Source organism: Pipra filicauda, unplaced genomic scaffold (genome assembly GCF_003945595.2).
Source record: "Pipra filicauda isolate LSUMZ 115617 unplaced genomic scaffold, ASM394559v2 scaffold3_size10097308_pilon, whole genome shotgun sequence".
Taxonomy (NCBI): domain Eukaryota; kingdom Metazoa; phylum Chordata; class Aves; order Passeriformes; family Pipridae; genus Pipra; species Pipra filicauda.
The window spans coordinates 5,089,160-5,157,813 of NW_024104532.1; the positions used below are offsets into that span (position 1 = coordinate 5,089,160).

Below are 68,654 nucleotides of genomic sequence, written 5' to 3' on the forward strand. Positions count from 1 at the left end.
CTACTGCATATAAAGCAATCATGAGCTAAATTTTATTGGGAGCATAGCTGGAACCACATAGGTGGAACCACAATGTCTTTTAACCACATTCGCAAGTATAAAACTATGAACCCAGCCTTGGATTTTCTTCTGTAATTCAGGAAAAATCAGAACACGGAATCCCAGAATGGTTTGGGTTGGAAGGACCTGAAAGCTCATCTCATTCCAACCCCCTGCTATGGGCAGGGACACCTTCCACTAAACCAGGTTGCTCCAAGCCCATCAAACCTGGCCCATCCAACTCATCTAAACCACAAAACATAATTGCTCAGGAGGAGTTTAAGTGCTTTTCTGCAAAACCTGTTTCTATAAATTGTAATTTAACTATTATAAAATCTCATGGCGAGCTGTTTCCATTCATCCCCATCCCTCACCCCTCAGGTCGTTACATCATACGGGCAAAAAAGTTTCATTAAGCGGCTTTTCTGTAGCACCAACAGCCTCTAACCCAGAGGGAAATAACTCAGCAACCTCTGCAGTGCTGCCAAGTTGTGACTTAATCGCCTTTTTTCTCCCATTCCTGGAATATTTTGAGAGAAAAGAACTTCTTGGAAAGGAAAAAGACGTCCCTCCCTCAGCCCCCTCAGACATTCGTTCCCGCCCCCTCAGAGCCCCTCCCGCCCGCTCAGCCCCCGGCGCGCTTCCCGCGGTCTCGCGAGATCTGCACCGCCCTCAGCGCCGGCGCGGCCGCGGCCCGACGGGATCTTTCGAGAATTGCCGGCCCCGCGCTCCCCCCTCAGCGCCGCCGCCATGTCCGTGGTGGGCATCGACCTGGGCTTCCAGAGCTGCTACGTGGCCGTGGCCCGCGCCGGCGGCATCGAGACCGTCGCCAACGAGTACAGCGACCGCAGCACGCCGTGAGTGAAGCCGGGGAGCCGCGCTGAGGCGGCGGGAAGGCGCCCGCGGGGCCCGGCGTGGCGGGGCCGGGGAGGGAGGGAAGCGGCGGGGCCGTGAGGAGCGGAGGGATAAAGTGCTTAGAGACAAGCGGTAAAGCGCGGCGGACGCGGGGAACCCGCTTTGTTCCCTGCCTTTTGTAGAATCACAGAATCGTAGAAGATTATGGGATTGGAATGGACCTTAAAACTCATCCAGTTCCACTCCCTGCCGTGGGCAGAGACACCTTCCACCAGAGGAGAGGCTGAGAGAGTTGGGGTTGTTCAACCTGGAGAAGAGAGGGTTGTGTGGAGACCTCAGAGCCCCTTCCAGTGTCTGAAGGGACCTGCAGGGAAGCCGGAGGGGGTACTCTGCATCCTGTGGTGGCAGGATAAGGTTCAAACTGACAGAAGAGAAATTTAGGTTAGATATACGAAGAAATTCTCCCCCGTGAGGGTGGTGAGGCCCTGGCACAGGTTGCCCGGAGAAGCAGTGGCTGCCCCAGCCCTAGGAAAGTTCGGGGCCAGGTTGGACGGGGCTTAGAGCAACCTTGGATAGTGGAAGGTGTCCCTGCCCATGGCAGGGGGTGGAACTGGATGAGCTTTCAGGTCCCTTCCAACCCAAACCATTCTGGGATTCCACGATTCAGTGTGATTACTATATTCAAGCCCTGCTCATGTAATGAGCCCTCCCCACAGATTTCTCAAGAAGAGTGTGCATTGCCTCTGTTTAATAAAACTTCCCAAGAAGGAGTGAACTGGAATAAAACTCTTCTACAAATGAATTGCAAAATAAAGGTAGAAAAACAGCTTCCAGTGCCTCAAACCTGGAGGGAAACAGGAAAGCTGTCTTAGGAGTGTTCCTGCAGCTTCCCCTGTGTTGTAGTATGGCTTTGTTTAAGCACTGAAGTAAATTGCTGTCTTGGTGAGACAACAGCATCTTCTTGGATGTTTGGGGGTTTTTTTAGATCCCTCACATCACTTCAAAAAGCCCAGAGGCAGAGAATGACCTTGCTTCTCGTTAGACAATACCTCACTCTGTTTGCTTGCTCTTGTCTCTAAGCAATGAATAAACGGAGAAGGAAATTTTGAATTCAGAACGTGTGCTCGAGTATCTGGAAATCTCTTAAGTGTTCTCAATAATATGGAAGCTTAAAGTTGGATGTGCTGGGAAAACTTTAATGTAGAGAATGTCAAAGCTGTTCTCTAATAGATCCAGGTATTTGGCTCTCAGGGAGTTCTGCTGATAAATATATGTATATTTGAGATATGAGCACAAATCTCCCTCATTGAAGGAGATAAGCTAAATAAAATATCTGACATAATGTGTCTCTTGGGAAATGATGCAGTTATGGGAGGCTGAAGTGAAATTGGAAGAAATGAGCATAATGAAAATGAGAGGATTTTTGTCAGGACTTAATCTTCTGGTACTGTTTTGAGGAAGACAGAGAACCATCCTACAAGCAGACCTTTCTATTAAAAGAAATTCTGAATGATATTTTAAGTGCCTTGGAAACAGAAACCTGGTTCAAAAAGTCAGTGCTGAGCAGTTTTTAGAGTAGGGAAAATCATGCAAGGTGTTGTGACAGGTTTCCCCAGGAATTGGCTCATGGTCGGGGTTAAACACTGTGTTTTCTATGGTGACATCCAAACTTTGGGAAGGCTTAGCAGATATGTGTTACTGTAATAATCTGTATTATTAAAATAAACCTGACTGAGTGCATTGTACTGAGTTCAGTGGCACAGATGACACTTTCACAGAATCCGCTCTCAGCTCTGTACTTGGATTCTTCCAGAATCCTGCAAAATTTGAACTTGTACATCCCAAAGCTGAGCAAAACATGTTTGTCTTTGAGTATGGAGAACTGGTAGAGAGAAAACTAGTGAAAACAGAGAGGAGAAAATAAGATAGTTTAATTATTTCCATAAGGATGAAGGGACTTGGATTAAATGAAATCATTGTGACTGACCCTTATGGAACTGGTGCTGATTGTCAGTGCAGAGGAAACGAGCTGTCAGGGGACAGGGAATCTTCCCAGGAAGTGACAGTGGATGGCAGGGTGAGGTAGTGCCTGCAGGTCTGTTTAAGCAGAGATTTTTAGCTTTCTAAAGTTGTTTCGTTAGACCTCTGACGATCTTCACTGTGATTGTTTCTACTTGTAATGCAGTGGTTAGTTATTCAGCTTCCAGAAGTTGTGTAATAGTGTAATTTGTATTTAATGAGTTAACTCTGGTTCCTGTGAACTGATTTGAGGAATAAGACTGTCTGTAAATTCTTCCCTCCCTCCCTCCCACTTTCACTCACCTCTGTGCTGGGTCCCTGCACGGCTCCCCAAGGCTCATCTGAAGTGATGGATTTGTGTTGGTGAAACGCCTTTGGTTTGTGAATTTAGCAGTGAAGTAGCTGTGTGGAGCTTTTTTTTTTTGTCCAAGAGAAAGGCAATACTTTATGTTCATGTCTTAATTCCTTTCAGGAGACCAGAGTAAATTAATAATCAGCTTCCTGCTCCAGGGCTCCTGAGGTTTTCAGCTCCTGTTCCCTTGTTGTGGGTCTGCAGAGCATAAACTTCCCACTTTTTATTGACTTGAATAGTTGTTTCAAACAACAACAGATTTATTCAGAAATGTTAATTCTATTGCAATATATGCTTTAGGGTAGGCCTTGCTTCATTTATTATGTTATTAATAAATTGGAAGAAGATATAAATCCACTGCGATTATATCACCCCAGTCTTCAGTTCTGGTTTTGACAGTTTCTGCTTAGAACACCCAATTCCAAACCTCAGGCTGAGCTGGAATGTGTTTCTTGTGGCAGCCCTTTGGCATCACCCTGCTGTAAAGCAGATTCTTGACCTGCTGCATGGAGAGCAGCTTAATGACACTGTTAGGATGTTGTGTGAATAGGAAAGATCTGCTTGCTTAATGGCAGGTTTCCCCCCACTAAGTTTACCTCAGTGGTATGAGGAACTTGGATTAGAGGGCTGGGTCTCACTTTGTTAGGGCTCCTACAGTTTGTTAAATATGTAAATCGAGAGGCTTAATCGGCCTAGGAATTTCTCCAAAAAGGAAGATTTCTTTATTCAGAACTGCAGCTGCCACAAAGCACTGGGAGTAAAGCACGATTTTCCTTTCGGTAATCCACATCATTTCAGTGGGTACAGGTCAAACTCTCAAACACCAGTCTTTCTCTGCAGGTTTTTCCTTCCTGCCCTTGAAGGGTTTACCTTAAAACTGGAAAGCTTAGTTAGCATCTGGAACAGACATGTAGGAATGATTTCCTTAATATCTGATTTTCCTCCTGTTTATCTTCTGCAGTCGAATGTTTCCTGTGTTATTAGCAACCAACTTACCTTTGGGTGGCTCAGATACACAGGTAATTAGTGAGATAAAGGCTGTCTGCCCAGTCAGTACTTAGATGGAAAACTTGAATGAGCATAAATTTGGGTTTAGTGCTGTTCTACAGTGAGGAGCATTGTTCTTGTGACTGGAATTAGACTGCCTGATTTTTCCAGAATCCACAGAATACTCCATGCATATATTGCAGTGAGGGACCAACTTTCTAATTGGACCAGTGATATTCTAAACAGTATCAACACTTTTTGCCAAATAGGTGTGCAGTGCAGCTGTGCCAATCACTGACTGAACTCTTTCTTCTCCTTGTAGATCCTGTATATCCTTTGGCCCCAAGAATCGCTCGATTGGTGCTGCAGCTAAAAGCCAGGTGAGCGGATGGTTTGGGTAAAAGCAGCGTCAGTGGCCAAGAATCAGCTCAGCGGAGTGTGGGTTTTATCACTGCGGATAACAGATGTCTCTGAGCCGGTGTCCTGGTGTCTCCATACTAATGAACAGCTGACCTTCCTTCAGCTGTTCAGCATGTACTGCTGCTTTGTCATCTGGGATAGCGATCTCAGGGTTGATCCTTGCACATCATGCAATGTACAAAATAAATCTGTGCCTCTTAAGAAATTCTGATAAATACTAATTAATTTTTTTTAAGTTGCAAATGTAAATTCTAAAGCTAAGCAGTAATGTTTCACCCTGCCTTAGCTTCTTCCAGTTCCTGTGCATTATGTTGGCTTTTAATTATGTGACTACATTCTGTAGAATTCCATTAAGTGCACGATTTTGGCAGAAAAGGAACATACTTGAGTGTAAATAAATACAGCTTTCTTGACTCTTTGTGGTTGAATTACAACCTAAATTACACCTCTTGGGTGTTCTTGCCCATAGCTTGAGTTTCTGTTGCTGTAGGTAGGTAAACATGATTTAAGGGCTGAGAAGAAGTTAAGCTGATTGGATTTGCTTGTGATATTTAGGTCCTGCTGTACCATATTTTATGTTGCTGTGAAACCCCTATAAAAATGATTTATTTTTTTTAAGTCTCCTACAGGAAGTGACTAGTTAAACAATTGGGTTTTCTTAGCCTAAAAGCCTAGAGATACATGAAGATTCATTATCTAGAATACAAAAATCACTGGACACAGCCATGTTATTCAAGAACAGCACAACTGTACTAGAACCAAACACAGCTGTTTTTTCTGGAATTGAGTGTCTGCTTAGCTTAACGAAATCCATTGGCACAGAGCACAGTAGAGATGAGGTATGTCCTGCAGAAACTAAACCTAGAGAACATCCAGCCCAGGTTGCTTAGGAAATAGACACCTGACTGGAACCCAATCCCAGGTAAATGCTGTATGGAACGGTGCTTGTCTGCTCTCTCAGTTACTGTGCTTTTCAGTACGTGCCTTGCTCTGATGTCAGTGAAAGAATTCAGTTTATTTGCACTACGGGAAACAAGCTGTGACAAATTTTCAGTTCTCCATTTGTGCTGATCTCTGCTGTTCATAAAAGACAATCTGCCTTTTGTCAGTTAAATCAAGTTGATGGTACCATCTTGGGGCTCTCCTGACTTTTTAAAGCTTCATGCCAAGGTCCTTGAGCTGTTTTGTGAGAGTGTCTGTGTTAATTGTTGTGTGCACGTGATGAACCTGAGCTGGAGTTTACACTCATGTGCTTGTTATGTTTGGGAAATAACTGACTGCAGCGCACTAGAAAGGTAGGGGTAGGAAACAGGTAAATGGGAAAGAGGCTTTGCTAACAGTTCTACAGAGTGAACTACACGTACACTGTGAAAATTGAGCGCTACTGTAATCAATATTTCATAGACTGTTGGCTCAGTTTTTAGCATACATTTATTTTACATCTCAAATTTCTGTAGGTTCCCTGAGCAACCAGAGGGAAGTTGCCTCCCAGCACCTGCCCTGACACTATTAAGATACAAATGACAAAAATATTCTGGCGAGAGAAGCATGAGAACAAAACTCTTGTCTTCTGTTTGAAATTCAGATGTTCCTCTGCCACGTTGTATTAAAGATTTCTTTTCCTCTAGGTTATTTCAAATGCAAAGAATACAGTACAAAGTTTTAAAAGATTTCATGGTCGTGCATTCTCAGATCCCTTTGTTCAAGCTGAAAAAGCAAGCCTTGCCTATGAACTTGTCCAGCTGCCAACAGGCTCAACTGGCATCAAGGTAAGTCTGGCATGCTTGAGAGAGAGCCAGAGGAAGAAACTGATAAAGTTTCCTTTTATCTCTTTATTTTAAATCTGCTCACTGTAGTTTCTGTTCTCTTTTGAATGAAAAGTCTTAATAGGGAATGAAAGGCTGGTAATGGGGATGGTGCATGGGTTTTACTGCAGTGTAATGTGTGTGCACAATTTTTATTTGAAGGCCATGTATATGGAAGAAGAAAGAAACTTTACTATTGAGCAGGTGACAGGAATGCTTCTTACCAAATTAAAGGAGACTGCTGAGAATGCGCTTAAGAAGCCTGTGGTTGACTGTGTTGTTTCTGTAAGTATGTGACACAACAAAATATGTAAGACTTATTTACTATCATAAACTGAAATGATCGCAGCATTAAATTAAATGTGATTAAATTGCCCATTAAATTTGGATATCTGGGTATCTGCCTTTTCTGTTTTAACTGAATCTTACATCTCTTTTTCAAAACTAGACTTTCCTCATTAATGGTCTTATTTATGCTGCTAATTAGCAGCATAAATACTATTTGTTACCTGTTTCTGGTTCTTTGCTCCAAAAGCAAGCAGCTTGTGATATAGAATGGAAGAAGATTCAGAAAAAGTAACTTTGTCTTCATGTAATATTTCTTTTTCTTTTTTCTCTATTGCAAGTGAAATGAACGCTTAATTTGAACGATGCCTCAGCTCTGCTCTACCAACTCACTGTCCACACTTGTAACTGTTTACTAAAATTGGCTCTGGTAAATGTTAATATTGACACTCTGATCACCTTGCAGGTTCCTTCTTTCTACACAGATGCAGAAAGGAGGTCTGTGATGGATGCTACACAGATTGCTGGTCTCAACTGTCTGAGACTAATAAATGAAACAACTGCCGGTAATTCTTTTGTTTCCCTCACTCAGTGTTGTAGTTTTATTAGATAAAAGGGCTTTTTCTCTGCCTGTGATCCTTGCTCTCTGGAATTACAGTTCATTTTATAAGCTTAAAATAGATGAGTTGATCATAAATTTTCTTAACCTCTGGTCTGTTTTTTTTCATTGTTTTACAGAGGCTTAAGGATATTTCTTGAATATCTGTTTTAATGCAGCCGAAGGAAGGGCTGATACTGTTTAATGTTCTTCCATGTTTCTTTAGCACTGGGAATTTTGTTTAATAAGATCAGTGTCTGTAGCTTGAGAATTACATCAGTAAACAGCATTAGTATTTCCTTGTACCACTTACTTCTTGAGCAATTACAAAACTGAATGTCCTAACTGTACTTTTATTTCTGTAGTTGCCCTTGCATATGGGATCTATAAGCAAGACCTGCCTGCCTTGGAAGAGAAGCCACGGAACGTTGTTTTTGTGGACATGGGGCATTCTGCATATCAAGTTTCTGTTTGTGCATTCAACAAAGGCAAACTGAAAGTAAACAATCTGTTACACATGCATTTTAATTACCTGTAGCACATTCATCAGCACATCCAGGGACTGTGGCAGGCAAGCCTGCCTGGCTTCACAGAAGTGTGTCCAGACAGCTCAATTCATGTTCTTAAAATTGCACTTTGTCTGGAGCGAAAGTAGGGCAGGGAACTAGAAAGCTTTTGAGCAGTGTGTGGAGGAAGCAAACATGCCTTAATCAGCAGACTTTGGCAAAGAATAAAAAAAATGGATTAAATGGTTTATTCAGAAATTACCATATCTAACTGCATGCTGCTTTCAAAAAAATATTCCATTTCAGTCATAAGATCGAGCATTAAAGCAGGAATTCTTACAATAAGGTATGAGAGACATTTTTTTAACCTCATGTAGAAGAGTAAAAACATTCTTAATTACTTTAAGCTGCCTGTGGATGCTAAGGAAGTGACAGTGTACTCCTGAGTGTACATCGCCAAAGCATCGGTGTTTTCCAGCAAATACTGACATTTCTTAATGGCTTTTCTGAACTTTACAGTTCCAATAAATCCTCTTGATTGGCTGGAGAAACAGATGCAAATTTTAAAGCATGGGGTAGTGAAATGCAGAGAAATGTTCTGAGAACATTAGTTTTGTAGTAGTTCTGTTTAGTGAGGAAACATAACCTACTTTATGTTTCTCTCAGATTTGTTTTTTAAACGTATGAAAGGGATGCTTTTGGGTCTAGATTGGAGAGCTGGGCAGCAGGGCAATCAGACAGTGTAGAGACCAAACCCAGTCTGAGGGTGTATTGAGGGTAATGTGATACTTCACTGATTTCTGTTCCTTAAAATATAAGTTCCAAGTATGTTCCCAGATCAGAATCAGGTCAGGTGGATGGGCTACAGGTGTTCTTTGCAAATAACTCCTCCGTCAAAAACAAGCACCTATTTGCAGGAGTTAATATCATTTATTCTCCTGCTTTATTTTTAGCTTGGTGTAAGCATGTTCCACCCTTATGAGGCATCAAATATTAAACTGGGATATGATTCAAACTGACAGTGGCTAAGCAGAATTTGGAAAGGGATGGTCTGCTCACAGCAATAGTTACTGAACAGATTGTGTTGTTAAGCCTTGCGCTGTCTTCCTAAATTTCTTTTAGAAGCAATTGTCACCTCATTCCAAGAGTGGGGGAAGGCCCAGGGGGCCAGGGCTGCTGTTTAGCATTTGAGATAGCAATGTTGTGATCAATGCTTAGGTTTAGAGTTGAACTGTATTTGAAACAAAGCAATGCTTTGATGTTAGCTGCTAATTGGTTTCACTGAGTAATGGCTCATTATACTATTACTGAAGGATTCCATTTCTTTAAGGTTCTTGCTACAGCGTTTGATACAACACTTGGAGGCAGGAAGTTTGATCAGGTGTTAGTTGAATACTTTTGCGAAGAATTCGGAAAGAAATATAAACTAGACATAAAGTCCAAGATCCGGGCGCTGCTGAGGCTGTACCAGGAGTGTGAGAAGCTGAAAAAACTGATGAGTGCCAACGCCTCTGATCTGCCCATGAACATTGAGTGCTTCATGAACGACATAGATGTCTCTGGAATGATGAACAGGTAATGTTTAACCTTTACAAGGGCGAGCTTTACAGTGCCCTTCAGTCAAGAAAGAAACTTGGTACTAAGTAGCTCTTGGAACTGAAGGGAGGTGGGAAATCAATGTACAGCATGTGCAGGAATGCTGCTCAAAATGGAAATGTTTAGAGACTGGTCAGTGGCCTTGAGTTAGGAGGGAGGGCTGCAAATGTCGCAAAGGTGCCTGGATTATTGGAACCAACTTGGTGTGGGAGAATATACTAAAGTATAAAACTAGGGAGAGAGAAAAATCTGCAGTACACAGTTCAAGTGGCATTCCTTCAATTTTGCATCCTGTTGTGTTTGCAGCATTGCTTATGGTGTGTTACAGCTTTGTTTTATGGCTTCTTCCAACAGAAGCAAATTTTTAGAGATGTGTGACGGACTCCTTGCAAGAGTCGAGCCGCCCCTTCGCAGTGTCCTGGAGCAGGCCAGTAAGTGTGTGTGCCTCGTGTTCTGCATGCAGAACAGAGACAGCCAGAGCACAGACTTCCTTTGGGTGTGGGGCAGATGGATTTAGCACAAACAACAGTTTCTTGCTTAGTAGTTAAAAGTTTTAAAAAACTTTCACACAAGCTAAGATCTTATGTTCTTACTGTTTAGAAACTTAGAGAACATACTTAAAGTAATGGTTGGTCTAATAAAACTTATAGTTTGTTCATGTGAAACAGAAACATTTAATCTATAAAAACCATTGTCTGACTCCTTCCTAGAGTTAAAGAAGGAGGATATTTATGCCGTAGAGATAGTTGGTGGTACCACAAGAATCCCTGCTGTAAAAGAGAAGATCAGCAAATTTTTTGGCAAAGAAGTCAGTACGACTTTGAATGCAGATGAGGCTGTGGCACGAGGTTGTGCACTGCAGGTAAAAAGTGGTTTGTTTTAGTTGTATTTTTATTGAAATCCATAAATATTTGAGCCAGAGTCTACAAGTAACATGAAATATACTTCATGTGTGATGTAGAATAGATGCAAATAAGCTTTAGGAGGGCAGCTGGGAGAATGAGAACAGCAGCATAGAGTGATTCCTCTGTGCTGTTTGTCTGAGCCAAATCACTGATGCTTGTTGAAATGTCTTTTTCTTCTGCTGTGTCTGGGAACCAGGAATCTGATAAAGCTCATCCAGGGTTCTCTCTTCCAGAGTCCTTTTCAGGGGCCTGGGTTAGAGGGCAAATTAGTTTTTTACAGCACTACTGATAAACTTGAGATATGGCAATTGCTTAATGACGTGGGTGGGAGTCAAAGCTTAGGTTCTTAGTAATGGAAATCTGTGTCCTAAGCTGAACTTGGTCACTGTTGAATGGCTTAAGCAGTAGTAAATACTCCATAGTTACTAGTGCTGCCATCTTTTGAATGTACCTGAATTTTGCTCTCATCATCTCTAATATGTGCTCACTGTTCTTTTCCATCAGGGATATGAACTAGCTGTTAGAATCTGCTTAAGAAGAGAACTTTGTGTTCTAGTATGCAGAAGTCCTCGTCGTATGTCACTCTAGAAAAGTAACTTTAATTAAATTTAATTTCTGATTTCTTATGTTGGCACTGAAAATTCAGTAGCCCAATGATAGCAAACCAAACACGATGACTCTAAAGTAAAACTTGTGTATTTCCATTTTCAGAGTGAGCAGATTGTAACAGCTACCTGAGAAGGAAAGGTTCTTAGTGCTTCCAGTGCTTGTTATGCAGGTCCTAAGTCCATCAGTATTAGTCTCCCTTAACAAAGTAAATCTACATATTAAGCAGCATAACTAGCTACTTGCTGAATTAAATTACTGTTCATCTGAAGTCTGAGTGTTTGTAATGTGGCTCTTGTGCTCTTGCAGTGTGCTATTCTATCCCCGGCTTTCAAAGTGAGAGAGTTTTCCATCACAGATTTGATACCGTATCCTATTTCTTTGCGATGGAATTCCCCGGCAGAGGAAGGGTTAAGGTAAAAATAGTTTAATCTTCTTGCATTTACAGCTTAAAACTAAATGGTGATGACTAGATTAAATAACACAGTAGGAGTAAATACCCTTAGAACAGTGACCATTTAACACTTCAAATTTTGATACTTATGATGTTAATGACAGTAGAAAACAAAATCAAGGTCAAGTGGCAGTTTGGCACTTCCTACATGGCTGTTGGTCTTACTTGACCTGGAAGGTCAGGACAGTCTTTTGTTACTTCATAAGGAAGCTTTTCCTTAAGATATGAGTATCTAGAAACGTGTTGTTGACTTACCAGCTGTACTGTCCCACATATTGAAAAGGTGCTCTGTTTTCTCTTGCAGTGACTGTGAGGTCTTTCCCAAGAACCATCCTGCTCCGTTTTCCAAGGTCCTCACGTTCTACAGAAAGGAGCCTTTTACTCTGGAGGCGTACTACAGTTCCCCCAAGGACCTGCCTTACCCAGATAGTGCTATAGGTTAGGACCATTCTGTGGCTTTCAGCTTTATTCATAATCTTGTCCATGTTTCAGGACTTTTCTGTCTAATTATATAATCTGGAAGTGCATCCTACTACAAATTCTGTAGGGACAGGTTTCCAAATGGATCTACAGTAAAATAAGTGGAGTAACATGAAGTTTATGGACAAGAAGAGCATCCTAATATTGGAGCAAACCTGAAAGGGGAACACTGAGAGTTGTGCAGTCTTTTGCTGTGTTAAAGTAGCACCAGCTTTTACAGCACACCTTAGAGAATTCCTAAAAGCTGTGTGTCCCAGCATTGCTGAGTAAAAACTGGATTGTCTGACTTGAGTAGGATTTGATATCCCCTGAGCGCATCGCAGTGAGCTGCGTCAGCAACAGGCAGGTTTTACTTTGCCTTCAGCACTTATGTTTATCAAATCTGTTTGGCTTTTTTCTCTCTGGGACTGTTTAGCTCACTTCTTGGTTCAGAAGGTCACTCCTCAAACAGATGGATCAAGTTCCAAAGTGAAAGTCAAAGTCAGAGTAAATATCCATGGCATCTTCAGTGTTTCGAGCGCATCTTTAGTGGAGGTTCATAAATCTGATGAGAACGAAGAGCCTATGGAGACAGATCAGCACGCAAAGGAGGAAGAGGTAACAGACTTCATTGCTCTTAGCTTCTTAAAATCTTGGTGAAACACAACTGGCTAAGTTCTGGGGTCTGAGACTTGTGTAATGATTTAGTAGACATGTCCAGCAACTAAAGTATGAGATTAAGTACTAATTGTAGCATGTTACACCAGTGACAAATCTCTTTAAATCAGGACTGTGAGGCGTGGATGAAACTGTTAATCATGGAGATGTTGCTTGCCTAAACAAAGACTGGGAGCTTATCATTTGTGCCTTAAGACTCTACTTCAGTTTTCAGTCTGTTTCTTTTGCCCAAAAGAGCATTAGAGGTGTAAGTGAAGTGATCACCCTAGGAACTGAAACAATGATGTGCATTTGTTTAATGTCTGAAATTGGATCTCTCTGAATTTCAGAAGATGCAAGTAGATGAGGAGCAACAAAAAGCTGAAGAACAACAGCAGACCCAACCTGAAAATAAGGCAGAGTCCGAAGAAATGGAGGTAACGTGAGCATTTGAGACTTTATTTTCATGAGATTCCTGAGAATATGCAGAGTGTGAGCATATCTGCTGCCTTTGTCATAGTTCTGGAAGCTGAACTTTTATTTCAGTGCACTGGTAGTCTATTGTGATTAGAGCTTTAGAAAGGACATAAATGGCACTGATAACTGCAGACCTGTCAGGTGACCTGGTACTGATAAAATGAGGGAACTCTCCTGTTCATAGAAGAACTAATCATCTAGTTTTCAATAATTTAAAAACTAGAAAAGTGTTATACTATGGGCACCATGACCCATGAATGTAGACAGTATGCCCAGAAAAGGTCAGTGGTTGCATTAATTATCTCAGACTTTAGCAGCTGAGGTGTGAGAATGATGGGGAGTGTTTAGTTCTGATGCTGAGATGCACTAACACAGTCACAGTTTTTTGAATATAAGTCTTGACTGGTCGCCTTGAACTGCCTGATGATGTTGTTTTTACTGTGAATATATTTTTTTCATTGCAGACTTGTCAGGCTGACTCAAAAGACAAGAAGGTGGATCAACCACCTCAAGCCAAGAAGGCCAAAGTGAAGACGACCACAGTGGACCTTCCCATTGAGAACCAGTTGGTGTGGCAGATAGGGAAGGATATGCTCAACTTATTCATTGAGAATGAGGTAAACTCTTACTTGACCAAGCTAAAAATGTTACTAGTTGGTCTCCAGAAATGTTGGTGTTCATTAAACAAGGTTAAGGCTGATCAAGAAAAGGAAAAGGAATAAAACATGCAGTTAAAATTCTGATGTGAACAACACTGCCCCATGGAGGCAAAATACATTCCTCCTGTTCAGTGATGGTGTAACTCTCACTGAAGAGCTGTTCTGCAGGAAACCTCCAAAATCGCCTGCAGTTACAAGGTGCAGGTGGCCCGTCAGGTGAAGGTTTCTCAGCTGGAGCAAGATTGTTCGGTTCTGTTTTGGATATTGCACCAAAACTCAAATTGATTTTTATTCATGTACTGTGTTAGAACAGTTCTGTAAATTACAATATTGCAAAATCTTTTTCAAACTTAAACCTTTTCTCGCAAGGTGTCCTGACAATAAATATTAAATAATTAGCTTTTTAGCCAACTAATTTGACAACTTGTTCGCAGGGTAAGATGATAATGCAGGACAAGCTGGAGAAGGAGAGGAATGATGCCAAGAATGCAGTGGAAGAGTATGTGTATGAAATGAGAGACAAACTCTGCAGTGTTTATGAGAAATTTATTGGTGAAGATGTGAGTACTGCTGCTGGATTGTCCTTTGATATGTTGTGTTACCATGAGCAGTTGTAGTTAATAATTTTTGACCTGTATCACACACTGTGCTTACTTATATATTCAGACTTTTAAATTTGAAGAAATAACTTGTAACCTTTCTGGCTCTGAAGATAATCTGCTAAATGGGGCTCAGGCACAAACCACTGGTTCTCTTCCAAAACAGTTGCAGCAATTAAGATGGTATCAGGGTGTGTTTCCAGACTAGGAGCCCTTGCACAATCATTTTAGGACAACCTGTTCTATTTTGGCTCTTTGTCAGTATTTAGGATAGTTTAAAAAAATTAAGACAGAGCAGCCCTACCCAGGAACATAATAGGTGGGATTAGTCTGACTAAATGTGGGCATTTGTATCTGGACTGGTTGCCTAAAAACCTCTTGGCATTATTAATCAGCTTTCCCTGTTGTACCGAAGAGCTGGGTGTGTAATTAATATAATTCCAGCGGGATGAATCACTGGACTCCTGACTGGATCTCCATTGATTGCAGTGGAGCCTTGCCAGCCAAGTGTCTGCAGAGCCCAATACCCACATCAGAGCCCAAACTGGGACATGTCAGGTGACATTTATGGCATCTTAGCTAAAGATAAGTTTCACTCTGTTCTCAGACTTGCTCATATAGTGATGATGAAAATGGGAAGGGGAAAAAAACAAGCCTTCTATGTGACAGTATTGATCTAAACTGTCGGTGTCACAGATGGTTCTTTCTTGAGCCTGGTCTTCACCACAAAGCCATACAGAAGAATATTTTGTTTCTTTAGGATAAAGAGTTTCAGACAGAGTTATTTGGGTTCTAAAAATATAACTCTTCCAGAAAGGTTCCAAGTATCATTTAGTGTCATCTGTCATCTAATAAATTGTCTCACCATCTATTTTGTATGGGTTGCTTCAGGATCGGAATAGCTTCACACTGAAGCTGGAAGATACAGAAAATTGGCTTTATGAAGATGGTGAAGACCAGCCCAAACAAATATATATTGATAAATTGACAGAATTGAAGGTAAGTGGTTCTTACATTCCCATGGGAATTTACTGAAGCTGGAGAACTTTGTTGCAGTGAGGAGCTGTTGGATCTGCTGGTTTGGAGGCGAGCACTGGTGACAAACTGCTTGGTTTGCTTTTTAATTATGCAAGGAGCAGCTCTCGACAGACCCATAACAACACAGGGTTGAGGGAGGCTCAGTCTTCCCTGTAACTGTAGAGAAGAGTCAAGAGTTCCAAGGAATTTAGAAACACTGGTGTATCCTGTCAAACCTTGCAGGATCCCATAGTAATGCTCCATGGATTTTGATACCTTTTGTGCTTTGTTTCAGACTCTGGGTCAGCCTATTCAGGCAAGATTCCAAGAATCAGAGGAAAGACCAAAAGCATTTGAGGAGCTGGGGAAGCAAATCCAACAGTACATGAAAGCTGTTCACGCATTCAAAGCAAAGGTATTTCCACACTTAATTTCTGGAAAATGTAAGGAAATGGTACAGATCTTGCCTGAATTTTAGGTAAGCTGCTTCAGACAAAAAGCTGGTGCAACTTCCTGGCGAGCTTATGAGTGTTTAATAGTTTTTTCGTAAGTGGATATTGGCTTGCAAGCCTGAGTCTCTTTTTTTTTTTAATTAGGTGTTGATTTCCTCTTGGAGGGAGAATGCCAGCAGCAGTAGAACTTCAGGTCTCTGGTTACAGAGCTGTGGGTGATCAGCTCAGTTCCTCTGCTAACCAGAACAGCCTCCTGGCTCAATGGTCTTTAATATTTTGAAGCTAAAAGTCTGAAGAAATAAGGGTGCAGTTTGTGCTCAAACATTCACAGAGCTGCTCCTGCTTTGGCTGTTTCAGGATGAACAGTACGAGCACCTCGATGAAGCCGACATGGCAAAGGTGGAGAAGAATGCAAATGAAGCCATGGAGTGGATGAACAATAACCTCAATCTGCAGAACAAGAGAAGTCTTACTTTGGACCCAGTTATAAAAGCGAAAGACATCCAGGCTAAAACTAAAGTAAGTTTTTCTACATAAATCGCTGTATTTCCATGAATTTTTCTGCTTACTGGTCTAGGTTTTTGTGCTCAGAAAACACCGAGGTAAGAAATCTCAAATGTATTGGGGAACATCAACCCTCAACTTGAATATCCCACTGGTGCTGTCAAAAGTTAAAGTACAACTGTGCGAAGGTAAAAACATTTCTAACAATGTTTTATTTCTGTGTTTTGTAGGAATTGGCAAGTATTTGTAATCCCATAGTCAGCAAACCCAAACCCAAGGTGGAACTGCCGAAGGAGGAGCAGAAGCCGACAGAACCCAACGGACCAGTGGACGGGCAGGGAGATGCCAGGAGCGGGGCCCAGGCCCCCGAGCAGGGCACTGCCCCCACAGCCACCGAGAAGAAGCTTCCAGAAATGGACATTGACTGAATTTCAGCACTTGTTTATATTATTGCAAACTACAATAAAGCTTTAAGTTGTCAACTTTGTATGTTCTGAATCCAAACTAAAGCAAGCGAATCCCACAGCGCTCTTGGTAACTCCTGGAGAGGTTTGGGCAGGGCGGCAGGTCAGAACACAGAGGTAGCAAAGGACTCGCTCAGCTCAGCAGTGTTTGCCGTTATTGATTGTATTTAGAAGTTTTGGTAGTTTAACTAGCCCTATAGGAACAGCCATAACCTGCTTCTCCATTTTTAATGTCCAGGGTGAGTCAACCTTCCTTTGAAGGACAGCGACAGCAACACCTGGAGTCTGATGTTCACATTGCTCTTCCCTTTCCCTGGGGATTGCAGGAGCTGGGACTGCAGGGAGGGAAGGGGAGAGCCCGAGGTGGAGTCTTCCATTGCCTGTGTTTTAGTGTTCATGCCTGCTCTGGACTCACTCTGATTTGCACTGGAACAGTTGATGGTTACAGGAGGTTTGCAGAGCAGTGGCTGGTTCATCGGCACCTTTATTCCTTAGCCCAGACTTCGGATCAGACTCTGAATGTGCTCCTGGACATGGAATTGGGTTTCTGGCAAACTCCCCAGCTAATTAGGCCCTGTAAACTCTTTGTCTCTAGTTAAATTAGCTGCTTTTAGAAAGAGTGAATTCTTGTATTTCAGCTGCCTACGCTGATAGTTGATTCTGACTTGTTCCTAATTTTTTCTGGCAGGGGTATGCTTGCTTCCACGAGGCCTTCATTTGGAATGCTTGGTTTTTTGGTTTGGGGTTTTTTTTCCAGGAAAACCAAGAAGTGATGGATTTGGCTTTTTTTTTTTCTATGAGCTTTATACAATGATTTGCTTCTAGTACTGATTGTTATTAAACTTGCAAACATTAATTTGTATGTGTTAAAATCCAAAGCTGAAAAAACACTCATTCAGTTATTGCAAGAAATAAATGCACTGGATTCTACTGGATCACCTTCTCCAGCTGTTGATTCCGATAGAGAGAGGATGGGGTCGGGGTGGATGGAAGGGCTGTGTCCCTCCTTACGGGAGTGCACAGGGAGCTCTCCGGGGCTGCACGGGGGTTTTAAGGCTTCCATGCCCCCGGGGATTTGGCGGGGTGTGAGGGGTGTCGGTTCAAGCCCACTGTAATCGCAGAACCACGGAACGGCTGGGGTTGGGAGGGACTTCTGGAGTCCAACCCCCCCTGCCCAGGCAGGGTCACCTGGAACAGGAGCCACAGGAACGAGTCCAGGTGGGTTTGGAATGTCTCCCGAGAAGGAGACTCAACGCCCCCCTCCAGGGTAGCTGTTCCAGTGCTCTGTTACCCTCCACGGGAAGAAATTTTTCTTCATGTTGAACTTGAATGTATGAATGTAAAGAAGTATCGCTGATGGATCGGGGGGCTCGGTACCCGTTCCGTGCCTGCCTGGGGCAGGGAGGGGGCGGCCGTTCCCTGAGCACCTCCGGGCTGGGCCGGCCCGGCCCTCCCGGCCGCCGGGGGAGCTGCGGGGCTGGGCCGGGCCGGCGCCTCCTCCGCCCGGCAGCGCTTCCCGTCCTTTCCCGTCCCTTCCCTTCCCTCCCTTTCCCTCCCCTTCCCTCCCCGCCGCCGCTCCGCCAGGGGCTGAGCCGGGCCCCCCTCGCCGTCCCCGGGCTCGCACGGCCGCGGCTGCCCTGGGTGAGGGACCGGGTGGGGCGGGGCCGGGCCGGGCTCCCTCCGCCCCGGGGGCCGCGGGTGCTCCTGCTGCTCCCGCGGGGCTCCCGGCGTCAGGCGGAGCGGTGGGAACGGCGGTAACCGCCATAACAGCGGCGGGGCCGCCGGCGCCAGGCTCGGCCTGGAATTTGGGGGTTATTCCTGAACTCCTCCCGTCCCCCCCATCCCCGTGGGGTCGTGCCCGCTCCGTGCTGGGGCCCCCGGGTCTGTCCGGGACGCGCAACGCGGCCACTGCTCCTCAGGCTGGGAATAAACATCCAGCTGGGAATAATCATCCCCCCTCGGATGCGGTGCTGTGGGTGTTGGGGATGGGAGCGCGGAGGGGCCTTTAACCCCTGAGCGTGTGTTGTTTGTCCGCCCGCAGCCCCAGAACCGCTGGTTCCTCCCACAGACAACACCGACGTGTTCGTGCCTTACATGAGAAGTGCCCGACCCCGGCCCCAAACAGGAATGGTCACGGACCAGCACCTCGGCCCTCCCACCGCGCTGCTGTGAGTCTGAAGGTAATTCATCAAAAGTGGCTTTATTTTCCCAAATCTAGAACTGAGAGATACTCTAGGGGTGCATCTACAATAACAATAATCTACAATACATCTTCAATAACTAATTGCAAATAGGGCTGTTTCCTTGTTTGCTTTAGAACATTGGACAAGAGCTACTGTTACTAATTGCTTTTTCATGTGTTTTTGGGGGTCTGTTTTCTCCTTCAAACATCAGTGAAATGTCCCTGTGTCACTTGTGCTATCTCTGTATTTCATTATTTCTTCCCTTACATCTGTCTTTAGCTACTAACACACGGTTTGCTTTCTGCCTTTTCAATATTCTGGTGTGGGGGGGAGTTTTTTATTTTATAAAGCTACCATTTTTTTTTTCAGCCTCTAAAAAACCTTTAATTATATTTCACATTGATTAAGACCAGTTACTTGGGTTTCTAACTCTTATAGTAGTATAACATAGATATCCCAAATTAATCACTGGAATAGGACGTGTTAACTCAGTTCATGTTGCAGAGTGGTGGTAACTCCACAGGAAAGTTAAATGTCTTCAGAGGACAAGGAAGCTCAGGAGGACGAGCTGTTGGCTCTGGCCAGCATCTATGATGAAGATGAGTTTAAGAGAGCCGAGTCTGTCCAAGGAGGAGAAACAAGAATTTGTCTGGAGTTGCCTCAAGACTTCAAAATTTTTGTGAGTGGTGAGTTGAGATGTTTTGTGTTATCCCCAGGGAGGTTTTACCAAGCTCGTTTGCTGGTTGTGGAGTGTCCTGCAGGAGCAGTGACTGGACAAACCATGGCTCAGCCTTTGCTGTGCTTGTGGTAGCGTTGGGGTTTGTATTTGAGTAGTTTAACCCTTTAGTAAACTTTACAGATGAGTAATAGTATTTCTTCAGAATAATTAAGTTCATTTATTATTTTTTTATTCCCTCGAGGATATGTCTTTCCGTGTTCCTGGTTTGAGCAGGATCTGACATTTCGCAGTTGTGGTGTTCTGCTTTAATTACAGAGCTACAACCCCATGGTATTTTACCACACTGAGTTTAGTTATTTAGGGTCGAACAGATAATTTTAACCCCAGAAACGTATCAAGTTAAAAGAGATTGGGTGCTGTCATAAACAGTGACGGTTCATTAGTTTTCATTTTCCTGTTGTTTCTCAACCTACCTTGGCTGTCTCAGGTTCAGGCAGTTCCACAGAAAGCCTCCAGAGCAGTGGGTTCGAGTACTCCGTGTGCTTCCTGCCTCCCCTCGTGCTGAATTTTGAGCTCCCACCCGACTACCCATCGACATCACCACCTGTGTTCACCCTCAGTGGGAAATGGCTCTCCCAGGCCCAGGTTTGCAGAAGATTTTTAACATTTTGATAGAGCCGAGCAAGTTAATAATTAACAGCGTTCTGGGGAATGGTAATGAAATTAAATAAAAATAATGACATTGCTGTTCAGTTGGCTCTTCTTTTGTCTCCTTCTTGTTTTCACTTGGTCACTGTTCCGAGGAAGAAGAGTTTGCATCGAGGCAAAATATTTTATATGTGTTTTATGGATAGATTAAAAACTGGTGAATCTGTAATCAAAGTGTGCACTATGGACCATGGGAGGAGAGGAACCCAGTAAGGAGCTGTCAGAACTTAACCAAAATCAGGAATTGTTTGTTCTTTTCCAGCTCAGCGCTCTTTGCAAACACTTGGACAATGTGTGGGAAGAGAATCGAGGCTGTGTGGTCCTATTTGCCTGGATGCAGTTTCTGAAGGAAGAAACACTGAGTTACCTGAATATTTCGTCCCCGTATGAGTTAAAAATGTGCCCTCAAGGGCAAGCACAGAGTCGGACGCCGTTGGGGCCTCTCGACCCTGGGAAGGACTGTGGGGGTGCAGCAGGCTCTGCCACAGCTGAGGAGGAAATCATGGATGCCAGAGCTGTGCAGGACGTGGAGTCGTTGTCAAGTCTGATCAGGGAAATCTTGGACTTTGACCAGGCCCAGAGGAGGAAGTGCTTTAACAGTAAGATGTATTTGTGCAATATCTGCTTCTGTGAGAAGCTGGGCAGCGAGTGCATGCACTTCACCGACTGCAGCCACGTGTACTGCAAAGCCTGCCTGAAGGACTACTTTGAGATTCAGATCAGGGACGGGCAGGTCCACTGCCTGAACTGCCCCGAGCCCAAGTGTTCTTCTGTCGCCACTCCTGGCCAGGTAATACACGTGTGCACACGGGGCTGGAGAGTCCTGCTAACTCACCCTCAATTACAGGGACAGAGTGTGGCTCTGCATAGTGAGCATTGGGAATCTCAGAGTCACTGAGGCTGGAAAAGACCTCTGAGATCACAAAGTCCAACCTGTGACCGATCCCCACCTTGTCAACCGGACCAGAGCATTGAGTGCCAGTCATTCCCTGAACACCTCCAGGGGTGGGGACTCCACAACCTCCCTGGGCAGCCCCTTCCAATGCCTGACAACCCTTTCCAAGACGAAACTCCTCCTGATGTCCAACCTGAACCTTCCCCGGCACAACTTTTGGTCATTTCCTCTTGTCCTGTCCCTTGTTCCCTGGGAGCAGAGCCCGACTCCCACCTGGCTCCACCCTCCTGTCAGGGATTTGGGGAGAGTGAGAAGGTCCCCCCTGAGCCTCCTTTTCTCCAGGCTGAGCCCCCCCAGCTCCCTTAGCTGCTCCTTGTGCTCCAGACCCTTCCCCAGCTCTGTTGCCCTTCCCTGGACATGCTCCAGCCCCTTGATGTCTTTCTTGTTGTGAGGGGCCCAGAACTGACCCCAGGACTGGAGGTGCTTCAGTAGTGCCCAGCACAGAGGGAGGATTCTTGGGGACGTTTTCCAGGGAATATACCCGGGGACATTTTCTTCATGCTCTGAGCCACACAGACACAGAGTCATTGGAGTTAAAACTGGATGCCTTGGCACCTATTTTGCCCAGTTTATTAGTACTGGCATTGATTAGCAGCCTCCCATTCTATTTGACACTGCATGCACATTCCATTTAACACTACATGCTTTTCCTTTTCCTAATTATTATTAGAATAGCATTTCTAGGAGTATTTTCATGACCTGTTGGAGAATAAAGTGGATTCATTCCAACTGCAGGGATTTTTTCATTGCCTTACTGTGTTTTGCTGATGGTAGCAGGCTCAGAATTTCAGATGCAAGTAATCATAGAATCCCAGGATGGTTTGGATTGGAAGGGACCTTAAAGCTCATCTTGTTCCACCCCCCTGCCATGAGCAAGGACACTTTCCACTAGACCGAGGTGCTCCAAGCCCCATCCAACCTGGCCTTGAACATTTCCAAGGATGGGACAGGCACAGCTTCTCTGGGCAACCTGTGCCAGGGCCTCCCCACCCTCACAGGGAAGAATTTTTTCCTAACACCTCTCTGTGGCCTTCAGGTGAAGGAGCTGGTTGGAGAGGAGCTCTTTGCCCGCTATGACCGGCTGCTCCTGCAGTCCAGCCTGGACCTGATGGCCGATGTGGTGTATTGCCCCCGCCCGGGCTGCCAGACCCCCGTGATGCAGGAGCCCGGCTGCACCATGGGCATCTGCTCCTGCTGCAACTACGCCTTCTGCACCCTCTGCAAGATGACCTACCACGGGGTGTCTCCGTGCAAGGTCACCGCAGGTGAGGCACCTCTACCCTGTGTTCCAAAGACGCATCAGGGTGCAGTTAAATCTTGTGTGAAATAGTCAGAAATTGAGCAAGCAAACTCCTCCCCGTGAGCTTTCTAAAAGACCAGACACATTTCATTTGGAGTAGGTCTGTTGCTGGCAGTTAAATATTATTCCTTTGATGACAATCCACAGCTTAGGAGGTCCCCAGACTGCTGGTTGTCAAATGCTGAGAGGCCATAGCAGGGGGAGAATAATTTTATATAGGTATTTTTTTTTTACCTTTTCATGTGAATCAACTACTTTGTGTAGTCAGAGTTAATACTGAAATCAGGTGGAAGTTTCTCTCTCTGTTTGGTCTCAAAATCCTGTGACCAAGTTTCATTAAATGTATGTTCAGAGAAAATTCCATTTTCAAAACTTTACATTGTAGACTTGTCCTGATGCCATTGACAAGTCGCTGTTATAATGAAACAGTGTAAAACTCTTGAATTTTGGGGCAGAGGGGTTTTAATATTTTACGTTTTTTTTAATATTTTTCTTGATTTTTAATGAATTATGTTAGTTTCCTTTGAAAATCTTTATGCTGCAATTAGCTGGACTTCTTTATATGATATATTACAAAAGCTGTTTGGTTTGCTTTGGTTTTGTTCCCCAGAGAAATTAATGGATTTACGAAACAGCTATTTGGAAGCAGATGAGGCAACTAAAAGATTTTTGGAACAACGTTATGGCAAGCGAGTGATTCAGAAAGCCCTTGAGGAGATGGAGAGTAAGGAATGGCTGGAAAAGAACTCTAAGTCTTGTCCTTGCTGCGGGACTCATATAGAGGTAAGAATGGAGGGAAAGGATGGAAAATCATGGGAACAGAAATTAACAGCAATTAAGGCAGTTCTGTGTTTAGGCTGGGACAGAGGTGTGTTTGTAGCCTCCAGCTTCACCAGGGAAGGGGAATTTCTAGGAAATATTAAGAGAACTTTCCATTTCTGTCTGTGTTACATGGAAAAGGAGGCGAGGTGATGTTTGTGGAGCTCAGGGATTTGAGATCATCCAGCAATTGGTGGTGTTCAGGCTCCAGGATTAAACAGATCCAGGCTGACTATGGATCTGTATGAATCCTTTCATTTCCTGTGTGGTTCAGGTTACTGCTGCTTCACACTATAGCCAGGAAATAAAACCAGCTTCAGAAAAATATTAATTTCCAGTATTTTTAGTAGTATAGCCAATTTACAATGCTGGGATTCCAGCTCCCAGTTCTGTTGAACAGTGAAAAAAAAAATCAGTGTGTGATGGAGTCAGGGTCGAATGTATTAATTGGCTGGTTTAGTTTTGAGGGCTGTTGTCATAGAGAGACTGAAGCCTGACACAGTAAGATTCTGATGTTGCTGTTTCTTGGTTTTTCCCCCCAGAAGCTCGATGGCTGTAACAAAATGACGTGCACAGGGTGCATGCAGTACTTCTGCTGGCTCTGCATGGGCTCTCTGTCCAGGGCCAACCCCTACCGGCACTTCAATGACCCTTCTTCCCCCTGCTTTAACAGGTTGGTGCTTACAGGTATTTCCTCTAGTGCTGGAACACTTATTTTCTACTTTTTCTGACAGTCTCTCCCAGATTCTTACCTTGAAATTTGTAGCTATAGTTTAAGACATAGTTTTTTCTCCCTTACAAGGACCCAATACTAACAGTAAAAATCAGGAGTGATTCAAGATGTGCTTTTGCTTTTTAAGATTTTTTTTTTTCAAAATTCTGGAGGAGACTTGTGGGCCTATTCCTGATTTTTTTTTTGGTCAGGGTCATGACCTCATCCTTTCCGTGCTGCCTCTGCCTGACACACAGCCTGCAGGGAAGTGTTTCCATGAAGATGCTCAGGTGCAGCATAAGGTTTTGGATCAGAAAGCTGCTTTTAAACAGCTGTAGACTTGCCTCACATCATCACTGCTGGGGAAGGATCAAGGAAAATAGGGTGCTGCTGCTGTCAGGACAGGTGAAAAGGCAGCTCAGAGGGATGTGACAGTGGCAGCCTCTCGGCTTTGTGTATTCCATAGGGATATGTGCCCATCACTGCAATAGTAGTGCCTGGATCCAAAGTCAAAATCCCAACAAATTTCTCAATCCACCATCCATTCTGCTGTAATAGATGTGACTGACAGGATTTTTCTTGTTCTTGGCCCTTTTTCAGCATTTTCTCTTCTCCCAACAGTATTTTTTCACTTCCTACTCTGTTTTCCTTTTTCTCCTGTTGTCCTTTTTTATTTTAGTGTAGCGTAACCTCTCCTTGTCTTGACTAAGCTCCTGTGCTTTATAAAAAGAATAATTTAGAATCAGGGAATCATAGAACCATTTAGGTTGGAAAAGACCTAAAACCATCTAGTCCAGCCATTACCCCAGCACTGCCAAGTGCCTTTTTGTCCCCCCTGTGCCTCTCTGATGCTCATATGTTTTATTTGCCCAATTCCATGTGTCCAATGAGATTGTGAGTTGTCTGGAGCAGGCAGGTTTGGCTGCTGATTATATCCTGCCTAAGGACCACCCAGGAACAGCAGCCTGCTGGGTAACTTTAATATGGTTTGGATGATTAATATTTTCAGGGATTTCTTGGGATATGATGTGTGTAAGGTACCATCAAACCTGCTGGTGTAAGAGCTGTAGAAGTGCAGAGTCTTTTACTTAATTTGGCATTGATATCATGAGTGGTTTGTGATACTGAAAAAAACAGTGAAACTTACTGCTTTTGTACTTTTTGTTGCATTTAGATTGTTTTAAACATATTTAGCATTATTACCACTAATTTTCTGTCTTGCAGATTGTTTCAAGCCATGCACATCGATGATGGGGAGTACTGGGGAGTTGAAGACGATGACCAGTAGCTTTCTCCAGCAACAAAAGGTGAACAAACCAGAGACAGATGCTTTTTTTTTTTGGTGTCCTTTGTTTGCTTTTCACTTCCATTGTGTGATAGAAGAGTGGTAACTACCCTGCACTGCAGGATACTCACACCTCAGAGCCTGTTGCCAAAGCCAAAGGAGACCCCATCCTGGGGTCAGGATCATCATGGAATGCCCTAACAATCACATCGATTATTAAAGACATACCATATTAAATACAACCAGTCAGAAGTTGGAAAATTATTGGAAAAATATATACCAAGAGATGCCCCTTTTTTAAAAGCAAACAGAAGCCTCAAATCATGGAGAGATTTGGGGATTTCTTTAGGGAGACCAACATATGGAGACTCTTGGATCATGAATATTGTGGGGGTTTGGGCAGTTTGTTAGAGCTGTAGAGCTCTTTCTGGAGCTGTTCAGTGGTGCTGCTTGGACTGGGGAAGTTTAGCAACAAAGTTTGTTGCTTTTATGAATTTCCTTACGTGTTTCTCTGAAAAGCAGCTCATGGTTCTGTCACTGGTACTTTCTAATGACATTAAAGCTGATTGTCCCCAACCTCCTTCTCCCTGGCTGTTGTGCCTGGGCCTTTGCATCCCTGAGTGCTTGGGCAGAAAATGACCAACAGCCTTTTCCAGAAATTTCTGTCAGGTTGGTGACTCAACCCAGTGTTCCTGTTGGATTCACTGCCATTGCCTCTCCTTGTTTCTCCAGCGATGAGTGCTAAGGCAGTGACCTGAGGATGTGAGAGGGTGAAAAGTACCAGGCAAAGATGATTCTTCAAGATACTGACAATTACCTTGTATTCTCAGACGACGAAGTAATTTATTTTTATTAACTCTTCACATAAGAAATTTGATTAGTTGATACTTTTGCTTCTGGACTAGATCCCTTGCTTCCACTAGTTTTGGACTTCAAATTATTCAGAAAGCAAATTGTTTTCCCTAAAATCTCAGCAAGTAGTTTTATAAACATGAAGGTGATTACCAGAGGGAACCACTAACTTTTTACAAGTTTTTCCACTTGCAGAAAAGTTTAAAAGTTTATTTGGAAATTAAAGCTACGTGTGCTGTGTTCAAAAGTAGTAGGGCATGGAGGGATAGGTCAGGAGATAGAAGACTCTTCAGAAACTCAAAGTGATCACCTCTCACTCAGTTTTTACTGATAGTTCATAAATTTATACTGGGATATGTGGCCAAAATGAGTGTTGCTTCAGTTCCTTTCCCAGAGGATGAGAGTCTATTCTGTCAGAAGAGGCAGAGATTAAAAAGATGAGATGGTGAGGCTGAATCTCACCTCAGTTTAGGCTATAGGTCAGCGTGTAGGAAAAGTTTACATTGTGTATGATTTGAATTGCATTTCCTGCACCTTTCACATGCACTAAATTCACTTTAAGATGGTAAATACAGTTGTCTCTCTGTTTGTCTTCATTCTGGTATGGATTTGGCAGCACAGGTCAGTGTCCAGGTGGCCATTGGCTCCAGTGTTCGTGTGCCATGGGGCTGTGGAATGGGACAGCCCAGAGCTGGGCTCAGAGCTCCCAAGTGAAGCTGGCACAGCACGTGTTCTGCTCATGGAATTTTGGACATTTATGTATGCAAAGTGCCCTCCCACCCAAAGGGCCCTGGTTTTCCCTTGGAGGTACAAGCCTCTGACTGAGACAGGGTGGCTGTTGCGACACTGCTCTGGGATCACCATGTTGGATGCAGCTGTTTCCCCTCTGGCCAGTTTTTAACTCTCCGGGCTGAATCACAAAGCTGCCTGCCTTTGGAGGGGACTTTCTTCCTGCTGAGCTGTGTATGTGGGCATGGGGAATGTTTGTGACAAGGAGAAACATATGCATAAACCTCCTTATCCTGCCTGGATGGAGGAGATGGCACTGGATCCCCTAAACCAGGACAGAGGTGGGCTGAGGGCAGGGCTGGGATGCCAAAGGGTACATGGGGATGAAAATCCATGGCTGGGGATGTACCAGAGCACAAATAGTGAAGTACTGGAAGATGTAGCAATGAACCACCTCAGCTTTCAAGGACTTTGTGTGGAGGGAGGAGGAGGAGCAATGTAGCCACCACCCTGTCTATAAATTTGGGGACCCCTGGGCTGGAGTTTCCAGATTCTGCAGCAAGGCAGAGGAGGACAGACCCTCTGGGCAAGGGACAAGCAGATGACTGCACATGTAGGACAATCAGCTGGTGTTGCAAAGGCAGGACAGCTAAAACCAGCATCTGCCTGTAGAGAGAGCAAAGCAGCAGCTCTGGCAACAGAGTGCAGATTTTCTCCCTCAGTCTTTTCCCCTCTTGAAAACCTCACTTTCACCATTTCTGTGCACGCAATTAAATTATTTATAAACACTTTGTGGTACCAGGTAGAGCTGTGGCCTCCTCCTTTCTCCTTTAAAGGCCCCCACATTTCATGTGGCATGCCTGCTGCCTGGCAGGACAGAACCATAGCAGGTGTCTGGTGGAAACCTGCCAGCAAACACTGGGCAAGGAAGTAGGGAGCTATTCCTACCAAACTGCTTCCAGGACAGCTTTGGTTTCGCAAGCACAGATACAGTCAATGCCACCATTTAGAAAAAATTAAAGATGTTTAGTCTAGAAAGTTGCATTACAGATCAACAGCTTACAAAATTTCTGCATAAAGAAAATAAACACTGGTCAGTTTTCTTGCCCCTCCTGTGGTAGAATTGGATGGAATCACATATCAGAATTAGTGGGGTCTTGCTAGTACAGGCTGTTGTCCACCCATGTGGGACTTCTGTTATTAAAGAGAGGCTGAAGCCAGTGGGAACAGAGCATTTCCTTGGAGGCTGGTTTGGCATTTACTCAGAGCAATGGAAGGTTCTGCAGTGAGGAGAGAGAATGTATTGCTTCAGGCTCTGCCCTGTTACAGTGAACAGTGCTGAGCACAGAGTGGTCACTTCTGCTTCATCTGAACAAATCTACCCTTCTGAGTACTTCATAAAGCACCAGGGCATAGAAAGTTATACCCTGGGACTGAACATGAAGGGCTTCTTGTGTGACATCAATAACATCCTCAGATGCCCAAACTGCATGATTAACCCTGTGTGGGTGAATGCTGCTGTAGCCTCCTGTGCTGAGGTGATTGCAAGTCCAACATCTGGCTCAAAGCAGGGCTCAGCCAGGGCTTTATCCAGTCAGATTTTGGAAACAGCTTCTGGGGAATCTGCCCCATTGCTTGGCTGTCCCCATGGGGAGGTTTTATCTTTCTATCCAGCCTGAGCATTGTGTCTCCACTCAGGTCCCACTGTGTCTTCTCATCTTCCTCCTGGCTCCATCTTCTCACTGACCCCCTCTGGCTCCGGGGCTGCTCACGTGAAGCTTTCCCTTCTCCACTTGGACAAGTTTGCTTCCCATTTTCCATTAGTCTAATGCAGGAGTGTTTCATGGAGAAAGAATGACACACGAGGTACTTGTCCTAATTACAAGGAATACACCCCAAAGTGATTACCCACTCGGTTTGTGTTGTACTTTCACTTATCCTCACATTTCAGTTTTGCAGCCTTCAGTCCAAGATTACAGTCAGTTCATAGATCAAACAACTCATCCTTCACTGACTTCACCTTCAGAGAATGAGTTAGTGACAGAAGTTTGTGGAACACAGTGCACTGGATCCATCCATTTGGTTAATTAAGGCAGGTGTTTGGCATCTGTCTCTTTAATGGAGAGAAGCAACCATATGACCATTCTGGTAATTTGAGAACAAATATGAGATCAGTTTTTGCAGAAATTCCCTTTTTTCCCCAGCTATTTTCAACAGCTGGTTCAGCACTGCCCCGAGCAGATCAGTCACTGTATGGCTTCTTAGACTGGCTCCTCTCTGCTCCCGTTTCCTTCATGCTGTACAAGGGCTCCACGAGCTTGTTGTGAACCAGCATTAAACCTGATGGAGAAAGTAAAAAGATGATTTAAGTAGATATAATAAAGCAAAATTGTCATTCATTGGATGCTGATGAAATTAGACATTACTGATGTCCTTGTTCCTTTGCCCTTACACCTGAGCACTTACACATTTACCTTCACGCTGATTACTGTGGCATATTTAAGGAATATACTCCTTTGGGAGGTGATTACACAGAAACATCTAATGCAAAGCATGGCTTGTACCACTTAAAAACTACCAAAAGAGCTGCCTGGCCTGGTCAAACACTCACCTTTAAAGTATTTCACTGTCTTGACCCTGAGCTCCAGCGTGGCATCCTCGTCACACACGAACACGGTGTTGGGGTGCTGCTGGAAGGCAGACACTGTCCACATGTGATTGATGCCTTCCTCGATGGCTTTGTACAAAGCAAAGGCTTTGTGGGCTCCTGTGATCAGAATCATCACCTGCACCCCAAGACACAGAGAAGGGCAGTCAGGGTTGTTGCTTCAAAACAGGATAACTTTTAGCTGCTCCAGAGCTACTATAAGAACCACTGCTTTTCTCCTAACCTCTCTGGCATCCATGACAGTGCCTACTCCGACTGTCAAGGCCATTGTGGGGACTTTGGAGAGGTCACCATCAAAGAATCTGGCATTAGCCAATATGGTGTCCATGGCCAAGGTCTTCACTCGTGTCCTGGACACCAAACTTGATCCCGGCTCGTTGAAGGCAATGTGACCATCCGGGCCAATACCTGGGACAGAGATAGCGGGAGAAGAGGGTCAGCTGTAGGAGCAGAGCTAACAGCTCTCCCACAAGAAGGACAGTCAGTGCTTCCAGAAACACAGATCTGAAAAAAACACCTGCAATTCTTCTGGTCAAGCTCAAATTTGTGTCTGGTAGAATGACAGCAAAAGGCCCCTCTGAAGTCAACAGACTCTTCCCTAACTGTGCTGGGACAACAATAAAGCAAAGTAGGTGGCAGAATCTCAAGGCAAACTGATGGGAGAAGTTTGTGCTCCTGTTGGCTCAGAGGACTCTACTCCCAGGAGTTTCCTGTCAGCACTGACAACTATAATACATTTTGCATTTGTATCATTCTAGCTCTTCCCATTTCTTCTGCTAATCATTTCCTGAACAATTCAGTGACTAGATTGAAAAACAGAAAACTGTGGGAGCAGTACATTGGGAGACAAGGCTGCCAGCACACATCAGTGCCCAGGGTGGTGGACTGTGGGGTGCCTTTCACTGCAAATCCACTGAAAGACACTGGAAGTGAACAATCCTGCCAATTCTCACCTCCAACAAAGAGTTCAATTCCTCCAGCTGCTTTGATTTTCTCCTCAAATGCATCACACTCTGCCTGGAGATCAGGTGCATTTCCATCCAAAATGTGGACATTCTCTGGTGAGATGTCAATGTGCTTAAAGAAGTTTTTCCACATGAAGGAATGGTAACTTTCTGGGTGATCCCTCGGGAGACCTGGTAACAGAGCATGCACAGGACTAAGACAAACTGGAAAAACATCATAACATAAAGCACTTCCATACCCTTGGAGTGGCTTTGGTAATGGAGCACTGATCTGTCTGTCCTTTGTCACTCCCTCAGCTTTCACGAGTTGTTTCTATTTTCCTAAATAGCAGAATTAAGGTCAATCACAACAGCTCCTATAAGACATGTGCCCATATTAACACGCAGCAGATTTTCAGAAAAGCAGGTGTGTACCGTGCCTCATCTGTCAGTACCTTTTCAGCCTTCCTCCCACTTCATATTAGCAAGAGTGATTAAAAAAAAGTGCAAAAACCTGAGAAATAATAATAATTATATCAGTATTGCATATTTTCCCCCTCAAATGCTATAAACCCACACTGGGCTGGTTATTCCCTAATGCTGCTTGATTAGGATTGTTCACAGAAAAAATTCTTGACCGGGGTAAAATTAGTATTAGCAAATATTTAGCCTGTACGTTTTTCACCTTTGGATCTCTCTTTCTTCCAAAGAGGCTCTTTCATCACGGCTTCAGAAAAGAAACAGTCACCTGCTATCTTAGCACAGGTTACTGAAGGGCATTCAGGGAACACACTGAGTAAGGGACCTGAGCTACAGTGACCTTTATAATCCCAGAGCAAAGGTGGTAGTTAACGCTGCACACTATCTGAGCCTGCAATGACAAGCTGGTTCCTTACCTGGTCAGCACGTCAGTGCAGATAAAATACAGCAGTGTCTGTAATAGTGTGTGTAATACAGCCAACATCCAATACCCTTCAGTATCTGGGGTTTTTTCCATAGGTTTTCAAACCTATGGAAAAAATTTCAAATTTCTTCCACAGGTTTTTAAATTGTCCCCATCATTATCTTGGCTAATTCCCTGGAGGTGTTTAAGAAAAGACTGGACGTGGCACTTCAGTGCTACAGTCTGGTTGATAAGATGGTGTTTGGTCATAGGTTGGACTCAGTGATCTCAGAAGTCTTTTCCATCCTAACTGATTCTGTCATCCTGTCTTTCTATGAAATGTTGTTCCATCTTACCTGGAGCCCTTTGAAGGTGGAATTTCTTGCCCCACCACGCACTGCTGTGGTGTCCGGCTGCGGCAGCAGGCGCAAGGGCAGAGACAAACACACCCGGCAGGGCAGGGAAGGAGAGCCAGGAGCGCTGGCTGCGGGCACTCACCCACGTACTCGTCCATGTTGAAGGTCTTCACGTACTTGAAGGAGAGGTCCCCGTTCCGGTAATACTCCACCAGCTTCTTGTAGCATCCCAGCGGGGTGCTGCCTGCGGGGAGCCGCCGCCTCAGCCGGGGCAGGGGCCGGGCTGGACCCTGGCCCCGCTCCCACCCCCCGGCACCCACCTGTGGGCAGCCCCAGCGTGAAGAACCGCCCGGGGCCCGGCCCGAACTGGACGATGCGGTTGCGGATGTACTTGGCCGCCCACTCGCTGGCCTGGGAGTAGGTCTCCAGGATGATGAGCTTCATGGTGGGGCCGCCCGGAATCGATTCCTCCGCCCGGGGTCGCCTCTGCCCGGGAATCGCCGCCTTCGCCCGGGGATCGCTTCCGCCCGGGATCACCCGCCCGCCGCCCGGGGCCGCCGCCTGCTCCCCGGATCGCTTCCGCGGGCCGCCCCCCGCACCGCCCCGTCGGTGGGCGGTGAGAGCCCGGCCCGGCCCCCGCGGCCCTGCCGGGCCCGGCCCCGGGGAGCCGGGAGGTGGCAGGGCCGAGGTTTGGTGGTAGAATTCGGGGAAGCGGTTAAATCCACCCAGGAATGATGCGCCGCGGCTGCCACCCGGCTGTTCGGATGAAGCAGTCGCCAGCACTGCAAGAAGGCCCGTTGGCCAGATAAAGCTTTGGGAACCAAATACATTATTAAAACATTATTAAAAAGGCAGCAAATATTTCAATGCGGTTCTGCTGGGGTGCCCCCGTCACAGCAGGGATCCACCCGACTCCGTCCTTCCGCCTTTCATCCCTAAATCAAAGCCTTGTCACATCATAACAAGCTGCTCTCACACTTGAACTATCCTGTAGGGACACAGTTCAGGCATGTTCTGCGGGATGGAGAGACCACGACCTGCAGGTGTCCACGCTGCTCCTGGCACAATGGTATTCCCAAAACACCCTCCTGCTGTTGCTCTGGCTGCCTTTAAGCTCCGATGGAAACGTGCCTGACCTCTCCTTGCACAGGTTTGGATCGTTGTTGGGATGCAAAGCCCTTACTTCAAAGTTAGAAAGCTTTTAACTTTCATTAGAAGAAAGAATAAGATACAAATTGCTTTGCTGGGATCCAGCCCAAGCGGTTCCTTCTCATTTTAATAATTTAAATGACCTGGCTAGAACTAGTGCTCCTGGTATTGTCTCATCGTGGAGAGACCGCGGTTTGCATTTGGATAGGGAATGATGGGTGTGACAGGCTGTAGCCAGATGGCTGTGGTCAGACACGGGAAGGGTTTTAAGCCACAGAGACTAAATAAGTTCCAAGCCCCATGTGTTTCCATGAGCAGTGGTCAGCCAGCAGGCAGGCAGGTCTCTTGGTGGCTGGTGCTGGGTGAGGAGCTCACAGCAGCAGCATTCCCGGCTGTCCTGCAGTGCAGGGCAGCCTGGGCTTTGGCTCTGTGTGAAACAGCTCTTCCAGTTGTCCCATTGGGATCGTATCAGTGTGACAGACCCATTGGTCCTGTGGACACTGGCAGGAATCACGTTATCAGTGGGTTCAGAGGCACAGGATCAAGGTGCTGGGCTAAGCAGGGGCTGTGTCTCTGCTGAGATGGAGAGGAGGAGGGGACCTGGCTGAGGTCTGAACGATTCCCATCCTGGGGCTGCTTCAGTCCATTCTCCAGGTGCTGCTGGCCCGAAGGTGAGTGCACACCTGACCTGCACACACACATGGGAGTTTCCACATCACTGCTATTGCAGCACAACAGCAGCTTCTGGTGTACAAAGCCAAAACTGCTGCAGGGCTCAGCAGAGAGAGATGCTCTCTCTCTACCAGAACCTCGAGTCTCCAAATAACCCACATCGGATCCCTTAGCGTTACCATGGAAACGCAGCGAGGGCTCGGAGATTTAGGAAAAGCAAATACTGGAGGCACAGCCCGCGTAGGAATTGATTGAAGGAGACACCACAGACTTCCCACAGCGGTAGCTGTAGGGCAAGAACCGTGTCCCCCCTGGGGTGACTTGCGGGTTGTGTGGTTTGTCTGCCATCAGAGCAGCCTGTGGGCAGTGCCACCCTATCCTGCCTCCCACCTCACCTGCCCTGCGCCCCCTCGGAGGTGTGGAGAGCTGCTGCCTTTGAGGATTGGCCTGAAACAATCCCATTGTAGGGATGGGCTCGGTTTAAATCCAAGAGCTGTGGGGCTCTGTCTGTAGAGGATCTGGCTTTCATCTCCCGTGCGAGCGGCTTGAGCAGATACAGGGCACAAAGACACAGGAGGCAGCCGGCAGCTCCCAGTAAAAGCAAAACATGCTTTGGTGAGAGAAAAAGCCGCAATGGTCAGGAGAGCCAGGCACGTGCCCCCGTGCTGCCCACATTCCACGGATCCACTCCCTGCCGTCTGCATTATCTGAGTTGCTCTGGGGCTGGGTCATGCTTGTGACTCGCATGCAGAGTATTTTTAGGTATGATAATTTCGGCCCGTTATTGTTTCTGCGTTTCCAGCTTGCTGTTGCAATGCTGAAGAACTTCCTGGTGTCTGAACATGCTGATTTTCCTTCCTTGCAAAAGCAGCAGATGGAAGGAAACAAACACTTCTCTGCAGGAGAAGTTGAACAGGAGAGTTCTAACAAGCACAGCATTTTCTTTTGCCCCATCTTGAAGGGATCAGAGTCAACAATGCTCAGAAGACCAGGGCTTTTGCTACTGGGAACTCCTTGGGAGCACTGGGATTTTTTTCCAAAAAAAAAAAAAAGAAAAAGAAACAGTTTAAAAATATCTCCATGAAGGACTCAGTCTTCAGATCCTGTAATTAAAGAATCTTTTTAATATCCACCATCGGTCACTTCTTCCTGCTCCAGCATGTTCCACTTACCTTCTCAACCCACTTTATAAGAAAAGGAGAAACAACATCCCATATTGGATAGATCTGGAGGGGAGCTGCTCTTTTCTGCAAGCCTTGCTCACAGCTTAGGTCTCCCAGCAGCAACTCAAATCCCAGTTAGGAGGTTTTTGGGAGGGTCACAACAAGCCAGTGTGTAGGGCAGTGCATGAGCAGGCAGCTCCAGAGAGCACACATGCCAGTCCCTTCCCATATTGCAGACAAGGCTCCCATGGGAAAGCTGGCAGGGCTTCACTCCTCACCAGGTTAAAAACTGCCAGCCTAAGCAGTAAGGGATTTAATCTGGACAGCAAGATTAAATTAACCAGTGGTTAATTGTGATTTCTCCAGTAGGCTCAAGAAATAATGGAGCGACAAAGGACACTGGTGAAATCAGTGAGTTGGGGCTCCAAAAACCATGCTTGACTGAGCTGGCTGTGCCAGGTGGAGGCAATTTGGAGCTCAGCTCTGCCTTGCCCTGTGCACCATCCGTCATGTTGGCACAACTCAGCTGGATCACTCCGTATCTGCCCCTCGGTTCTGCTGCTGGATCTCAGGAGAAAAGTCCCATTGGGAAAGTCTTCCACCTCAGTGCTGCTGTTGTTTTCATTCCTCCTCCTTACAATACTCGGGGCTTATTGGGGCATAATTTTCTGCACCAGTAAACCACGCTCTGCTTACGCCTGACTCTGCCCGGGCTGGAGGACGTGTGGCTGTGCTCGCTGGGGCTCTCCTCGTTCCAGCAGACCCGATGTGACCGAGTGGCTTTTCTTGTTACAACAAGCACTCACCGAAAATTGCAGCTCTGTGTGTGTCTAAAGCTGTGTATGGAACCCACACCTGTGTCTGCCGTGCCAGGAACCTGCCACTGCTGAGGCTGGTCGAGGTGTGGGGCATCTTCCTTGGGCAGGGGCTGTCATAGAATCCCAGGATGGTTTGGGCTAGAAGGGACCTTAAAGATCATCCAATTCCGACTGCTCTGCCCTGGGCAGGAACACCTTCCACTAGACCAGGTTTCTCCAAGCCCCATCCAACCTGGCCTTGAACACTTCCAAGGATTGAGCAGCCACAGCTTCTCTGGGCAACCTGTGCCAGGGCCTCCCCACCCTCACAGGGAAGAATTTATTCTGTATATCTCATCTAAATCCACCTCCCGTCCCCTGTCCTGCTTTTATCTTTTCACTGTTCCAGAAGTCTTCTGTGATGTTTTGGGGAGGAACATCTATTATACAGCATTTATTAATCCTTAACAAATCTCTCCAGCCTAATTATACAGCTCTAATTCAGGATATTATTCCACAATGGGAAAACAAGACATGGCATCTATGTATATTCAATGCCTGTGATTCCATTTCTTGCACATGAAGTGCTTCTGCCTTCAGGGACGCAGGAATACTTTATAGTGATGACAAAAAAGTTTTTATCATATGAATATTTTGTCTTGGCTTTTTTCTTAATTGGGTAATTTAGCACTAAAAGATTAAAAGAAAGATCTAGTTTTAATGTCCTGCTTATGTCTTACTGATCTAGCTTTAACCCACCCTGCCTTTGAGTTTTATTATTTAGCTTTTAATGTTCAATATTTATTACAAAGTGAGATTAAAAGTTTTCCTTTATTGCTCAGTCCTACACAATAATTAAAGGAACACACATACAGTGCCAGGATTTCAGAGGACTCACTCCACTGCAATTCTGTCATATTTTCAATTGCTTTCAAATGCTTTCACAGCACATCCCATGCGGAAGTCACTAAAAGCAACGACTTTGAGCTTCAAGTGTCTCTTGGGAGAAAAGACATTTTGCACTGGAGGAAAAGTCAAAAAACACAGAGGCATGAAGTGATTTGCCTAAAACCATGAGGGAAATGAAAGCAGAACCAGTCATGTGCTGTAACCACAGCATTATCTTTCTACAGAGCTTCCCCACCTAAGAAAATAAAATATAACAGGGAAAGCAGCTGGAAGAAATTCCCATTACCCCTCCGGAATCAGTCGTGCTGAGACTAGACAGACTAATTAGGCCGTGATTTGCCTCCACTGGCCCCAAAATGGCTTTGACACAAACAGTTTCACCAGTTCTCCACGATACATTCCAACATCTTCTCTGGGGGTGTGTACAGGTTGCATCTTATTTTAGTCTCTACGTTGTCCAAGTCAATCACTGTGCAGCTAATTACCACTGTGGCTACAGCCTTACTTAGGGATGTAATCCCACCTCAGCGGCAAGTAAATCCATGCATGTCATCCGGACAGCTCCTTACTCCAGCGAAATTCTCAGTGCAAATTGTGAATCTGGTGGAAAGGTGAAACCAGAGTCTGTCAGTGCCTGCAGCTCCTGTTCCAGCTCCTTCAAAGGCACCTGTGTTGCAGGAAACTTGCCTTCTCCTTGTATCTCCAGTATGACTCCTCAAAGAAGAGTCACTCTTTGAGGTTATTCCTGGCTAAAATCCCTCACGGTCCCTTCAGCATGAGAACTGGGATGTTCATTCATCTCACTAAGACATCGATGAACTACCTATGCCTCAAAGGCAAAATACAGGGAAAAAAGACTCCAACCTGATTATGGTACGGAATAATGAGCACTGAGGCATGTATTTATGACTGAGTTGCAGTTCAAAACCATGTCCTCAGGCTTAAACGCTTGTAACTCTGAATCTGCAGCTTGGAATCCCAGAGGGGCTGATTCAGCCTTCCTCATCCTAAAGCTGATATATTTAAATCTCATCAACCTTAGGGATTGATGTGGGTAATTTTGTGCAAGCCTGACTACAGCTGAACTGTGCACGTAGAAAATAAAGGTTACACAAGCCAGAAAATCTCTTAGCCAATGTAACAACACAAAAACTCCCTGAATAAACCAACCTCTCTCGCTGCGTGGTTTCCTACACGTGCTCCTTCTGGAAAGAAATATCTGAGCTGCAACACCATCTGCTTCATGTGGATATGGAAGAGCTGACGGCGCTTTTGGAAGAGTTGGCCAACATCTTGTGTTTGGCTCAGCTGTGGTGCAGCAGTCGCTGCCTCTTCCCTGCCTGCACGGGCATACATTGGCCCTGCAATGTGGTGGTGGGACAGGGTAGGACCAAGGCTTGGTCAGCATGGCTCATATAGTGCTGCTTTCTGAGCCCTGGCCCTGGTGCGTTGCTGCTGAGGCGGCAGTGTTTGTCAGCATGAGTTTACATCAATTTTCTGACTCCCTGTGTTTCGCTAACACGTCCTGTGGCAGCTTCCACTCTGAATAATTATACTTGAGTTCCACAATGTACATTTTGTGTAGTGCATGGAGCTCATGGGGTCACTCCTGCAGCTCCCGCAGTGCTGGGGCCATGCTGCTGGCCTGTAGCATCCCCATGGGCAGTGACACACCAGGTCCCTCTGGCAATCCAGGCTGGCTCCAAGGGGTTGTGGTTGCCCTCTGGGCCCCAGTGGAGCTGCCCTGGAGCCACCCTGGTTAGAGTGAACTGCTTGGAAAGTAGCCCAGCAGAGAAGGACCTCGGCGTGCTGGTCGACAGCGGCTGAACATGAGCCCAGGTGTGTCCGGATGGCCAAGGGGCCAATGGCACCTGGCCTGTATCAGGATTAGTGTGGCAGCAGGACCAGAGAAGTGATTCTTCCCCTGTACTTGGCACTGGTGAGGCACCTCAAGTGCTATGTCCAGTTCTGGGCCCCTCACAGAAAACGGACATTAAGGAGCTGGAGCGTGTCCAGGGAAGGGCAATGGAGCTGGGGAAGGGGCTGGAGAGTCAGTCATGTGAGGAGCATATAAGGGAGCTGGGGGGGCTCAGCCTGGAGAAAAGGAGGCTCAGGGGGGACCTTCTCACTCTCCCCAAATCCCTGACAGGAGCATAGAGCCAGGTGGGAGTCGGGCTCTGCTCCCAGGGAACAAGGGACAAGAGGAAATGGCCACAAGTTGTGCCGGGGAAGGTTCAGGTTGGACATCGGGAGGAGTTTCGTCTTGGAAAGAGTTGTCAGGCATTGGAAGGGGCTGCCCAGGGAGGTTGTGGAGCCACCAACCCTGGAGGTGTCCAAGGAACGACTAGACGTGGCACTCAGTGCTCTGGTCCGGTTGACAAGGTGGGGGTCGGTCACAGGTTGGACTCTGTGATCTCAGAGGTCTTTTCCAACCTCAAAGATTCCGTGATTCTGTAACTCCGTTCCCCCACGAGCCCCGGGCGGCTCCGGCGGGCGGGGCGGGAGGCGGCGCGGCCGAGCGTGACGGGGAGGGCGGGAGCGAGCGGAGCCCGCAGCGAGCAGCGACCGGGCCGCCGCCGCCTCCGCCTGCGCAGCGCCCGCACCGAGCCCGGAGCGCCATGGCGGCCGCGGCCGCCGAGCCCAGCACCGGCCGCTACCAGCAGGTGAGGGGCGGCGGGGCCGGGCCGGGGCCGGGCGGCTCCCGGGGCGGCGGGGCCGGGAGCGGGGCTGGGCCCGCGGCCTGTGCTGGCGGCGGCGCCCGGGGCGGAGGCCGCGGGTCCCCGTGGGGCAGGGCCGGGCTCGGCCGCGGAGCCGCTTCCCGCAGGCTCGGGGCCGGGTGTGCTCGGGACCGGGTGTGCCCGGGGCCGGCTGTCCCTGTCTCAGGGCCGGTGTGTGCGCCGGGCCGGGTGTTTGTCCTGTCCCGGGCGGGTCCCGACCTTGGCGCAGGGCGCTGTCCCCGCCGGTCGTTTCCCCCCGCGGGTCAGCGAACCCCGCGGGGAACGGGCTCGTTCCGCATCGGCCTGAGGTCACCGTTAGTTTTATTCCACCTTTTATGTGTAGGCTCCTCTGAAACCCCTCCGGCCAGGAGCTGGCCTTGCAGAGCTCCCTCGGGAATTCGGGGTAGTCCTTCCCTCCCTGCCTCCCGTTTGTCAGCAGTGCCCGCCCCTCGGGAAGGGTCGGGGCTCAGCTGGGCCCCCCGGTGTGACCCAGTTCTGGCCGGCGCCTTTCTGACATGGAGAATTCCTTACTTCAAGTGAGGGAGAAATCCTTCAAAGCAGCACACACAGCTCGCTCTTGCTGAACCGAGGTTCTCACAGTAAATCGCTGTGTTGTGACTTTTCCTCGGTAGCATTTCCAGCGTGGGTAGGCTCGCTCTCGTCAAGAGTTCGAGATACACCCTCCCATGGGATGGAATACTTGTCTCATCTGACAGCTGGAGGTCTCTGTGTTTTTACATGCTGGAAACGTGAAATTAAGTAAAACTCAGACTATTTTTTTTGGTTGTTCTGTGCTAAACAGATGTGTTCACTTACAATGGCAAATCTCTTTGTGTTGTTCTTGGAACTGGTAGGGACAAATAACCAGGTCTCTGCACTAATTGCCTTTCTCGGCACAGTCCTGCCGTTGTTGTCGACCCTGACAAGTGTCTTCACAAAAGCCTTTTCCCAAGGGATCTAGCAGTGTGTCCCATCGCCTGGAGTTCGTGGGGATAGGTGATAGAATTGCTGAAGGACCCTGTTGCCTTGGTCTTTGGTCACCCTGTTCCTGGCTGATACACTCCTGGTTTCCTTAAAGAAGGCTGTATAAAGCTGTTTTTTGCCCAGCTCCTGCTCACACCTCACAGACACAGAGCAGACTCATCTGTGGAGCGTAGCCGTGCGTTGTGCTGCGGAGATTAGGGAGCCAGGCTGTGCCAGAGGATTTGCACTGCTAAAGACAAGCAGATAATGGAGGCCTGTGAAGCGACTGGTGTAACTGGAGCACAGAGTCAGATTTTCACATGTAAATGTATTTACTTTTGTGTAGCTCTTTAGAAATTGCTTTTCTTTCCTTGCCCTCTGCCAGAACCCAGGTATTCGTGTTGTGAGGTGGCTTATTGCTGAACTGGCTCCTAATGTTTGTGTTGCTCTGAAAAACCCTGCAAGCTGTAAAAATGCAGAGTTGGGGTTTAGATGAAGAGGAGAGTGTGGGAGTGTCTCTCTCTAGCATTGAATGTATCTGTTTTTCTTCCGTATTTTGAAACTTATTGTGTGTGTGAATGTACGATAATGAATGTTGACAGACTAATAGTGAAGCGATAACTGTAAGGGCTGGAGGTGAATACAGGACCCAGTAAGTGGGGGTAGCCTGGAGAAATTCAGAACAAACTCATTAAATCCTTTAAATTATTGGATTCTGAGGCAGTGGAAGAATTTTAGAACTTGGGTTCGTTTTTTTTTTTTGAGTGATGGATGTAATGGATTAGTGGGTTTGGTTACACTCATAGGTGGTTCCTGTACAGATAAATGTCCAAACATGCTGGGAACTTGTATCCTCGCTCCGGGAAGGGTTACTGGTGTATCCATGTGTGTGTAGGAGCAGCACTGGTGAGAAGTGGGCACTATTTGAACATATACAAATATGTAAGATTCTTCAAGTGCCTGTATTTTCAGGGAAAAAAGGTGATAGTTAATGAGCATGATCTGAGAACAACAGAAATAGATAAACGAGTTTGAAACCTGTGTGTTTCCTCACCCACCCCTTCCTCAGCCCGTGCTGCCCTGTGGATGGGGGTTGGGAAGGTGGAAGTGTGGGCTGTGCCCCTCAGGAGCCCCTTCCCCACAAACTTACAACCTGTGTCCATTCCCCAACGCGGGCAGTGCTCGAGGGCTGTTCACTGATTTATTTTCCAAAGCCAGCTTTCTAACCTTGGGCTTTGTTCAGGCATTAGATAATCTGATAAAAAATAGCCTGCGATGGAGGCTTTGGGCGATGCGAGTCTGAGCTCACGAACTGAGGAAGTGCAGCTTGATGTACAATAAAGCTAAAACTCGGGAGAAGGGATTTCAGCTTCCCTGACCCCTTCCATGTGGAGCAGGGCTGGGGCAGGGTGGCCGGGGCAGACAGCAGGATTTGGATCCTCCTCTGCAGGCTGGATGCCAGGGCTGTGCTTGTGGAGGTGGGAGTGGGAGAGGTTTGGGAGGGAAGGAGGGCTGCAGCCTGCCCTGGAAGTGTTGTCCCAGGCAGTGCTGTGTCCCAAAAAGGTACACTGTGTCCCACAAAGGGACACTGGGAGGCTGTTGTCATTTTGACCTGCCTTTGGGAAAGTTATACAGGGATTTTGTTGGAATTAGGGGTTTAAAGCCTTTTGAGCATAGCCCCTGGATTGTGAGTTCAGTGGCAGAACTGTATTTCATCCTCGGAATAGAAATTACCCTCCATTCTGGAAAAAATAGCCCGGCTTTAACAGGTTTATTTACACTCTGTGTTAGCCAGGCCTGCTTTTCACTTGAAGCATTCGAAAATAAATGCGAGGTGTATGAGTAATGTAAACCCACCTAGGAAATGGTGGGAGTGTTAAATAATGAAGACACATTCCTTTTTAAGTGCCATTTCTTCCTGTTCCACTTGTTGAAGGCTTACATGGATCATGAATCATTCCATAAAGGGAGGTGGCTATGGGAAAAATAGGGAAGAAAGATTTTTCCATTTGTTTGTTTTTCTTTCAGTGATACTGTAGAAGATAGAATTCCTGAAGATAGAATGGGAATAGAGTTTAAATCCATGAAGGACCATAATGCTTCCTTAATATCTGGGAAGGCTGGAGTGGAACAGGGAGGCAGGTGTTAGTTGCTGCCTTGTGGCCACCTTAAGCTTGTATTTAAGTTTTTAACTAGGTGGGCACACAAATCAAAGCTAAAAAATAAGAATGTACCAAATCTCTTAATGTCAGCGGTTAGAATTAGAGATGTCAGTGACTGTTTCCTCAGTGAGGTACTTTTAGTGTGCAGATGTGCTGGCTAAAGATAAGAATGGTAAGAAGACTTCCAGGGTAGGTTGTTTACACTGTTATTTATTAATTTATTTTAAATAGAAAAGGAGGTGTCCATTGACATAAAAACCAGTAAAGATTAAAAAAAAATTGTAGCATAAAATCACTTGCAGAGCTGCTGCTTTGGGGTTGTGATGAAGCTGTCCTGTGTCCAGCCTGGGCTGTGCTCAGGTGACTAAAGTCTGGTTGTTTTTTTCTGAAACACTCACCTCTGTAGGCAACAGTACCTGTCAGGTGAGTTCACAAGGTTTTAGTGATTCTATGTGAAGAAGTAATTATAGAATTAAAACAAATTCTATCTCTAAAACTCAAAGGATGTGGGAAAGGCAGGGAAACAGTAGCAGTCCAGTGTCATCTCACAGCTTGTGTATGAGGAGAAAATAGCTTTGCGTGCACACTTTTAAATACAATATTATCTCAGGCGTCAGGATTGTGTTGCACTCTGAGTTGGGCTTATTTGGTGCCTTTTCACTGTTCACTAAAATTCAGTGGGACTCAGGAAACCCATTGGGAAGCGGCTGTAGGAGCAATCTCTGAGGGCTTTGGGTTGTTAAGTGGCTCCCAGAGGATGCTGTACCTCTTTAGGTGGGCTTGGCATCATGTCTTAAAAGCAGCCATACAGAAAGCAAGTATGAAAAGTTCTGTGTGTGTGAATTCTGATCCTTTGTCATTGGGACTACTGAGAAAAATTCAGTAATAAGGTGTATCCAAGCATTCTGTTCCTTCCTCTTGTGAAATATTAAAATTTGGTATATGATGGCACAATCAGATTTTTTTAACTTTCTTCATATGACAGTTTTTAAAAATGTGATATTTTAAAATGTTTAAAAGATCCAGAATTCTTCCTGTGATGCCTTAATGTCTAGAAAAATATTAATCTGATCCTGAATGTTGTCAGAAGGCCTTATGCTTTGTTAAGTGTGAGAAATTTAATTACAGCTATCCAAGATTAAAACTTACTTCTTCCATATTAAGACCTTGAACACTCAAGTCTGAGACCAGTCTGAGTGCAGGTTTGTGCTGGCCCAAGTGCTTGTTTACAGTCTGTCCAGACTGGTCTAATTCCCCATTTGAACAGAAAGGAGGGAATTACATTAGCGTGTTTCCCAGGACTGAGGAGTATTTCTTTGTTGTCAGGCCCTTGGCTGCAGTGAGTCAGAGAAGAACAGCATCCTTGTGAGCACAGGTTGTATTCTGACGGATGTAAAATATGTTTTGGTTTGTGTTTTTACCTTGGTGGCTCCCAGGGTCATTGCAAACGTCCCCTCAGGTGGGTGTTCCTGCTGGTTTCTGCTCCATGTGTTCTCACTGTGCGCCAGGGAGCTGGTCCAGCTGGGGGAAAAAAAAAGGTGTTTTTTTGGGAGAAAAAGTGGAGGCACAGTTTTCAGTCCTTTATTAAAATGGAGGAGTATTTCAGAATCACAGAATCATCAAGGTTGGAAAACTCTTCCAAGATCGAGTCCAACCTGTGACTGATCACCACTTTGTCAACCAGACCGGAGCACTGAGTGCCACGTCCGGTCGTTCCTTGAACACCTCCAGGGATGATGAACCCACCACCTCCCTGGGCAGCCCCTTCCAATGCCTGACAGCACTTTCCATGAAGAAAATCTCAGGTTGGCACAGGCCTTGGAGGCCACTTGCCAGAGCCAGGCTCTGCTCAGGGCCGTGGGGAGAAGCGGTTTCCCAGCACGGCTCGGACGGGAGCATTGGCATCTCCCCGGGGCAGGGAGAAGCCAGGGGAGGGTTGGCTTAGCACAGCTGCCAAATGTGTCACCTAAGAAGTGCTCAGCACACCTCGTGCTGGGTGCAGGGAGCTGGGGCAGACACGCTCCTCAGGGCTGGCACTGCTCCAGGAAATCAGCTGGAAGTGCCTATGGGAGAAAACAGTTATTTGCTCATCAAGGAGAGGGCTGATGGGTGTGGGTTGGCTTGTCTAGTAGCTTATCATTATTCCTGCTGATTAATAAGCTGATACTAAGTTATAGGAATCTGCAACAGCATTGGGCAAAAGTCAGGATTTCGAAGTGGGGTGCATTTAAAGTGAAGCATAAGTCAATAAAAGTAGTTCTCTTCAGAGTTGACAGCAACTTTAATTTGCTTCCAAAAGGCCAGGGATATGGAAGGAGAAGAGTCAGGAGTGTTGTGATGGGAATGAGTGTAACCCTTTTTGTGGGCAGGCTGGTGCCTTGCTGGAATACTGTCAAGTTTAGTAGCAATACACATTTCTAGATATTTATTTATTTTAACATTTGGCTTGCAAAGGTTATGATTTCATAGTTCTGGAAAAAATCAGTCCTGTCACCTTGTAAAAAAAAAATATTGGTTTTCTTTCTGTCATTAGCCTAAATATCTGCCTTTTTAATAATCTTGGAGAAACCATAGTAACAACAGAACTGAGATCTGGTGAGGGTTGTCTTCACTCTAGAATTCCTCTGTGGGATTTTTGTGCAGTTCTGTCCAGTGTGCCAGAACGTAAAGTAAGAACTGGAACACAGTAAACATTGATGATAAATGGCTAACTTAACACATTACTGTGATATATTGCTAAGGCCAAGCTTGTAGAAATGCTGATTTAAAGTAAAAATATTTACATGCAGACTAAGGACTTGGGGAAGGGGAATTTAAAGATCCAAAACTGTGTCAGCAGCCCATATGCTGAGTTTAGGAAATTTGGAAGAATTAACCAGTATATTTATTGGAAATGCTTTCTTCAAAGTTTACATGGAAATATTTCCAAACAGTTTGAACTTTCATGCTGCTGTGCTATGTGTATTTACATGGGATATGTCTCACTCAGGGGGAAGTGGCAGCCAGAGGTGATGTCCTGCTCAGTGCCAGGCTTCTGATGCTGGTTTTTGGAAAATAAATATCTCTGGATGTTCTGTCAGGCAGCTTTCTGTTGTTTTAGCAGTCACAGCCAAATTGTTTTTAATAACTGTATGCATGGCTGTAAAGACTGTTGTATTGCCACAAATATCAGAATCTTGCTTTAAAAGCTAAAATCCATCAGTGAATCAAGGAAAGAATGACCCCACAGCCTCAGCTGAACAGACTGAAATCAAACACTGCTTTAACCAGGTTTTCCAGATTCTGAAGCCTCAGGAGTGGCCCAAAGGGGAATTCCTGGGAGCCGAGACTGGACCTGGAGCTGCACAGGGCAGGTGGGACACAGGAGGCCAGGGCAGCACAGCACTGCTGGCCCTGCAAGGCCTCATGAGTCATTCTTCCTGTCACATGAACCCTCCCTGCTCTGCTAAGAGGCACTTAGTTGAATTTTAGATGCCTGGAATCATTAAAACGGCTGGAAGGCATTTGTGTACCTTGTCCATTAGAAGAAAAATCTGTTTTTTATAACTGTAACCTCCTACAGCCTCGAGCTCAACTTTAGAAAGCAGCTGCATTTTTTGTGTCATTACCTGAATAGTGATGTTTGAAGTCAGCAGTGAATTCAGCTGCTTTCTCCCACATGACATTGGTGGAAGAACATGTATTTTTACTATTGAAAGAAGAACCAGTGGTAGGAGTTAATATTCCACTCAGTTATCTGTGTCCTCTTTTGTTTCATCTCAGTGTTGTCACAAGTAGTGCTTTCCTTCCCCCTCCTTGGTGACTGCGCTCTCAGGTTGTACATGTCTTCTTTCTTACAGACATGAGGGGTTTAATTTCTGCCACCCCCTCGCCTGGAGAGCAGGTAACACAGGGCATGTGGTATCCAGAGTGTCCCAGGTGTGCCAGAGCCTTTCCTCCTCTGTTAACAGACTGGGTCTTGCATAGGCAGAAGGAAAAAAGGCGAGAAGTGTGGGATTTTCATGGATAGACTGACAATAAGCATAGCGGAATGTTTTCTGTAAATTCATAGACTGCAAAGCTGGAAGAGTCACAGAATGGTTGGAGTAGGAAGGGACCTTAAAGCTCATCTTGTTCCACCCTGTGCCGTGGGTAAGGACACCTTCCACTATCCCAGGTTGCTCTAAGCCCCATCCAGCCTGGCCTTGAACAAGGGATGGGGCACTCACAGCTTCTCTGGGGAGAGACTGAACCAAGTAGTTTGACTGTGTGTTTCTCTGTCCCTTTGGTTGCCCCTCGTGCTCTATGCAGGCTGCAGTAGTGCTGTCTCTTTTTTTAATTTTTAAAGCATATTTTAATAGACAATTACTTCACAAGTTAGTTTGCATTTTCTTGTAATGGCTGAGTGCCATGGGTTTATAAAATACGGCATTTTTGTTTCCTGGAAAGGGCTCATGCTGAGTGAGCTGGTTTGAGAAGACGAAGATGCGTTGCTGTGGTGGGAGTTGCTGCAGCTACTCCTGTCATTGCTTCGTGCCCTGAGGCTCATTAAAGCTGCAGGTGAGGCAGGTCCTGCCACCTCCACACCCATGTCCTCATTGCCAGGGCACAGGGAGGGATTATTTGCTGTGGTTCACATCTGGCCAGGGACCAGTGTTTCGGATGTCTCCCACTGGCAGCCACAGCTGCTCCTGGCGTAACATGGATTAAATTTTCATCCGGATCACTGAATTTCTCCTTCTTCAAGGAAGTGGCTCAGCTTTGTGTCATGTGAGGAGTTCTTATCCAGAAAGCTTGGGGCTGATCAGTACCCTTATTTTTTCTTACCTCTTCTGTTTGGAAAATGTGAATGGGGGAGGCTGGCCGCTTGTTGTCACACGAGCAGGGTGAGCTCCAGCTGATGGTGAATCAGAGTGCAGGGCTGTGATGCTCTGTTGATTTGATACAGCTGGACAACGCTCCTGATTTTTTTCCAGCACTTCCCAGTGTTGTTTCCTCCCCTTTTCTCCTCTCAGGCAACCTCTTGGACCTGCCAGGAGAATCACTCATGTTGTCACCTGCTAAGCCCAGTCAAGACTTTCACAGAGGACGTGGATATGGTCTGATCTGGAACAGGCTATAGATTATAGACTTTCACTGGCAGAGGTTGCCCAGAGAAGTGTGCCTGCCCTATCCCTGGAGGTGTTCAAGGCCAGGCCGGACAGGGCTTGGAGCAGCCTGGTCAAGTGGAAGGTGTCCCTGCCCATGGCAGGGGTTTGAAATGAGATGAGCTTTAATGTCCCTTCCAACCCAAACAATCCTGGTATTCTGTAACCTTTGATCTTAGGCAGCAAAAGGAATGGAAACCCAAAACACAGTTGTATATCCAAAATCTGCCTTTAGAAGTGTGAGCTGCTTAGGGTTTTTTCCCCTGATAAGATGTACAAGTGAAATAAGAACATAGCTCCACTCCCTCAACCCCTGAGTTAGGTCTGGAAGGACTTGAATGGCAACATGTCTTTCCAAAGGAAAGAAGGCAAAATGTCATGGATGGCTTCAGGAGCATTGCCTGGATGTGCAGGCAATGAACAACAAGAAGATGTTGTTCAGTGGTGATTGCAAACAAGGGCAGTACCTCCTGCTCAGGGCAGTGGTTCAGTCCTAGGATGCTTTTTTGAGGTGAGTTGTTGTTCTGCAGACAACCTCAGCAACTTTGCTGCTGAGATGATGGGAAATGGAGAGAAGTTAAAAACGAGATGGCAGCTGTAGCCTCATTTCTGGTGTGTTCTGCTTTGAATTGTTGGCCTGGTACTGCTGCTTCCCTGATCAAAGCCAGCCTGGCACACCTGCCTCGTGCAAGTGACACTGTACCCGTGATAGCTCCGTGGTTATTTATACAGAGCCTGTGGGAAGCACAGTGCACAAAATAAACCATCTTCTTTTCAGTCATGCAGTGTGAAAGGTTGAAGGGAAATGGCAAGATTCATACTTACGTGCATCATTATGTAATGTATCCATGGAAAAACACTTCCTTAGCAAAGCCACAGGCAGCAATGGAGTCTTTTGTTGGGTATCTCACAGTATTTCCTTGACTAAAACACATGCAACTGCAGCTCCTAAGCAGTGGGAGCTAAGGAAGTGCCAGGGAAATGGAAAGGTACTGGAAAGCTGTGTGCTGTGCTTTATTGGAGTCCAGGTGTGTGATGAGAGGATTTAAAAACACATTAAAACCTAGATGGCATATTGATCATTCCAAGTGGGAGTGCTTCGGAGGGAGGCCGAGCAGCTGCTCAGTGTCCCGTGGTGCTGCAGAACAGTCTCCTTCCATAAGAGTCTGTTGTGTGCAATTAAAGCTGCAGGGGTGATGTGACAGCACTCAAGAACCCCCCTTAACCTCGTGTGTGTGGGTCTGTTCAGCTGCAGAATGAAGAGGAGCCAGGTGAGACTGCGCCGGTGGTGAGCGATGCCCCTCCACCCTACAGCAGCATTTCTGCGGAGAACACAGGTAATTTACCTGCCAGGAAAGGGCTGGGCTTGCTCTGCTGTTGTTCATTGCTCTCCTCGTCGATGGCTGGCACTTCCCAAGCTGCAGGAATCAGAATTGATCCAGAGAGCCTTGTTGGTACTTGTGGTTTAGGAGATGCATTTTGGCTGTGTTCGTCTGATGTCATCCCATCAAGTGGTGTTCAAGTTACAGTTCACAGTGTTCTCAGTAAATTGAAGACAGTTAAAAATCAAAGTGCTATGAGGATTTGTGGTTCTCCTCTCATTATTTGGTGTTTGGATGATGCTGTGTCCCTTCCCAAAAGGACTTGTTACTTAAAAGCATTTAAAGAATTCACTCTTCCTGCACTTTCCACTAACTAAGGACTTGGTCATAAGAACTGTACTTCTGATTCATCCTCCTGTCATGTCACTAATAACTTTAATAACCACTTTATAACTACTTGGATCTGGAAATACAACTATTTCTGAGTATCCAAATCAGGAGAGACACAGCAAGTGGTGTTGTTTTAAACATAAGTACAGCCAGGCATGTTCAGGTAGTGTTCTGTGGATTGCTTGACATCAGATAAGGTGCTCCCGTCCTTTTCACTTAATGTTTTAGGATGGCAAGAGGCTGGAAGGGTGGGGAGGGGACAGGAGAGGCATTGAGTTGTTTGAAGTCACCTGGAACACTTCTCCTTCACAACACGGTGTTTTTAAGGAACTGACAAGTTGCCTTCTCTGTAACTGTTTTTTGTGCAGCTTATTTTGACTACAAGGATGAGTCAGGATTCCCGAAGCCGCCATCGTACAACGTGGCCACCACACTGCCCACTTACGACGAGGCAGAGAGAACCAAGGCTGAGGCCACCATTCCCTTGGTTCCTGGGAGGGTGAGTGCACCTGTCTGCCTGGGTGTCCCAGCTTTTCTAGGGTAGAATTTCTTGTTTAACTCCTGCCCATCACATGCCATGACTTTTTTTCTTTTGTGTTGGGGTTTTTTTTCTGTGTTTTTTAAGCTTTCTGGGGCAGTGATATTACACACTCCTGAGAGCTCTGTGGCTATTTTTTTTTCTTTTTAATTTTCCTCTGAGCGCTGTGATGATGTCAGACATCTCAGTAATACCAGCATGTGCTATCCAGATTAGCTTGGCAAGCTGACAGAGGGACTGTGCTGTAGTCCTATGCTCTGTCACTGGTTTTTGGGTTTTGGTTTTCTGTTTTTAAAAAGATTTAGGATTAATTCTTCAGCTGTCTGGCGTATCTACCCTTGATACTCCTGCTCTTTACTTAGTTGACTTTTCTGGAGGTCAGTGTAGCTGATACAAGGATGATAAAACCATTCTGTCAGAATTATTTCTTTTTGCTTTTTCAACATTATCTCTTGTTCAGCCCTTTTGTCCATCCCTGCTAGCATTAGGTGTCCACTGCTCATTGTGCTTCTTCACAGAAGCCAAATTCCTTGCTGAGATGATAATTTTTTGATGAGTAGAGGAATTCTTTACAGTGAGAAGGACATGCTGGATCTTGACTGTGTTAAAAATAAATTTCATATTATGTAGATAACATTTCGTGCCCTGCATCATCTGAGGATGAGAAGCAGGAATTTTTTCCTGCTTGCATTTGTAGCCTTTTAGATTTAGGATTCCAGCCCTTTCTTGAAGAGCCACATGCAGAACTGGAATTGCTGTATGGACTGGACTGACTTAAATCCCCCCATATGGTGTTTCCCTCTGATTTGCAGGATGATGACTTTGTGACACGGGATGACTTTGATGACACTGACCAGCTGAGGATAGGAAATGATGGCATTTTCATGCTCACCTTCTTCAGTAAGTACATGATGGAATGAATTTCTTTTGAAGCAGTGACACAAAATAGTTTGGGTCACACTTATGTTTATGTAGCACCAGGAAAAAACTGTGTGCAAGGTGTTTATGATTTTTTTTCTCTTGGAATATAAAGGTGGCTTGACCTGCTGCTTTTCTCCTGCTTTTTCAGTGGCATTCCTCTTCAACTGGATTGGATTTTTCTTGTCTTTCTGTCTGACTACTTCAGCTGCAGGACGATATGGGGCCATTTCTGGGTTTGGTCTGTCTCTTATTAAATGGATCCTTATTGTCAGGGTAAGTTGTGTGGTGCAAAACAACGTGCACAGACACTGATACTCTTTTCAGCCAGCTTGTTTTTATCTCCCTTATGTTGAAGTTAGTGATAAATTTAGTTTTTAAAAATGAAATAATTTTTGAGCCACTTATTCTCTAAGAACAGAGCTTTTTCATAATTCTTTCCTGTTTCTGTGCTGAAAGTATTATTATAATAAAAGAAAATACAGATTGCACGCTCAGGTATGTGTTGTGGATGCTCCATCCCTGGAAGTGTTTAAGGTCAGGCTGAGGAGGGCTTGGAGTGACCTGATCTAATGGAATGTGTCCCTGCCCGTGGCAGGGAGGTGGGAAGAGATGAGCTTTAAGGCTCCTACCAACCCAAACCATTCTGAGGTTCATTCTAAATGTGGCTTTCTCTGACAGAGCTGCTGTATTGGATGTGGTTGAGCAGCAGCAATGATCTGATCTGTGTAAGACCTTTACCCAGGTAAAGCCAGCCCTGCCATCAGCACAGGGATGTGCCTCTCCAGTCTCATTTCCTTAGGCTTTCCTGTGGAAATAAATGAGTTCTATAAAATGTGGGATGGCTGGTGAGGAGAGTCGCAGTGGGAGAAGCCCTCTGGTGCCCTCTGGTGCGGAGTCCCTGCGGCACAAGAGGAGGGAACCAGGACGAAGCTGCTGTTCTGTTCAACTGTGTATTTTTGGAGGGATTGTGAGAAAATATTTCCATCAGGAAGTTACTTGGAGTCCGTGAAATGATGGCACACAGACATCCCAGGCTGAAAGGCTGAATTTCAGGCAAAGAATGTTGTTAGCTGTGCATAAGTAGAAGTAGAGAGCATTAGTGTTAGGCTGTCACTTCATACCTCATGTTTTGGGGCTGGGAATTCTAATTTGTAAATACAGCATCTGTTAACTTTTTCTGTAGACAGTGAAGCTTTTCAGGGCCATCTTTTAACAGTGGTGTTAAGAACTGTTTGCTGGATTAAGAGATGTGACAGAAGGAGGTGACATTAACTGCGGATTTGATTTAAACTTTGATAACAAATTTACATTTTGTTAGGTTCTTAGACTTGAATAGAATAATCATAAAGAAATTATACTGTATTTTCCACTGGCACAGTGAACTTCAGTGCTCTAATAGTGTTGGCAGTAATTTTCCCAATAGAAAATCATGTCAGAGGGTTCCACAGATCTGGGATTTCACTTTCAATGGCTATACCATCCAGCCTCACAGTGTAATGAACATGGTGCACTGCTGCAAGCCTGGTCTTCCCTGTCAGAAATTGCAACTGTGGTTTATGAGCATCAAGGACACAAGTTAAAATAGGAATATTTGCCCTTGAGCTCCACTGATTGCCAGAGTTTATGGCTGAGTATTGAATCTGTCCCGTTCCCCTTGTTAGAGTTGGTGTGATGTGTATAGAAAACCAATAAATAACAGTTTGTGGAGGTAACTCGTTCCCTGCAGTCTGTGCAGTTGGTGAAATGCAGCATTCCATGTGGTCTCCTGTGTGCAGTGTTGGTCTGGTTATTGCTGAAATTAGTGGGAATAGATTTGGATTCGGAAATTTCCATGTGCTCTAACCTTTATCTTTTTTGTTTGGTTGGTTTTCAGTTCTCCACCTATTTTCCCGGTTACTTTGATGGTCAGTATTGGCTTTGGTGGGTCTTCCTTGTACTAGGTGAGTGTTTGCAGGGGAAGATGCTTAAAAACTCTGTAAGTGCAGTTAGGATTTTGTGAGCACAGCTTTCCTGGCTATTAAATATGTGTGTGTGTAGATGTACAGCTGAATTGTCACCCTCATACTCATCTTACTAAATGCCTTCAGGTTTTAAAGGCAAGTAAGCACTGTCCTTCTGCTGCCATTTCTTGGTGGCAGCATCCTGATTACCATCCAGAAGAGGTAAAGAAAAGAACAGTGCTTGTAACTGATACTGTATCTGTTTTACATCTTAAATGGAAGTGTAGGTTGTTGTTTTCCTGGTTTTAATTTCTTTATCCTGCTTTGGGAGTGACTGGATCTCATTTGTAGTCAAAAATTTTGTGATTGCCCAAGGGAAGTTTGGTTTTGAAATTGTCTGAAATGGAAAGATTAGATGTCATTGCTACCAACAATAATTATTGTATGTAATCAGCTCTTGTGCATCCCAGGGATGAGGTCCCTCTGTACTAGTAATGGGGAGTTCAACTGTTCCCTCTCTCACTGAAGAAGCAACACTATGTTAACTGGACAAATGTCTTTTCCCTCCAGGTTTTCTGCTGTTTCTCAGAGGATTTATTAATTATGCAAAGGTTAGGAAGATGCCAGACACTTTTTCCACTCTCCCCAGAACCAGAGTTCTCTTTATTTACTAAAGGTAAACTTTCTACTTTCCTGAATTTGTTCTGCTTTGTTTTTAACTCTATGTAGAAACATTTTTAGGCTAGACTTTGCTTTAATATTTTTAGAACACAAGGCAGCAGGGAATAATTGTTTCCTGGTATCCCATACCCAGCTCTTGTGTCTGTGACTTGATGGGGAGCAGAGGAATACTTGACATTTCTCCCTGAGTTTTTATGTGAGGAATTGTATATTCATTTAATTCCATGACTAGATATTGCAAGAACAGTCTTGCCCCTTGGTATTACACTGTGTTTGGCAAATGTGTCTTTCAGAATTAATCACATGCTTGAAACATGTGATGTGTCCTAAACATGAGGAAAGGTCACAAAATGTTGTTAGAGGGAGGTGCCAGTGCCTTTGGCTTTTGGCACAGAAAGAGCAATTTGTCTGAATTCTACCTGCTGTTTGAAATTGCTGCCAAGTTCCTGAAGAAATTACACTCTTGCACATCTTTGCTCTCCAAAAATCCCTCCCACCTGAACACACTGTCCTGCCTGAGCATCTTTCAGAAACCTGAGTGCCTGCAAGTCTTTTGCTTTAATGCTGAACTTCAGCCTTGCTGCCTTAATGGGGCTTTAAAGGAGGAGGCTTAAGTAGCTGAACCCTTGTAGCATAATTTCCTGCTCACAGCAGATAATGGCCTGGCATTAACTGTCCCTCCCTGAGGGGAAGGAAATCCTGGAATAAGTTGCTTCCCAGCTGGGGAATGCAACACGATGCTCCCTTTAGAAATATGGTAATAACACTCCCATTTCCCCAAGACAGAAGAAATTGCAGCTGGGCCAGTGGTATAAAGAAACCAAACCAACCCCCGCTTCAAATTGGGGGTCATTAAATTGTTCAGATTTTAAAACTGAGCCTTGATTTTCCAAATGCACTTTCCTTTTATTAGGAACTGCAAATTGCCTAAGATTCTGCTTCATTTCTAGTCTGTAAGGAGAACCTGCAGCACAAAACAGCCTTTGTGCAGTGTTTTCCACTGGTGATAGTGTGTAAAAATAGTTCAGTCAATTTATTTACGGGTTTGAGTTCTGTTTAACAAAGTTCTGATTTATGACCTCCTCCAGGATTTGTAATATCCTCTCTGATTCCTGCTGAGTCACCAGAGGGTTTATTTGCCCCAGTTGTATGGTCACGTAGTGTGAGCGTTTAAAATCAGCTTTATCATCTGTAGTTTGCCTCACTGAACATTTTTTTTAAGTTTTGCTTCTTTACCAAAACTTTATTTTCCATTTATTGAGGGAACTGTATGATTTCTTGTTGCACAGACTTTTCCTGTGTTTGGAATTTGAAATTACAATTTTAGAGACCTTGCTTCACTCCTTGCTACTGAGGATGGAGGTGTAAAGTGTTTAAATTCTTATTTATGTGTCATTTTAGAGCTTTCAAAAAGCACTTTCTCTTTTTGATATACTGAGATAAATGTTCAGAATAATTAATAAATATTACAACTTTGGCAATTCCCCTGAAAATAAATCTTTAATCCTAAATTCTGAGTGAGGAAACCGCAAAAGACTTGGATTTTTAGTGTTCTGAAGGTGAGATTTCTTCTGCGGGGCACGATGAGAAGGGGACGGTGAATGAGCATTTTAATGTTAGAGCAGGAATCATTTTTAGAAAATTAGGAGGGGAGTAATTAGTGCAAACCATAAAATACAGCCTGGTGAAATGAATCCAATGGGAAGCTGGTGTTCACTGTTCCACCTGTGTGTGCAATAATGGACACGATCCTGGCATTATCCCATAAAATATGCACAGACTCCTGAGCACTTTGCTGGAGTCATGCCATTGTGTGCTGAGATACTTCATAAGTCTTTAGACATCCTGTGCTCTGTGTGAACGACATCCTTCTGTTTTCCAAAATAACACTCTGACTATAGTTTCGGTGTTCAATATCCTTCTCCGACAGATGTTTTCTGGCAAATGTCTTCCTGCATTAGTGAATTCCCCCCCCAAGAAGCAGCAGGACACCTGCAGGAAGTGAATCAAGGCTCTGGAGCAGAAGAAAAAATAATCACCTGCTTTAAAATAAATAAATAAAAGTACTGTTGGAAAAAGAAAAAAGGAGAAGCATTTCTTTCTATTTGTTTTTAGGTGTACAATTTTAATAATTAACGCAGAATTCTGTAATTGTTGAATCATTAGTGGCTAATGTTTGAAACAGCTATTGCAATCGAGTCTGTGACGTGCTAATAAAGCCTTACAGCGATAGTTTGTTGTGATTTGGTAGCATGAGCTGTCCCCGGAGCCAGCAGGGGCCAGGCTTGCTTTATTTCCTCCTCCAGCCTGGGAGCTGCTTGGGCTCTGTGTGTGCTGTACAGCCCGTGTGTGCCGTGTGCCACATCCTGTACAGCCTGTGTAACACCGTGTCCTGCACAGCCTGTGTAACACCACAGCCTGTGTAACATCACGTCCTGTACAGCCCATGTACACCGTGTCCTGTACAGGCTGTGTCACACCGTGTCCTTTACAGTCCATGTACAGTGTCCTGTGTGACACTGTGTCCTGTACAATCCAGTTATGCCACAGCCTGTACAGCCCGTGTACACCATGTCCTGTACAGCCTGTGTGCTCTGTGTCCTGTACAGCCCACATGTGCCATGTGCTGTACAGCCTGTGTGCACTGTATCCTCTACAGCCCGTGTACACCATGTCCTGTACAGCTCGTGTGCTCTGTGTCCTGTACAGCCGACGTAACACCATGTCCTGTACAGTCCCGTTATGTCACAGCCTGCACAGGCCGTGTGTGCCATGTCCTGTACAACCCACATAAGGCCATGTGCTGTACAGCCCATGTACACTGTGTCCTGTACATCCTCTGTATGCAGTGTCCTGTACAGCCCACATAACACCATGTGCTGTACAGCCCGTGTAACACCACATCCTGTACAGCCTGTGTGCGCAGTGTCCTGTCCTGTACAGTCTGTGTGCCCTCCCTACACCCTGTCCTGTCCAGCCCCTGTACACCATGTCTGTACAGCCCCCACACCAGGTCCTGTCCAGCCCACATCCACTGTGTCCTGTCCTGTCCAGCCGCGCGCGCCGGCGGCGAAGGGATGATCTCAAAAGCTGAAGCGACAGCACCACGGTGGCTGCACACCTGCCATCCAGCAGCACCTGTGCTGCCTTTGGAGGAAAAGGCATCGCTGTGGTCCAGGTTCCAAGGTGTCAGAGGAGGGAGGATTACTTAGAGGTGGCACAAGTATTAATTTTTAACAGTGTATATTCTCGGTGTTGTCCTAAACTTTCCTTTCGCACTACCTACTTTTTTGGGCTATCCAGGGGTTTTCATGGAACACTTCAGTAGTGTAAAACTGAAAGATCACGTTGCAACTTTGTATAAAAAATTATCTTGCAAAACAAAGGCCTTTTTTTTTTCCTTTGGCTTGGGACTTTTGAGACAATTCCTAACATACCTGTAATTCCTGCTTTTATAATTTGTGTTAGCAGAGACTGATGCGTCCGAAATGTAGATTTAATGTGCACTCCTGTGCTTTCTGCCAAGTGGTAATTCACTTTGGAATTTTACTATGTTCAACCTGTAAATACAGCAGAACGTTAATAAATGTCACTTCTGTAGCAATTTTTGCTGTAGGACAGTGTTTAATTGACTTTTGATTCGTTATTGTACCTGGTTATCAATGACAAGTGCAGACTGTCTGGGGAATTCCATCACTTTTCCACAGGAGGTGTAATACAGACTTCCACTTCAATGTGTCCATTTTCTTTTTTGTAACTAAGCAATGCCAGCCTCTCAGGAAATGGTGACTCAATTTTGGGGGGGTTCTTGGATTTTTTGGTAGTTACATGACTTACCTGCCTTGTGAAACTCTGGTTTTGGTTCATGGCTGAACATCTCAAATGCACAGTCCCCACAAACAAGCAGTTGGGGCTGACAGAGACAGATGGAGGTTCCACAGATTTCAAACAGGAGTAAGTGAATACAGAATTAGGAATTTTATCCTGCAAGGCAAAATCTGCAGCATTGGGGAGCTCTGAATCACGTTTGCCCAAACTTGGTCGATCATCCTTGTGTTTGCTCTCCTGGCATCTGGGCCTTATTTGGGCTTGTATATTCAGAGAACTGGAATATTTGGCATTCCTATTTCTCCTCCTTTGGTGGCCTGAAGCTGCAGACACCTACAGCTCCATGTTCCTCTGCAGACAGCGGTTCTGGGAGCACCTGGAGGGATGGGTGGGTGGCGGGGTCTGGAGAAGCCACGTTTGGTTTGGTGTGTGTTGACACCAACTCCAAACTCAATTAGTTATTTTGGGTCTGTGACAGCTCAGCCACTTTACACGACCTACGTGGCAGGTCTGTGGTCACCTGCAGTGACCATGCCTTTGGCCTTCTTGCTGGCACCTTGTCAGCCAGGTGGGGGGATGGAGGCTTTGAGGGCAGACACACCTGTGGAGTGTCTGTGCCATGGCAGGAAGAGAGCTCAGACAGCCACGAGGCTATTGACAAGGCCCTGGAGTGACAGGAAAAGGGGGAATTGCTTTAAACTGACAGAGGGCAGATGGGATACTGGGTAGAAATTCTTCCCTGTGAGGGTGGTGAGGCCCTGGCACAGATTGCCCAGAGAAGCTGTGGCTGCCACATCTCTGGAAATGTTCAAGGCCACTTGGATGGGACTTGGAGCAACTTGGGATAGTGGAAGGTGTCCCTGCAGGGGTTTGAAACTGGATGAGCTTTAAGGTCATTTCCAAGCCAAATCAGTAGGAAGCACATCTTGAGATCTTATTTCCAGTTCCCATGAAAGAAAAAACGGAACCCAAGGGGAGAAGGCTCAGCTAAAGGGAGAACAGCATGTTCTGGAGGAAATCAAATGTGCCTAAGGAGAAGGTAGGAGCACCACAGAGGAAAGGAGTGGGATCTGCCCATTGTTGGTGCTCTTCCGCCTGTTCCAGTGGGAGCTCCAGTGGAAAGATCGGTGCTAATTGTCCAGGTCATCCATGTGAAAAGAGAGGATTACGCTGAGAAATAAAACCAGTCCATGGGAGACTTCCCAGTTACTTAAAACAGATGTTTCCCCCTCTCCTCTTGCTCTAGCTAATAGTTTTATTTCCAAGAAGTTGATAAATATTGCTGGATTTAGGAATGATTTCTCTAAACCGTTAGGCTTTACTGCAGAAGTCGTTTCTCACAAGAGAAACGCTCCAATGAATTAAACACTTTGTACCTCGGCCACACAAAGCCAAGGACTGACTCATGTTCAGTGGCTTCATTAGTGGAAGTGATTCACGGGCTGGATTGCTGTGACCTCTCCTTGGGGTTGGTGCACTCTGCTCCTCTCAGATCTATGTGATGGCCAAGGGGACAGCCAGAGATCCTGGAGCAGGGGCTGGTGGGAAACACCTGAGAGGGCCAGGAAACATAACTTGGTCAGAAGCTCAGCCTATGCCCAGGGGGGTTGTGGGAACTGGTGCTGTCTTTTCATGTTACAGAGTTAAGTTTTCATAGTACCTACTGTTGTTTTCATTGCCTCGTGTTTAAAAGATGGCATTGCTTTCATGGGAAGGAAAGAGAAACAAATGTGTTTGAAAATACATACAATATTCCAAAACTAGTAGCAGTTGGATTAAGGAACCTATTTAAAAACTTGAACATGGAACATTTACAAGGGCTGTTTTAGTGGTGATACCTGTTATTAATCAAATAAAACACAACACAGTACTGGCAGGGTTGTTGTGCTCCCCCCTGAATGGGGGTCCTCTGAATGCCCGAATCCATTGCTCAGCTGGGCTGTCACCCCCTCCCATTTCAGCTCAGGATGGAGATGCTGTGCTGATCAGGATGAGGATTTCCATTCTACCTTTTTTTTCTGAAATTTCTGTGGAATAAACAAAAGCTCGTCAGGGAAGGGAATTACCATAACACAAGAGCTTAGTCACCGTACCTAATAAATCAATCACAGAATGTATCCTAGAAACTGATTTCGAATCATAGGACTTACATGGACACAAGTCCCATTTTGCTAAACTTAAAATATGTTAATAAAACGTCATAGCAGTGGATATAACAATAAAGCAAAAGGCAGGGATCTCTGCCCAGGCTTTGGAGTGTAAGGAAGGGTCTGTGCCAGGAGTCAAAGTGCACCGTGTCCCAGGGAGTGAAACACAGTCCATGTCCCAGGGCCAAGTGCAGCGAAGTACAACAGTGCTGTGGATTTGCTTTTTAAAAAAATTGACTTAATAGAAGCTATGCCAAGTAGGAAATCGGTGTTTCCAAAATATCCATCACCCCTCAGTGAGCTCTAATGGGCCACTGAACTGTAACCTCAGGTGTTTTTCACTGAAGCCATCTGGGTACCAGGAGATGGTCCTTGGAGCATCCTTTGGGCACTGGTGGGTGGTGTGTGAGGTGGTGGGTGAGGGCAGCGTGACTCCTGCCTGTGGGCATCGTCCTGGAGCACTGTCACCGCTGAGTCTGGAGGCAGCACTAGGGGCTTAGTGGACCAAAATGCCCCATACCACAGTCACACAGCACATGGACAAAGTAGGTGGCAGATTGGAGAACAATGGGAAGAAAAACCCATCTTTGACCAGATTTTGTGTTTGTTTTTGTTGTTGCTTTAACCGAAGTGGCCGGAGCGCGGTAATTAAAGGCTCAGTGGCTCTAATTGGAATAGGTTTAAACTCGAGGTCAAAATCCCTTCTGGCACTTCCTCTGCCTAATAACCATCAACAGAAATCAAACAAATCCAACCGGCTCCAGCCCCTAATCTGCGACCAGCAAAGGTCGTGGTGGTGATAAGGGAGCGAGGCAGCCACAGACAGCCCTGAGTGGGAACACGGTCCCATGGGCCCAACAGCCAGTGCTGAGGGACAACTGGGACACAATGGACACATGTTGGTGCTGGGGGATGACTCATGGTGGGGCAGTTCCTGGCTGCGGGTGATGGGTTGTCACTGGTGCTGCCCAGCTGGGGATGGAGGGAGAATGGGACGTCCTGTGCGTGAGCGAATGATGCTGGTGCAGCCTGTGGGATGGGTGCTCAGCATCACAATTGCACCAAAATGCCCGTTTTCTTTGAGCAGATGAAGGCATTGAGGCTGTGATGGGGGTTGGAGAAGGAGCTTTTAATAACCCAGTGCTGATTCCTGGGCGCCCGGTGGGTGTTGTGCCCCCCCAGCCCACCCACCGCTGCTGCTTCCTGCCACCGCCGGAGGTCACTGCCCTCGCCAGGTCGCCACTTTAACTGCTTTGCTAATTATGCCCTAAGCTGGACCTTTAAAGTGATCTGGGAAGAGAAAAAAAAAAAAAAAAAGAAAAAAGGAAAGCAAAGGGGCTGCAGATGTGCAACAGCCCCGGGATGCAGCGGGTGTGGGGCCGTCCCTCCCTGCCACAGGCTGCCTGTCTTTGTCGCAATGCCTCTGGTAACTTTTGCCTACAGACTGTGCCATTTTAGTATTTTTGGGATCTTTGTTCCTGCTCCTCTCTCTGCCATCCCACTCTCACACGTTGTACCGGTTCAAGGGGTCTGGGTGGGTTACTGTGCTGTGCCCTGGGTTTCATTTGAAGGGTTTGTTTCTATGCCAAGACAGCCCCTGTGCTGTGGCCAGCTGGAAGTTGGGGCTGCCCCGAGGTTGCCGCAGTGGTCATTTGCCAAACATTCCTGCATGGGATGGACACACCAGGTCCTGGGCTGGCAGTGAGGCAGCTGCTGCCCCAGCTGCTCCGTCGGGTTTGCGACATGTGGCTCCCCCTGTGCAGCATCATCCTGCCCCAAAACAGCTGATCCTGCTGTGGGTGTCAGGGGATGGAGGAGCTGAGGGTGCCTCTTTGGGGGAGACTCTGGTGCCAAAAGGAGAACGGTGTGGTGCAGGGGCTGGTGGGCAGCTGCAGATGTGACTCTTCCCACTGGCTTTGACACTTCCAATGGAAACATGAAGCAGCTAAAAATTCATAGAATCTCAGAATGATTTGGGTTTGAAGGGATGTTAAAGCTCGTCTCGTTCCACCCCCTGCCGTGGGCAGGGACACCTTCCACTAGACCAGGTTGTTCCAAGCCGTGTCCAACCTCTCTTGAACACTTCCAGGGATGAGATGAAAATGGAAACAGTGTAAGAGTAGTGCTGCCACATGAGGCCATGCAGTGCCATGGGAGACTGTGCCGTGCTGCAGGATGCTATGCTGTGCCATGCCATGCTGTGCCATGCCATGCTATGCCCTGCCATGCCATGCTGCAGGATGCCCTATGAGGCCATACTGTGTCACAGCTGAAAGGCATCAGCTGCAGCCACTGCACCTGAGCCCCACAGTGCTCCCAGGGCAGCAGCTCTGGCCGGAGCCCTGGGCAGGTGTGATGTATCTGCAATCACCCCTCCCACAGGGGTGTTCAAAAGCCCTGTCCACAGCTGGGTGTTGTTTGTTCTGGGGCTTCTGTGCTTGCAACAGGTCATGGGAGCCTTACCTGGGAGAAAACCGTCTCCTCTACATCTTGCTCCGGGACCTCAAATAAACTGAAACCTGCAGCAGCATCATCCTTTGCCACAGGATGTGCTCCTGGTTCGTGTAAGGACGTGCCTGAGTTACTGCTTGATTTCTGCACCTCGCACATTGGTAGGTGGGAGCAGCACAAAATCCTCTAGCTGACGTGGAACATTGTGAGATTTGTCCCTTTGTGTGGGAACTGGTTTAGGTGGTGTAGCTTTTGGTGGGACTGGACTGGTCCCTCCTCAAACTGGCCCCTGGCTTCAGGGTCAGGCCTGGGGCTGGGCAAAGGAGAGTAGGAAAGTCTGGAAGGGTAAATTCTCTTCCAGTTGTCAGAGGAGAGAGATAAGTTGATCTTGCACTGATTAGGTAAAGTGACTTAGTGCAATATGTTGGAGCACTTTTATCAGAGAGTGGGAAGCACATTTCAGGGAATTGTATCCTTGCTGTTCCCTAGGATAAGGAGCTGAGGCACAAGCAGAAGTGCTGGCACAGGGAGGCAGTGATAGTCCCACCTTGTCTAGCCACTGTTTCCATGGCCCAGGACTTATAGGGCATTGGGGTGGGAGAGCAAAGACCCTGGTGCTGTTTGTTGGTGCCAGGGTGGTTTGGTGGTTGGGCAGTGAGCCCTGGGCAGGGGCTGCCCAGTCCCAAAGGGGTTACTCGGTTGCCACGGGGCTGCTGCTTGGCATGGGCAGGTGTTTTGGTTTTAAATGTCTCCTAGGGGATGGTTTCTCATGATGTGGGATGCAAAACTCTGTACCGGGGCTTTTGGATGAGCTCCTTGTGCTTAATTCCTACATTTTGTGGGTGTTTATGTTGGTGTCATCATCTTGTTGGTTTTAGTTTGTTTAGAGAAAAAGCTCCTGATTTCTTGGAGGAATTTTACAGCCTTCTTAATCTGCAGCTCAAAGGACATAAAGTGGTCCCAAAGCACCCAGGATAAACCTGGGGCCAGGTTGTCTCACAGGGCAGAGTTGTGGGGAGCAGGTGGGGGTGGGTGTCAGAGCCCCTTGTCCTTGGCACTGCTGGTTTATAGACAGGCTTTGATCAGATGATCCGGATCTATCACCCCAAACCTCCCAGCTGGAAACAGGGAGGAAGAAGCACTTTACAGGCCCAAACTTCCCAAAGCTGCTGGGAATGACTCATCCATACTTTAGCAGAGCCTGAGCCAGCTGACAGCAGGAGAGAGCAGGCAGGGCTCTGCTGGGAGGAGGAGGAGGCAGAGAAAGGCTCTTCCTGCTGCCTTTCCCCTCGGCCATCTTCTCTTTGGCCCAGCATGTGTCCTCCTCACTGGGACAGGGCTCAGATCCCAGGAGATTTGAAAAGAAAGGACCAAGGGGTTCTTTCACCCCATCTCTCCTAAAATGAGCTGTGGAAGCACAGAAATGCCAAGGGATGCAATTAGGGAAGCTGCTTTTTTTTGGAGATGCAATACTCCTATTAAGCAAGTGCTCTGGTTATGTCTCTGCTAATTGAAGTAAATTGCTTTCTGCCATCAAATTGGGAAGTTCCCCTTCCGATCTTAATGTGAGTTGTGCTTTAGAACATCATTTCCAGTCTTTAGTCTGCTTTTAGTGCTCTCCCTTTAATTAATTCTGCATATCCTGCTGATTCTTGCCATCCTGCAGCAGTGGTGTTTGGAGGAGACTGTTGCCTTTTGGAACCATAGGGAACAGGAGGGATTTCTTTGCTGTGCTTTCCTTTTCCCTGTCCCTAGCCTGTGTTCCCGGTGCATGGCTGTGGCAGAGCTGGGATAATTTTGAGGCTGGTTTCACCCAGGCAGTGGTTGGCCATGGGTTCAGTAGGAGGAGAAATATATTTAATCTGGTCCAGCGGAAAATTACTATTCCAGATTAGAAATGAAGACCATGGAGTGGGCATGAATCACTCTATTTGCTGTGGCCACAGTTTTTCCTCTCATTAATCTTCCCTCCTGTTCTTGCTGCCGTGTTCTGAATGGAAGACTGGGAACTGGAATGTCAATGCCATCCCCTCATTCAGTAGCTCTCACTGTCCACAGCTCCTCGAGCCTTGCACAACTACCAGGATATTTTCTTTTTAATTCTTTCCATTCTGTAGAGTATCTCAGGATTGTCCCATGTTTTGCAATAACTGTGTTGAAAATCAAGGCCTTATCTATGAGAAAACAAACACCACTTTAATTTAACTAGTGCAAAGGCTTGTTTCATGATGTATAGAATCACAGATTGGCTGGGGCTGGAAGGGACTTTAAATCTCATCTTGTTCCACCCTCATACTATGGGCAGGGACACCCTCCACTAGACCAGGTTGCTCAGAGCTCCATCCAACCTGGCCTTGAACACTTCCAGGGATGGGGCAGCCACAGCTTCTCTGGGCAACCTGTGCCAGGGCCTCACCACCCTCACAGGGAAGAATTTCTTCCTAACACCTCATCTAAATCTACCTTATTTTCTTTCATTTTAAGGCCATTCCCCTTTCTCTTGTCATTATTAAAGCTGATTTATTTTGGTTAGGTCTAAATTGATTTCTAATGTACATAAAACTTCAGGGAAACAAGCACGTGAAATAACAAAATGCTCAAATGATGCTTGCAGAGTCAGGTGAGCTCTTGGTCTGCTTAGGGAGAGGATTGTGTGAATTGAGGAGTTTTGCTTTGTCCTGAATCTTTGAACTCTGAAGCTCAATCTGTCCCTGGGACAAGCCCACTGCAGGCATTGGTGCTGAACAGGCACATCCCAGGTTTTTGCTTTCTGTTGTGTTATGAGCAGATTTGGGTCGTTCACGGTGACTTGAATTCCTGTCTCTGTGGCCAGGAGTCAGGAGAGAGGAGCCAGTTGTGTTCTGAGCTGTAGCTCTGTACTGTGATGACATGATCAAAACGTTAAGGATCCTGCTTCTTGGGGAAATGCAGGAATCCAAAACATCTGGGCAGTTTGTTTGTGCGTGTGTTGCCTTCCTCCATGCCTTTGTTCATCCCTTCCAATTACTGCTGCTAAGTATAAACTTAAAACAGAGATGATGCTGAGCTTGTGGGGAACATATGGACAAATGGAAAATAAACAGCATGAGGAATTCCTTGCTAATGAGCTCTTGGATGATAAGATACTAGCAAAAAAAAAAAAAGGCAAAAGACAGAGGTCTGAGCTTTGCTTCTGTTGCAGCATGAGAAGAAAATTTCCCTAATGATGCCTAACATCACTTTGATGCTGCACTGCAGCATCTTCCTTATGATTTACTGGGGCCCCAGCCTGATGGGGACTTGATGGTCCATTGTCCACACCGGATCCATGCTTGGAGGCTCATTCCTGCTGTACTGGGCTTCACAGATGGATTTGGGCCATAGCCATGGTCTGCAGCCACCAGCTCTGCTTGTTGATGGAGGGGATGGAGTCACCTCCTCTCTCTAAGGCTGTCCCACCAATTCCAGCCAGTGGCACTGGCTCTGTACTGGCTTTCCATGACCAGCACGTGTGTGTTTCCCTGTTTGGCCTCTCTTGGTACACATGCAATTAATTGCTCCAGCTGAACAATAGGAACCTGGTCCTTCCTCCTCAAGTTCAAGGTTCATGTCTCTTGTTCTTCCTGGCAGAAGAATAGATGTTTCCTTGCACTTGAGGCAAGAGTTACCCTACCAGCTTTGCAGTTTTTGTGGTTAAGAGGCTGCCAGAATTATTTTTGGTGGAAGAGTTTGTGATTAGCAGCTATATTCTCTGCAAGTCAAGGTAGAATCATGGAATCATTTAGGATGGAAAGGCCCTCTGACATCATAAAGTTCAATTGTTATCCCAGCACTGCCAAGGCCATGACTAATCCATGTCCCCAAGAGCCACACCTACATATTTTTTTGAACACTTTAGATGTTCATCCCTGATCAGCTTTGGCACCTGGATCTGTCTCCCGGTGCTGCTTAAACTCCTTTGATGTTCTCTAGTGGCCATCAGGAAATCCTGGAGCATCCTGCAGGATAGAGCTTCACCTTGGAGCCTGTATCTTGTTTTTCAGTGCAGTGATTTATACTGACAGATCCTTTGTAAGTTCAAGGAAATGGTATTTTCCATCCAAACACCCCTGGGGACAGTGGAGGGGACAAACAGTGGGGCCATGTGGGGACCAACCATGTCTGAGTGCATTGCCTGGGACTCCTGTGTCCCTGCAGGGTGAGCAGGGACCCTGGCCTTACTGTGTGCCACTGGCTTAATTCCAGCTCCTTCTGCTGGTGCCCAGACCTTCCATGGCAGGTGGTCATGGACACTGGTGGAGGTGGCTGTCCCTGTGCTGGATGTCCCACCACTCCGCAGGGGATGGCCTGTACACTGCCCACGTGCAGAGGAGCTGTGGGACAGTGAGAAAGGGGATTTTACTGTGGGATCAGTGGGCAGAGAATGTGGACAGGGATGTGAGGGGGAATCCAGCAACAGGCAGAGAGTTGGGCAGGGAGAGCGGGGTCTTGGGGCACGGCAAGGGAAGACTCAGGCAGCAGGGATCAGGATGGGTGGCACAGCACATGGAAAAGGCAAATCCACTGAAAACATAAGTGAATAAAATAAAAAAGAAATAGAATTTTTATGGATGTGGAAAAATATATATAAAATAACCATAGAAGTGTTTCCAAGGAGGGTGGCAGTGCTGGGGAGTTTCTGCCCTGGCAGCTGGTGGGGCACTGTTGGACTGTGCTGGCACTGGTGGGGCCTGATTGTGGTTTTGGGGTGGGGGTGTTTATATTTCAAGCTGCTCCTGCGATCCCAAATAGCCATGTTAAATAAATGCAGCACTGGACTGCTTCCTTCCAGAGGGCAGAAATGTAGTTGCAAATGCCTCTATCATGCTCATCTCTCTGGCCAAAATGGTATTTAAGCATCAAACCACATGGACCCGAATGAGGTGGCAGGTTTTACTTCAACTCAAAAACAATTAGTTAAAAATCAAAGAAGTAAATGCATTGTTTGTTACCGGTGTGTGCTTTTTTTCCAAGGGAAATTGGGATTCTTTAATTGGCTCAGTTGGAGCAAAAAACCCAGATCAAACAGTGAGTGAGCTGGAACAACAAAGGAATGTCCTGGTATTTCTTTTTCCAAGTTTAGAAATGGAAGTCAGGGCAGCTTTGGGATTTGTGGAAATTCCTCTGTGCATTGTTGGGAGGTAGAGGAAGTGGTTTCAAGTTGAGCTACTGGATTCTGCATCGCAAAGCGGGGGCCAGTTTCCACTTGCCCAGCTCCGGTTGTCCTGGCTCTGCCGGTGGCTGCTCTTTGCAGCAAGATGCCTTAAACATTTACCCCTGACCACTGCAAACACCTGTGGGGGGGCTCACTGTGCCCCTGTGCCGGGCTCTGCCATGGCAGCTGGCCTAGGAAAACACATGGAAACATTTTTCCATTCCTGCCGGTTTTTCTTTCTTGCAGCTGCTTGGCACAATCACAGTTGGAAAAGGTTGTTTTCAGTGCACTATCAGCTTCTGGAAGAGCTGTTCCCATTTCTATACGAATCTGTTCGTGTATAAATCACAATTTTAAATTTTGATGCCTGTTTCCCACAGCCATCGGGGTAATTTGATAATAAAAAGCCTGCAAGACCCACAGGTAGATCATCAGGATATACGAGGGGGAAGAGAAGAGCACTCCTGGTTTAAAGTGCGTGTGCTGTTTGTGTTCCCTTTACAGTAGAGATGTTTTGTTGGCAGTTTTTGGTAGTTTTTGGGGTTTTTTGTTTTTTTGGATAGCACACCCATGCAGCTGGAGGGTAGAGCCTGTTCTCCTCCGGCTGGGCTGGAGTCGAGTGAGGCCGAGAGGCAGGACATGAATGGGATGTTCCGTCCCTGCAGCCTCGGGGTCCCTGGGGGGGGATGTCCCCCCGCCGGGCAGGAAGCGAGAGCCCCATCACTCCTGCCAAGAAAAACCTCTCCAGAACATCCTCTCTGCTCTGCCGAGGCCGGATGGTTTTCACCCCACTGTGGCCCCGCTCTCCCTCACAGCAGTGGGGTTATTTTTCAGCAAGGGCTGGCCCCAGATTGGGGACGGGGATGGCTCCTGCTGCTCAAGGCTGTGCTGCTGCTCTGTGTTGGTGGGGTTACAGCTGTAACAGCCTCTTGCTGCTGGTAACTGGTGAGCTGATGCCCTGGGAAGCAGCTCCTGAAAACTGACCTCTCTGATGGGTCACAGTGACAGGCTGTGGGTCAGGAAGGGGTGATGGCCTCGGCTGTGGGTCAGGAAGGGATGAGCCACAGGGGGTTCAATGGGATGTGCAGGGCTATGCTGGAAGGGCCCATTTCACCATCACTGCCCTCACTGCCCAGTACCTCGTAGGCACTCCAGGATGGGGAGGGACAGCCACAAGCCCCATCACGGGGACCTTTTGCCTTTCCAGGGTCCTGTCATGGTGGTTTCAAAGGCAGGGATAGATCTCAGATGTGCTGAACTGGCTGGGGCTGAAGCTGCACCATCTGGCTGCTGATCATGGGGATGCCCACATGGAGCAGCCCTGGCAGCACCATGTTATCCTACCACATGTATACATATATAATCCCCCTTTAGTATATATTTTTTACATGCATGGTTTATCTTTAAAATTCTTTTTTTATTTTTTTGTTCTGATGTTTTAATGCAGTTCCCTCCTACAGTCACTGAAGTGCTTTGGACGTTAATAGGAAACAGTATCACATTTTTGTGTTTTGGGTTATTTGTCTCTGCTTTTATTAGGCTTGTCATGCAAATCATCAGGCAAAAATGTAAAAGAAGAAACTGTGTGTGTGTGTGTGTGTGTGTGTGTGTGTGTGTGTGTGTGTGTGTGTTCCTACTGGGGACCAAATCCAAGACCCATCAATACATGATGCAGGGAATTGTTCTTTGTTTTCCAGGGAAATTAGGTCCCGGTATGAGGAAGCCCTCAGGGCGATGAGTGGTACCTATTGTTTTATTCATGGTCTCTGTCAGCACTGCCTTTCCAGTGCCTGCCACATGCTCTGGAGGTACTGACA

General features: G+C 46.1%; 4 protein-coding genes across 9 annotated transcripts; 3 read left to right on the forward strand and 1 right to left on the reverse strand.

Annotated features, from left to right (window-relative positions):
- The first annotated feature begins 738 nt into the window (after positions 1 to 738).
- HSPA4 (heat shock protein family A (Hsp70) member 4) lies at positions 739 to 17,650 on the forward strand. Its single transcript, XM_027718565.1, has 19 exons — positions 739 to 896; positions 4,575 to 4,632; positions 6,301 to 6,441; positions 6,640 to 6,762; positions 7,229 to 7,328; positions 7,726 to 7,859; positions 9,197 to 9,441; positions 9,817 to 9,893; positions 10,173 to 10,324; positions 11,283 to 11,389; positions 11,732 to 11,865; positions 12,323 to 12,504; positions 12,894 to 12,980; positions 13,485 to 13,637; positions 14,114 to 14,239; positions 15,170 to 15,277; positions 15,591 to 15,710; positions 16,105 to 16,266; positions 16,482 to 17,650. The coding sequence occupies exons 1-19, from the start codon at positions 790 to 792 to the stop codon at positions 16,677 to 16,679; spliced, it is 2,514 nt and encodes an 837-aa protein (XP_027574366.1). The 5' UTR covers positions 739 to 789; the 3' UTR covers positions 16,680 to 17,650.
- Positions 17,651 to 18,265: 615 nt separating this feature from the next.
- RNF14 (ring finger protein 14) lies at positions 18,266 to 26,782 on the forward strand. 6 transcript variants are annotated; one of them, XM_027718568.2, is made up of 9 exons: positions 18,266 to 18,356; positions 18,757 to 18,895; positions 19,403 to 19,584; positions 20,065 to 20,222; positions 20,548 to 21,075; positions 22,277 to 22,505; positions 23,151 to 23,323; positions 23,902 to 24,032; positions 25,296 to 26,782. In XM_027718568.2, the coding sequence occupies exons 3-9, from the start codon at positions 19,431 to 19,433 to the stop codon at positions 25,357 to 25,359; spliced, it is 1,437 nt and encodes a 478-aa protein (XP_027574369.1). In that variant the 5' UTR covers positions 18,266 to 18,356; positions 18,757 to 18,895; positions 19,403 to 19,430; the 3' UTR covers positions 25,360 to 26,782. The 6 variants fall into 6 exon arrangements, with proteins under 6 accessions (XP_027574369.1, XP_027574368.1, XP_039241124.1 ...); XM_027718567.2 differs by having other exon boundaries at positions 19,422 to 19,584; XM_039385190.1 differs by having other exon boundaries at positions 18,784 to 18,895; positions 19,422 to 19,584.
- Positions 26,783 to 27,942: 1,160 nt separating this feature from the next.
- On the reverse strand, positions 27,943 to 32,347 carry GNPDA1 (glucosamine-6-phosphate deaminase 1). Its single transcript, XM_027718570.2, has 6 exons — positions 32,109 to 32,347; positions 31,931 to 32,032; positions 30,559 to 30,741; positions 29,829 to 30,013; positions 29,549 to 29,723; positions 27,943 to 29,277 (listed from the first exon to the last, which is right to left on the reverse strand). The coding sequence occupies exons 1-6, from the start codon at positions 32,230 to 32,232 to the stop codon at positions 29,180 to 29,182; spliced, it is 867 nt and encodes a 288-aa protein (XP_027574371.1). The 5' UTR covers positions 32,233 to 32,347; the 3' UTR covers positions 27,943 to 29,179.
- Positions 32,348 to 39,001: 6,654 nt separating this feature from the next.
- NDFIP1 (Nedd4 family interacting protein 1) lies at positions 39,002 to 56,842 on the forward strand. Its single transcript, XM_027718571.1, has 8 exons — positions 39,002 to 39,141; positions 48,696 to 48,783; positions 49,527 to 49,657; positions 50,509 to 50,596; positions 50,766 to 50,890; positions 52,491 to 52,557; positions 53,128 to 53,233; positions 55,169 to 56,842. Exons 1-7 carry the CDS (start codon positions 39,097 to 39,099, stop codon positions 53,229 to 53,231), a joined length of 648 nt encoding a protein of 215 aa, XP_027574372.1. The 5' UTR covers positions 39,002 to 39,096; the 3' UTR covers positions 53,232 to 53,233; positions 55,169 to 56,842.
- The last annotated feature ends 11,812 nt before the right edge of the window (positions 56,843 to 68,654 follow it).

What these genes read in the sequence shown, in the direction of transcription:
- HSPA4 (XM_027718565.1), top strand. Translation starts at nt 790, where the DNA reads ATGTCCGTGGTGGGCATCGACCTGGGCTTCCAGAGCTGCTACGTGGCC. An exon ending in GTGCTGCAGCTAAAAGCCAG is followed by an intron (nt 4,633 to 6,300) that starts GTGAGCGGATGG and finishes CTTTTCCTCTAG; the next exon opens with GTTATTTCAAATGCAAAGAA. An exon ending in CACGAGGTTGTGCACTGCAG is followed by an intron (nt 10,325 to 11,282) that starts GTAAAAAGTGGT and finishes GTGCTCTTGCAG; the next exon opens with TGTGCTATTCTATCCCCGGC.
- RNF14 (XM_027718568.2), top strand. Translation starts at nt 19,431, where the DNA reads ATGTCTTCAGAGGACAAGGAAGCTCAGGAGGACGAGCTGTTGGCTCTG. An exon ending in AATGGCTCTCCCAGGCCCAG is followed by an intron (nt 20,223 to 20,547) that starts GTTTGCAGAAGA and finishes GTTCTTTTCCAG; the next exon opens with CTCAGCGCTCTTTGCAAACA. An exon ending in CTGTCGCCACTCCTGGCCAG is followed by an intron (nt 21,076 to 22,276) that starts GTAATACACGTG and finishes TGTGGCCTTCAG; the next exon opens with GTGAAGGAGCTGGTTGGAGA.
- GNPDA1 (XM_027718570.2), bottom strand. Translation starts at nt 32,232, where the DNA reads ATGAAGCTCATCATCCTGGAGACCTACTCCCAGGCCAGCGAGTGGGCG. An exon ending in CAACATGGACGAGTACGTGG is followed by an intron (nt 30,742 to 31,930) that starts GTGAGTGCCCGC and finishes CTCTGTTACCAG; the next exon opens with GTCTCCCGAGGGATCACCCA. An exon ending in GACAGTGAAATACTTTAAAG is followed by an intron (nt 29,278 to 29,548) that starts GTGAGTGTTTGA and finishes TTTCTCCATCAG; the next exon opens with GTTTAATGCTGGTTCACAAC.
- NDFIP1 (XM_027718571.1), top strand. Translation starts at nt 39,097, where the DNA reads ATGGCGGCCGCGGCCGCCGAGCCCAGCACCGGCCGCTACCAGCAG. An exon ending in CATTTCTGCGGAGAACACAG is followed by an intron (nt 48,784 to 49,526) that starts GTAATTTACCTG and finishes TTTTTTGTGCAG; the next exon opens with CTTATTTTGACTACAAGGAT. An exon ending in AATGGATCCTTATTGTCAGG is followed by an intron (nt 50,891 to 52,490) that starts GTAAGTTGTGTG and finishes GTTGGTTTTCAG; the next exon opens with TTCTCCACCTATTTTCCCGG.